Raw genomic sequence first — 61,046 nt, 5'->3', positions numbered from 1 at the left:
TGGCACATATACACCATGGAATACTATGTAGCCAGAAAAAACTATGAGTTCATGTTCTTTGTAGGGACATGGATGAACCTGGAACCCATCATTCTCAGCAAACTGACACAAGAACAGAAAATCAAACACCGCATGTTCTCACTCATAGGTGGGTGTTGAACAATGAGAACACATGGACACAGGGAGGGGAGCATCACACACTGGGGTCTGTCGAGGGGAAATAGGGGAGGGACAGCAGGGGGTGGGGAGTTGGGGAGAGATAACATGAGGAGAAATGCCAGATATAGGTGATGGGGAGGAAGGAAGCAAATCACACTGCCATGTGTGTACCTATGCAACAATCTTGCATGTTCTTCATATGTACTCCAAAACCTAAAATGCAATTAAAAAAAAAAAGAAAGAAAAAAGAAATTCAAGCTGGCTACAGAAATTTACATAAGTAAAGACGAGCCAAATGTTAATAGCCAAGACAATGGGGAAAATGTCTCCAGGGCAGTTGGAGATCTTTATGCCAGCCTCTCCCATCGTAGGCATGGAGAGGGAAACGGTTTCATAGGCCAGGCATAGAGTCCCTGCTGCTCTGTGCAGCATCAGGACAGGGCACCTTGCCACCCAGCTGCTCCAGCTCCAGCTGTGGCTAAAAGGGGTCAAGATACAGTTCAGGTTGTTGCTTCAGAGGGTTCAAGCCCCAAGATTTGTCAGCTACCATATGGTGTTGGGTCTGCAAATGTGTAGAAGGCAAGAGTTGAGACTTGGAAGCCTCCACCTAGATTTTAGAGGATATACGGAAATGCCTGGATGTCCAAGCAGAGTCTGCTGCAGGAGCAGAACCCTCATGAAGAACCTCTACTAGGACATTGCAGAGGGGAAATATGGCATTGAATCCCCCACAGAGTCCCCACTGGGACACTGCTTAGTGGAGTTGTGAGAAGGCGGCCACCATTCTCCAGACCCCAGAATGGTAGACCCACTGACAACTTGCACTATGCACCTGGCAAAGTAGCAGGCACTCAACACCAGCCCATGAAAGCAGACAAAGGAGCTGTACCCTGCAGAGCCACAAGAACAGAGCTGTCCAAAGTCTTAGGAGCCCACCCTTTTTATAAGCATGCTCTGAATGTGAGACATGGAGTCAAAGGAGATTATTTTGGAGCTTTAAGATTTGGCTGGGTGCGGTGGCTCATGCCTGTAATTCTAGCACTTTGGGAGGCCAAGATGGGAAGATGGCTTGAGGCCCAGAGTTTGAGACCAGCCTAGGTAACATGGCAAAACCCCATCTCTACCAAAAAAATACACACGCACAAAGTAGCCGGGCATGGTGGTACTGGCCTGTAGTCCCAGCTACTTGAGAGGCTGAGGAGGGAGGATGGTTTGAGCCCAGTTGGCAGAGGATGTAGTCAGCTGAAATCACACCCCTGTACTCCACCCTGAGCAACAGAGCCAGACCCCATATCAAAAAAAAAAAAAAAAAAAAAAAAGATCTAATGACTTCCCTCTTGTGTTTTGAACTTGCATGGGGCCTGTAGCCCTTGTTTTGGCCAGTTTCTCCCATTTGGAATGGAACATTTACTCAATGCCTGTACTCTTATTGTGTCTTGGAAGTAACTAACTTATTTTTTATTTTACAAGCTTATAGGCAAAAGGGACTTTCCTTGTCTCAGATGAGACTTTGTCAGAGGCATATGAACCAGAACAACTCCATCTTGAACAGAAGCTGAGTACAATGAGGCTGAAACCTGCTGGGCTACATTCCCAGACAGTTAAGGCCTTCTAAGTCACAGGATGAAATAAGAGGTCAGCACAAGATACAGGTCATAAAGACTTTGCTGATACAACACATTGCAGGAAAGAAGCTGGCTAAATCCTACCAAAACCAAAATGGCCATGAGAGTTACCTCTGGTTGTCCTCACTGCTACACTCCTACCAGCGCCATGGCAGTTTACAAATACCATGGCAACATCAGGAAGTTAGCCTATATGGTCTAAAAAAGGGAGGCATGAATAATCCACCCCTTGTTCAGCATATCATCAAAAAATAACCATAAAAATGGGCAACTAGGAGCCCTCGTGGCTGCTCTGTCTATGGAGTAGCCATTCTTTTATTCTTTTACCTTCTTAATAAACTTGCTTTCACTTTGCACTTTAGACTTGCCCTAAATTCTTTCTTGGGCGAGACCCAAGAATCCTTTCTTGGGGTCTGGATCAGGGCTTCTTTCCTTTAATAACTTTGGACTTGGACTTTTGAGTTAATACAGGGATGAATTAAGACTTTGGGGACTGCTGAGAAGGAATAATTGTATTTTTCAATGTGAGAAAGACATGAGATTTGGGAGGGGCCAGGGTGAAATGATATGGTTTGGATTTGTATCCCTGCCCAAATCTCATGTTGAATTGACAGGGGGGCCTTGTGAAAGGTGATTGGATTGGGGGTTGTTCTCGTGATAGTAAGTTCTCACAGGATCTGATGGTTTAAAAGTGTGTGGCACTTCCCCTTCACTCTCTCTCTGCTGCTCTGTCATGGTGAGCAGTGTTTGCCTCCTATTCAACTTCTGCCATGATTGTAAGTTTCCTGAGGCCTCCCACCCATGCTTCCTGTACAGCCTGTAGAACCATGATTCAATTAAACCTATTTTCTTCATAATTACCCAGTCTCAGGTAGTTCTTCATAGCAGTGTGAAAATGGACTAATACAACCCTTCTTCACAGGGGAGAGAGAAGATGGGGAACATAGGCAATTCTTTTGAGGGGCAATAAATGATTAGGGAGAATAAATAGACAAGGCAGACACATTAACTTGTAAGTGATTCTCTTTGCAATTTGAATGAGCAGGAGAGGCAGACATCATCTTTTGAAAGACTCTATCCAGGTGTGATTACATTCTTCAGGTTTTTTTCTCTGCCATAGATCATGATATTTCAGGGATGGGATAAAAAGCAATTGTGTTTTTCTTGGTAAGAAGTTTTAATGGCCAGGCACAGTGGCTCATGCCTGTAATCCCAGCACTTTGGGAAGCTGAGGCAGGAGGATTGCTTGAGCCCAGGAGTTTGAGACCAGCCGGGACAACATGAGGAGACCCCATCGCTAGTAAAAATTTAAAAATTAGCCAGGAGTGGTGGTGCATACCTATGGTCCCAACTACTTGGGAGGTTGAGGTGAGAGATATAATCCAAAAAGTACCAAAGAAAAGTCTCAATTAATTTAGGAGTTAATTTTGCTAAGGTTAAGGACATGTCTGTGACACAGCCTCAGGAGGTCCTGAAGACATATGCCCAAGGTAGTCGGGTACAGCTTGCTTTTAAACATTTTAGGGAGACATGACACATCAATAATTATGTGTAAGATGTACATTGGTTGGGTCCAGTAAGGCAGGACAACTTGAAGGGTGGTGGGGTGGGGGGCTTCCAGGTCAAAAGTAGATAAGAGACAAAAGGTTACATTATTTTGAGTCCTAGATCAGCATTCCACCAAATACACAATTTAGTCTGGCTCAGTAAATCTGCATTTTTACATACACCACAGGACAGAGGAAGCAATCGGATATGCATTTGTCTCCAGCAAGCCTCAGAGGGATGACTTTGAGTCCCGTCTGTCCTTTGTCCACAGGGAAATTCCTTTGTCCACAATGTGAGGAAAGTATGTAGCTTTTGATCTTTGTAGCTACCTTACTTAGGAGTAAAATGGGAGGCAGAATTGTCCGACATAGTCTCTAGCTTGACTTTTCCCTTGGCTTGGTGACTTTGGGGTCCCGAAATTTATTTTCCTTTCACAATAGTAATGAGGCATGTCTGACTCCCACTTCCCATCATGGCCTGAACTAGTTTTTCAGGTAACCTTTGGAATTCCTTTGGCCAAGAGGAGGAGTCCATTCAGATGGCTGGGATAGAGGAGTCTTAGTTTTATTTTTGTTTTACAGAGGACTAATTGAGCCCCAGAATTTGAGGCTTTAGTGAGCCATGATGGCACCACTGAAGTTGAGCCTGGACAACAAACCAAGACCCTGTCTCAAAAAAAAAAAAAAAAAAAAGCTTTCTTGGTCAGACAAGGAAATCCCAGAGAGAGTCTTCCCCTGTGCTTGGGGTTGAGGAGAAGAACAAGACAAGGTTAGAGGGACCTTGATTCTGAGGCTTGCTTTCTTTTAATTTCCAAAAGCACTCAGTATGCCCAAGCACCATATTTTGGGGAATTGTTTTCTGTGACCCAACAGATGAAAAAATCATTTTAAGAAGATATGGATCAGAGATCAAAGAAGGGGAGTAGAGGGTCCTTGTTGACTCTTACTAAAGGCTCAGTGGGCTGGCTGTGGCCAGCAATTGGGCAGGTAGCCAGACAACAGCAGGTACATTGGCATTCCCCCACAAGAGAAAGAAGAAAATGCAGAGGTGGCAGAAACCTGAGGGGTTACCAGCCTCATTCTCCATTGCCAAGTGGGCCCCTCATTCATCTCATTTCAGAATATCTCCTTTCCTTCCCCAACATTATCTTAATAATTTCACCTGGTTAATGTCTGTGCTCACCTCCTGCTGCTGCAGGCTAAGCTCATCCTGGCAGTATGAACAAAGAAACCCACCCATTAAAAAGTACTCCCTAGGCCAGGTGCAATGGCTCATGCCTATAATCCCAGCACTTTGGGAGGCCAAGGCGGGCAGATCATCTGAGATCAGGAGTTTGAGACCAGCCTGGCCAACATGGTAAGACCCCATCTCTACTAAAAATACAAAAATTATCTGAGTGTGGTGTCAGGTACCTGTAATCCCAGCTTCTTGGGAGACTAAGGCAGGAGAATCGCTTGAACCTGGGAGGTGGAGGTTGTAGTGAGCCAAGATATTACCATTGCACTCCAGCCTGGGTGACAGTGCAAGACTCCATCTTAAAACAAACAAACAAAAAAAGTGCTCTCCAACCTCTTGTGTGCATGCCTTTTTTGTGGAGGTCTGGGGAAAGGGGGTCCTACTACAGAATGAAACTACTCCTTGATGCCTCTTGGCACCTAATTGGCCTGCAAAGCTCAACTCTGGGGTCCGTTCCTGCAAGAAGTCAGCAGGACTCCCGGTGGAAGCTTTCCCCCAGGCTGGGCCCCTGTGACTTGTGAGCCTTCCAGCAGCACTTTTATCTACAGTGTAGGAGGGGTCCGATGAAGCCTCTGGTTCCCCTCCTGGACTGAGGACAGGTTCTGATGTAATTGCCCCATGGGTTCTCCTTGCCCACTGCCCAGAGCTGATTCATCAAGACAGGGGAATTGTAATAGAGAATTTAATTCATGCAGAGCCAGCTGAATGGGATACCAGAGTTTTATCACCCAAATAAGTCTCCCCGATAATTCAGAGACTAGGTTTTTTTTTTTTAAAGACAGGGTTTCACCATGTTGGCCAGGCTGGTCTTGAACTCCTGACCTCAGGTGATCTGCCTGCTAGGTTTTTTAAAGGATAATGTGGCTGGTAAGATACCAGGCAGTGGGGAGTGCTGATTGGTCAGGTTGGAGATAAAATCATAGGAGGTCTAAGTGGGTTCTTCTTTCCATTTTCTGTTCCTGGGTGGGATTACAGAACTGGGTGAGCCAGATAACTGGTCTGGGTACTGCCAGCTGGTGCCTCAGAATGCAGGGTCTGAAAAATATCCCCAGCACTGATCTTAGATTTTACAATAGTGATGTTATCCATTGGAACAACCAGGAAGGTTTGGAATCTTGTGACCCCTGGCTGGATGACTCCTAAACCATAATTTCTAATCTTGTGGCTAATTTGTTAATCTTACAAAGGCAATCTGGTCCCCAGGCAAGAAGGGGGTTTGTTTTGGGAAAGGGCTGTTATCATCTTTGCTTCAAAGTTCAACTATAAACTAAATTCCTCCCAAAGTTAGTTTGGCCTATATCCATGAATGGACAAGGGCAGCTTGCCGGTTAGAAGCAAGATGGAATTGGATAGGTCAGATCTCTTTCACTGTCATAATTCTCTCACAATTTTTGCAAAGGCAGTTTCACTGGATGCTCTGCATCTGTGTACCCTCAGCGACCACACAGCTCTTGTGCTCCAAAGAATATCTGAGATTGGCTTTGGTAGCCGGCAGCACCTTCCTCGTCTCGCAGCAGAGAAGTGTTCTTTCTGCTCCGGAAACTTAACTGGAGACTTTCCCAGCATATCTAGCGAACAGCATGGAATCGTCCGGACTTCCCGGAAGACCCGGCCCAACGGCAAAGGTCGCGGCTCCCCGGTGCTCTCTGCCGCCCTCTACCGGAACCGAGGGAGCGCGACAACGGCGATGTTGACGGGAAGGCCCTAGAATCTTGAAGAGCGCAAGCGCGAGCTGGCTTCTGCGTCCCCGGAGCCGGCTAGGTATTCTGCGCCTGCGCGCGGCGTGCGTGCCGCTCCGCAGACCCAAGAAGCTGGTGAGTCCTCAAGCTGATAGGTGGCCGGGGGAACGGCCGGAGAGGAGCTGCTGGGAGTTCGTGCCCTGCAGGTCTGAGACGCTGGCGTTCGCTCCTGCCTGGGCCACTTTGGTGGGCTCAGGTAGTCGCTTTTTCCAGGGGGCGTGACCTGAACCCGCCTCCCGGCTGGGGGTGGCGACAAATGGGAATCGTTAAGGCCCGTTATTAATTTGGTGCCTGTTGTTTGTTGCTCGAGGAGGGCACAGAGCTTACAGACAGTGAAGAGGCAGGGGCGAGGCTGGACCAGGTGGGAGCGGGGGTGCCCGGAGTCCCAGGGCGGTGAGGACCGGGGCAGGTGTGCAGAAGGCAGGCCCCGTCCTCCCTCCCCACCCCCGCCGGCTGTGTGTGGCGGGTAAGAGGGGAGTGGGGAGCAGTGTTACAAAATGAGGGTCCCGATAGAAATCGTGCAGGTGTTGGGATCATACTCAGGGCGGCAACTTGTCGTGTTTGCGTTTTTACTTTTCTTATAGAAACAAGCGATTTCTGTCGTGATCCAGTGGGGCCACTAACGTGCTCCACTCTTTTCATCTTAGGACATGACACCAGTAGCACATCAAGGCCATGGGGTCTCAGCATTCCGCTGCTGCTCGCCCCGCCTCCTGCAGGCAAAAGCAAGAAGATGACAGGGAGGATTTGCTGGCTGAACGAGAGCAGGAAGAAGCCATTGCTCAGTTCCCATACGTGGAATTCACGGGGAGAGATAGCATCACCTGTCTTACCTGCCAGGGGACAGGATACATTCCAACAGGTAATCAGGGAGGGATGATTCCCTGATGAGAATCCCAAGATACCCTCAGGGGTTCTCCTGTCTGCCCAGACAACTTTTCTTCTAGGCAGTAATACCATAATAGAGACAGTGCCCTGAACAGGAGCCAGCCCAGCTGACTTAATACACTTGGGCAGTTTCACAACTTCTCTTCCTCTCCTTATATTTCAAACCCTTTCTTCTTTCCTTCACCTCCACTCTTGTTCTTTTCCTGAGGTTGAAACATTCAGTTTGCTCTGTATTGTGGTATTTGTTGACAGGCACATTTCTTTATTGCTGTCACTCACAAGGATTGGAACAGCTTTGCAGGGGAACCATCTTGAAAGCTGCTTTTCAAGGAAATGGATAGCTAATCCTTAACAGCCTAAGGTCAGAAAAATATATCGGGTCAGGAGAGAGAGACAAATGCTCAGCCTTGGTAGGGATCATCTATTATATTAATAAGTTGGCTCTCAGAAAGTCTTTAACAGTTTAGCTGGAAAGTCATGGAAATTTAGAGCTCGTAAGAACCTTAGAAATCATTTACTCCAAAGCCTCCATATGAAAGGGGAGGAAACCATGGTCTTGAGAGGTTCAACGACTCTGCCAAGCCCATGTAGTAAAGCCAGAACAGGATCCCAGGTTTTTCAACTTCCGCATCACTACCCTGTCAGCACTGACAGATGTTTTATAACTTGTGGCATTCTCTCGTTTCTTGTTCATTAGACCCAAAATGTGAATTTCACTAGTATTTTTAAAAATGTCTCCTTCCAGAAGAATATTTGTTGTGGCAGGCTCAAGTGAGACGTGAAGGAAAGTTCTACCAACACATGGGATTTACAAAATAATTGTTTGGCTCTTTTCTAGAGCAAGTAAATGAGTTGGTGGCTTTGATCCCACACAGTGATCAGAGATTGCGGCCTCAGCGAACGTGAGTTAACTGCCTCTCACCTGTTAATACCTGCTTCTGTCCCTAATCTGTTTCAGTATGTATGAATGCCAGTTGATTCTTTGAAAACTACATGCATTTTTTATAAATTCCCCACTTATAAAATGGGGAAGATATCTCTGCCCCCATCACAATCTGGGGAAAGAAACTTGAAGCTGGAAATATTTTGAAGGCCAAGGCATGGAATTAGAAGAAACTCAGAAAGTGGGGTGTTCTGGGAGGTGTGGGAATGTCTCTGTCTACATAGCTGCTTTCTTCAGCTTTTATTCCTAGAGTGCAGTGTTCAAAGGAGTTTTAAAAGGTTTCTCCTGCTTCACTGCTTCTTGACTGGTTTGTTTTCTGGCTCTTGGAACTTCCCTTTCACTCCCTTCTCCTTCCTGGTTTTGTGTTTAATCTTGACACATTGAACCTTGATAACTGCCTGCCTGGGTCGGTCATGTGCTGTGTCATTTGCAGTAAGCAGTACGTCCTCCTGTCCATCCTGCTTTGTCTCTTGGCATCTGGTTTGGTGGTTTTCTTCCTGTTTCCACATTCAGTCCTTGTGGATGATGATGGCATCAAAGTGGTGAAAGTCACATTTAATAAACAAGACTCACTTGTAATTCTCAACATCATGGTAAGCCTTACAGTCTTATTCCCTGGGCTGTATACCTGCCAGGCTTGGATCCAGAACACTTACTTTGTTTCCTCACTTGCCCTGATGTAGGCCACCCTGAAAATCAGGAACTCCAACTTCTACCCAGTGGCAGTGACCAGCCTGTCCAGCCAGATTCAGTACATGAACACAGTGGTCGGTACATATGTGACTACTAACGTCTCCCGCATTCCACCTCGGAGTGAGCAACTGGTAGGCTTTTCTTTTAGGAACCTTGTGCCACAGGCCTAAGAGAAGAATAGGGGCTGCAGGAATGCCATAGCTGTCTCCTCATTTCTACTTGTAGGACCTGGTGATGAGGAAGACTTGATGGGCCCTGTAATTATGAATAATTATGAGAAAACCCAGCTAGCATTTAAGCATTTGGGGAGCAGAATAATTTGTAAGAGAAAAAGACTTGCTGCAAATTAAGAAGCAGCAGTGTTATAGCCTGAGGTCCATTGGCCTCTCTCTTTTTTTTTTGAGATGGAGTCTTGTTTTTTTCTTTTGCGATGGATCCAGGCTGGAGTGTGGTGGCATGATGTCAGCTCACTGCAACCTCTGCCTCCTGGGTTCAACCAATTCTCCTGCCACAGCCTCCTGAGTAGCTAGGATTATAGGCATGTACCAACATGCCCAGCTAATTTTTGTATTTTTAGTAGAGACAGGGTTTCACCATGTTGGCCAGGCTAGTCTTGAATTCCTGACCTCATGATCTGCCTGCCATGGCCTCCCAAAGTTCTGGGATTACAGGCGTGAGCCACTGTGCCTGGCCCTCACTGACCTCTCAAAAGGGAAGAGGTTGGGCCGGGCGTGGTGGCTCACACCTGTAATCCAAGCACTTTGGAGGCCAAGGTGGGCAGATCACCTGAGGTCGGGAGTTCAAGACCAGCCTGACCAACGTGGTGAACCCTACATATATATATATATATATATTTTTTTTTTTTTTTTAAAGGGAAGAGGTTGGCAGCAGCTATTAGAGGCTCATAGATTATATTATATATTAGGGACAATTTCAGGGAAGTATTTTGTATATGATGAAAAAATGACCCAGGTCTTTGGATTGCTTGTAATAATACTGTTCTGTGTCAAGTCTGCTTGGCCACAGACCGACTCTGGTGTCTTATTTTCAGGTGAATTTTACCGGGAAGGCTGAGATGGGAGGACCGTTTTCCTATGTGTAGTAAGGACACTGTTCTGTGTGTGTGTGCTCTTTACTGGAGGAAAGGGATTCAAAGTCATACTCCATTGACTGGAGCCTGGTCCTGCCTTAAGTCTCAGTTTTTGGCCTATAGGTTCCCTGGCTTTGACTGTCTTGAGATTTATTTGAAGAATGTATCATGTATGTATATGAAGAATGTATTATTTGATATGTGAATGAAGTGCTGGAATTTCTAAGAGAACATTAAGCCCCTAACAACGTTACCAAGCTTCAGCACTTTTCTGATGAGTTTGAAAAACCAAACATGTATGGTGATGTGGGAGGATGAAAAGGACAGTGGAGGGACTCAGAGCTGGCGAGCCTTGCCAGCACTTAGGTGGAGGGAAGGGAGGCACCCCAAACAGGACAGTATAACTCCGTACTCTTCTGCTGAGGCTTTTTTTTTTTTTTTTACAAAAAAAAATGACTACTTCCATATTTGCTGTTTGGTAGCTTCTTCTGCACGGTTCCTGATATCCTGGTGCACAACATAGTGATCTTCATGAGGTACGTCTCTGTTCCCGATCCTGCGGCCTGTCAGGCCATGTGAGCTTACCACCTTTGCTCAGGAGGTCCCTGTGTGACCACAGGGCAGAGGCAACTAGCCCGAGGGGACACTTGATGCCTCACAGGCACAGATACAGTAGACCCTTGGTGTTCTCTAGACACAGTGTCCACATGTCCTTCACAAATCACTAGTCACCCTGAGCCATTTTCTCCATAAAATTGGGTCTAGTTTAAGTAAACACACGATCCCCTAGAATCCTAATGAGACCAGTCATGAACAGAAAACCTTCTCAAGATGTGAGTACTGGGGATTTGACCAGACTTCCTCTCCAGCCACACAAATTGCCACCTGTCATGGACCTTTAGGGTTATTTCTGGAACCGCGACTGTTATACTTGCAAGTGACAAGACTCTGCTGCAGACATGAAGAGGGGTTAGAGCGGGGTTTCTCAGCCTTGGCGCTCTTAACATTTTGGCCCAGACCTTTGTTGTAGGGGGCTGTTCTGTGCATTGTAGGATGTTTAACTGTATTTCTGGCCTCTACCCACTAGATCCCAGTAGTAAGCTCCCCAGCCCTCAGTTGTAACAGCCCAGAATGTCTTCAGACATTGCCAGAAGTCTCCTGTGGGGTAGAGTCATTCCCGATTGAGAACCCTTGTTTAGAGGATCACCTCCTGGCACAGTATCTCTGTGAACGTGGAAAGATCTGGCCTCCTGGTTACATAACTGTGAGGCTGTGTGCCTGGGGCCCATGGATATTGTTGCTTGAGCTTGCAAAAAATTTCCTGAGACATTTTTCTTGCTTATTTCATCCCCCAAACATAATTAATTCTTCTTCTTTTTATTTTCCCTAGAACTTCTGTGAAGATTTCATACATTGGCCTCATGACCCAGAGCTCCTTGGAGACACATCACTATGTGGATTGTGGAGAAAATTCCACAGCTATTTAACAACTGCTGTTGGTTCTTCCACACAGCACCTGTAGAAGAGAGCACAGCATCTGTTCCCAAGGCCGGAGTTCTGTACCTACCCCCAGGTGATGTAAGCAGAGGAGGAATTGGTTCACTTAACTCCCAGCAAACATCCTCCTGCCACTTAGGAGGAAACACCTCTCTATGGTACCATTTATGTTTCTCAGAACCAGCAGAATCACTGCCCAGTGCCTAGCCTATGCCCAGCAAATAGTTGGCGCTCAATAAAGGTTTGCAGAATTTAATACAGATCTTTTCAGGTGTTCTTAGGGCATTATAAATGGAAATCATAACTTGGTTCTCCATTGATTGGGGCCTGGTTATCAAACCATGGAGTGACATGGAGCTAGGACTGAGTGAGCTGCAGGCCATTATCAGTGCCTCATCTGTGCAGAAGTGGCAGCAGAAAGGGACCATCTGAATACCTAAGAGAAAACAGACCCATTCAAGGTGTGAATTTGTTTCATCTGCTCCCAGAGGCCTGAGAGCTTTTCAAAAAGAAAGAAAATAGTGGGTTGGCTTTTTTTTTCTTTTTTTTTTTTTTTTTTTTTTTTTTGTTGTTTGTTTTTTTTGTTTTTTTTCAAGATTCTTTTTGTTTTTGATTCTCCCTTCTTCCATTGTCAGGAACATGGATTGGGGATTTGATAGAAAAATAAACCCTGCTTTTGATTCACCTGTGTCTTCTCTGATTGCCTGGGTGTCTTCGTAGGCACCTCTGGGGGAACCGTAGAATAGTTGTTTCCTGCCAAGTGGGTCAGGATGGGATGGGAGGAAAGAGACCGCACCCTGGTTGTCCTCCCATTCCCATGAGTTTCTGTCACAGCAAGCAGTCTCATTTCCCCTCATTGAATTGACTCTTAGGGCACAGGGCTGCCCTGTTCCCTTCCAGGACAGAGCACTCAATGCCCCCTGGAGGTTGGAATTTAGTCTTGAATAAGACATCCTGGTTTGAGGTGGTAAGATTTCTTGGGTTATCTTCACCTGCTGTGCCCCCAAATGTTAGGCTACAGCCCGAGGATGGCAGAAAATCTAGTTAAGAAGCTTGAGTAGTCAGGTCTCAGAAGTCAGCTCTTCCCATAGCACTGGGACCTCAGGAAATCCTACAACAGGTGGTGGCTGAGTTGTATATTAGTTTTTGTCTCCATTCCCATAGCTTGGTTTTCAATATTTGCTTAATGATCTTTATAGTCTGAATCTTCAAACTAAGGCTAAATTTCATGTTTGGCTGACTTCAACCATGATGGAGGAAACCAGAAGCTGAGGGCTGATAACAGTTTTGGTGTTGCTGTGGATCATGTAGTATTACATGTACATGACAGTGATGACTGACGTGGATTGATGATGGGCCATCATCACTTGCACGGAAGCAAATGTGCACCATTTTTGAGAATGTTGCCCTAATCAGAACATGCCCTAAACATATGAAGATGTTCACATTGCTACATTTTCTTTTTGGTTTTCTTATTTTCCAAATAGCCTGTGTAGCATATTTTTCATGGAATTTTGAAAAAGATACGCTGGTACTTCAGTTTTGAAACATTTTTTATGACCATGTGCCTTAGTAACATTTCTTGCTTTTGATACTGTCTCAAAACCCAGCTATGATAATTGGAATGAGAGCGCTCACATTTTTAAAACATATAGCAATAAATGTGATGTTATAATACTATCAGTTCCTGTATCTGTTTACATTATTAGCATCCCAAACTGCACTTTGGGGTGTTCTGCATAGCTTTATTGTAGTGTCTGTCAATTCCTGAACAAATGCCTGGAATATTCTCTCAGCAACCCTGACTAGAAAGAAAGTGGCTGGCTTTAATGTCATTGTCATCACCATTGTGTTCCCAATGGATTGAAGTTTGCAGAGTGTGTCTTTTAGAGAGAGGCCTTGCTAACTATCTCTTTGTAGCTTCTGGCTTGGCCTATACTATGACCTCTTTCTTACCTCAAACTACTTAGACCAGATCACCTGGCTGAAGAGCTGCTGCAAACAAAAATCTCCATTCATGTATTTACTCATTCCAGAAAGTATTTATTGAGCACAGGATTGCAATTTCTAATGAATTTTGTCAAGAGTCATAGCTAGAGTTTAAAACACCATCACAAACCTTTTATGCTCACCAGACCTTAAAGAGGCCACAGTTTACCTCCACCAACTATTCTGCAACCCTAGTTACCTCAATGCAGGGCCTCCACGATCTCTGGGTCAACTCGCAGATATTCTAGCCCAAAGTGTGAAAGAAGTTATTAAAAGAATCAGCCTATTTGGTTAAAGCACTGCATGAATCAATAGGGTCCCAGCTATTTTCTCTGGGCAAAATCCTTATTCTTTGCCTTGATAAGTAAAATTCTTTATTACCTGGTTAGCAGTCCTTTAAGATTCTGTGTTCTTTCAATTGTTTAAAAGGGGACCCATTTCAGAAGTTCTGTGATGTGCACAGGGGACTTGGGAGTAAATCTTAGCTGGAGCTGGGACTGCTGACTCCTAGTCCAAAGCCTTTGATGCCAGACATTTCCACAGAGATGAGGAGGCTCAAGAGAGGGAAAGCCTGGCCCAGCCCCTTGCGATCAGCAAGCCAGGTCTGTCCACTCAGTACTGCTGGGATCAGGAATTTATCCAGCAGGTTATTCTGACCAGAGAGACTATCTGCCTTTCTGGGGGCATCAGGAATCACAGAAGTTAGTAACGATCCTGGTTATTCTCACCTTCCCCTCTGGGCCAGGGGAAGACAAGGAAGCAGCACAGGGAGCACAACCCTGCCAGCCAGGGTGGCGGTTTCCATCTGACCCTAGTGCAGGCAGAGGCAGAGCTTTCCGTGCACTGCCCTGGGCTCTTCCTGTTGCTTCATGTTGCAGTGACCTAGGGAGCAGCTGCTATTATTTCTAGGTTTTACTAGGCACTCAAGAAGCAGGTGAACTGAAAAATTACCTTGATCCTGTGACTGCTCTTGCAGAAGTCTAGGCTGATGGTCACAATCTACTGAATGACTTCATTAAGAGTAAGTAGGCTCTTGAGTTTGACTTACAGGTTGGAACAGAGCTCAACTCTCTATAGCTCCAGCTGGGAACCCATATACACCACCTGCTCTCCTCTGACCCTAATTAGTGCTCTTGGTAGGTGGAAGTGTTATTTATTTGAAATTATGAGATGGCTGTTCTAATTATGTGTTTTCAGTGATCATGTTTTCATTTTACTCCTTTGTCATGGACTAGTTCTGGTGGGGCAGTACCTATTATTATAGGTGTATATGTGTGTATATATATATACACACACACGTATACATATATAAACCTGGGTATATATTTTATGTATTATATAATAATATATAGCAATATATTATTATAATTATCTGGTGATAATTTATATCAGAAATTGAGTATTAATATATACAAAAAATCCAATGAAAGTGTTTTATTTATTTTTATTATTTAATAGAAAAGCTGTCAGCCTTAACCTGGAGGAAGCAGGAGCAGGGATGGGAGAAGGGGGCAGAGAAAGGGGTAGCTCTCTGGTTTATCAGCTGTGCCAAATATCTGGAAATTTACTTCACAAAATACTACTGCCCTCAACTCTGATTGGTTTAGAGTCTCCTGCTCACTTCACATGTTCCCATCACCATGGCCCGCAACTAGAGAAGGGGACAGCATGCTCATTGCGGCCACCTGTCCAAGTCATTGAAAGGGAGGGGACACCCGAGAGTAGGAAGAAATGGGAAGCAGTCCATTCTTAAGCCTGATGTTTAGAGTCCGTGGAAACTTTAAGTGCAGGCCCAGGGAGTGAAGAATGGGGGCCCAAGGAGTAGGGGCAGGAAAGAGGAGTACGGGTGGGGCAGGTCACACTTCCACCTCTCCTTGACCTGAAACCAAAAGTCTTGTAGAGGGACACAAGCAGATCACTCAGAGTGATTGTGTGCACTTAACCACGGGCCCCTGTAGGGTTCACTCCCCTATCTCCTCCCTTTTCTCAAGGTTGTATCTCCCACCTCTCCCATCCAGCAGGATGCAGCCCACGTGTGGTCTTAGACCCTAGGCTGGCAGGGCGTCACCTCTTCCACTAATGTGCCATAGAGTTGTGTTCAGTGTTTACCTTCAAGAGTAATGCCACTCCTCTGGCATACCTCCCTTCCCAAATGTTGGTCTCTGGTCCTGTTCACCAGTGGGTTTCATATAGTGCCAAGGTTTACCAGAGAGGCAAGCTTGTGTTTGTATGAGGTTGCTAATCCTGGCAGTGTGGCTTCAGCGTCCTTACTCTAGGTTGAAAAATCAACAGAAGAAGTCCTCAGGACTGCTGTTTGGGCATGCCTACAGAATGGAGGACTAACGAAAAACAAACTGAAGAACAAACCACAAGTCAATAGGTACTTTCCAACAATCTTTTCATTTTAATATCAATTGATGTTTTAAAAAATACAGAGGTGTTTGACACAGAATAGCACCATTGTGTAGGACACACACAGTTCCTGCGCCCGGCACCTGAAGGGGGGCCTTCTGGCCTGGGCTGGGGGCAGTCACTCAGGGAGTGTTTGACTCACACCAGTTAGTTTCCTGCCTCTGCCTTGACCCGAAGGTCTTACAGGAAGACAATAAATAAATAAAACACCGAGATTGTATTTTGCAGTCTGCCCAGTTCAGGTCTCTTAGAGAGGGGAGAAAAGTCCGAACTGTGAGAGGGTGGGATGAATGGACATCAGGTCAGGTCAGCCATTCAGTGCAGAGTCCTAGAGTGACTGGGATTGGAAAGTACTTGGGTCCTTTGGGTTTGCAACGGATTGTGTTGTTTCTGGGTTTGGATTTTTATAAGAAGCAGACTGGCCCTATGTCCACACCGAATTCCTGCTCAGGCCCTCCTATGTCCATGGGTGCAATGTCAATGATGGGGAGGCGTGAGGTCTTCTGTGACCGGTACTCGATGACAGTCTTGCCCCACTTACCGGTGTGTTTCTAGGGAGAAAAGGAGGAGGCCCTGTTTAGTAGACACCCTGCTACCCAGTTCCAGCTGCCCAGGAGCCCAAAACTGCACAAACTGATGAGTATCAGTGCCCACAGGGTTGAACCACACTGAGGGGGCTCCTGAGACCTCTTCTTGGCTTGTCAAAGGTATCTCCACTTCAAAATCTATCCTTAGCAGCAGGGCCCTCCTCCACCCAGCCTTTCACCTCCTTCCCACTCCCTAGAGTGAGCTCCCAAACTGTGACTGCTTATTCACTGTGTACACATTGCGAGAACACTTCTACAGCAGTCACTGGGTACCATGTAGGGTTTTAGTCCCCTGAGCCAGGGGAATGGAGAAGATGGAATGATATGTGCCTCTCCCTCACCTGTCACTCAGCTTATCTTCTCTGCATGACCCCTCAAACTCATGCCTCTGATGATCCTGTCACTTTTAGACTGACAGTTGCTATAGGCCAACCCTCAGCCCTGCTCCAGGCAGCCCGGGCACAGGCAGCTCTTCTCTCTGGCAGCCCCAGCCAGCCCACTCACCGTGCAGCCATCCTTCAGGGCAGTGTACGTGAACCTGCTATTGCCCTCTGCCCGAATCTCCACGTCGTTGGAGCCCTGGATGAGCAGGGCCTTCTTGAGGTTGCCAGCTGCTTCATCCAGGTAGGCAATGCTGTTCTTGCAGTGGTAGGTGATGTTCTGGGAGCCCTCCGTGGACAGTAGGCGTAGGAAGGTCATCTGGACGTTGGCAGTGTTGGGAGCCAGGTTGTCATCTCCATAGCTGAACTGTTGGGACAGAGGGTGGCAGTGTGAGGCCTGGGAGCCTGCATTCAGTGGGACCTGGGGCTGTGGGGGCTGCCAAGAGTTCAGGGTTCAAGGAGCTCAAGGGTACTGGGACGTCAGGGAGCTACTTGGACATTTTTGCTTCTAGGGGTGGAGTAAGCTTGGAGGACCTCTTTCCCACCTCCACACAGGAAAAAAAATACTCTTCCTCCTCTTTCCCTCCTCTCAAGCCCAACAGAAAACTGGAGGAAAATGCGGGGAAGGTGCTAAAAGCTCCCAGGGAGAAAAAAAGAAAGAGTTTGAGAAGCCATCTCTGTCTCATCACCGAGGGCACCCAGGTACTCACGTGGAAGCCACCGTTGATGGTTTCTCCAAACCAGATGTGTTTCTTCTCCTTGCTCTTGCTGCTCCACCAGTTCTTTTTGGGAATATTGGCTGGGTTGGGGTAGACACAGGTCTCGCCAGTCTCCATGTTGCAGAAAACCTTCATGGCGTCCAAGGTGCAGCCCTGGTTGGGGTCAATCCAGTAGTCTCCTGCAGGGGGAAGAGGCAGGACCCATGGGGCTCAGACAGGCACAGACACAAAGGCTTGGGAGGACCAGCCCTGTCTGAAAGAGACAGAAAGGCCTACGGGGACAAGGGATGAGGTTCACATGTGGCCTGAAAGGAGGAGACCTGGGAGGATGCAGGGGCAGGGAGATCTGCATGAGTGAAGTCCTGCCCTAAGGAAGAACACAAACCAAGAGGGCAGGAGCAGCACCCAGCTGGTGGGTGGAGTCCACACTGAGGTCACCTCAGCCAGGTAGCCATGGCAAGACAGGTGCCAAGGCCACAGCTTCTCTGCTGTGAAATGGGAGAGCAACCCTCTGGCAGAACCTTCTAGGCCCAGCTCTGCCCCGTACTAGGGGGCGTCTCCTCCCTTGCTGCTATGCCTAATGGGCTGACTCCCTGCTCCCTGAGGCAGGGGATCCTGTCCTCCAAGCTTACCGCTCTTCCACTCAGGGTGGCAGAGTTTCAGGTCTCGGCAGGTGCGGGCAGGGTTCTTGTGGGAGCCCTCGGGGCTGCGGATGCTCTCGATCTGGTTGTTGAGGGACTTGAGGGTGGCATCCACCTCAGCGTCATGCTGTCTCAGGCCACCAGCTGCCTGGTCGGCCCGCATGTACTGCAGGGGGTCGGGGCCCTTCTCTCTCTGGCCAAGGCCAGCAAAGGCAGACATGTCGATGCCAGGGCCAGGGGGACCTGGAGGACCAGGGGGTCCAGGATTTCCAGGAGGGCCCTGCAACAGGAAACAGAGAGATCAGCCAGGATTGTGGGAAAGTGCCCCTCCATGTCCATCCCCATTTGCTAGAATGTACTAGAGTGTCCCTCTTCCCAGCCCCATGGGTGAGGCAGAGGTGTAGCAGCCCAAGATGAAGGAAACCACAGCACCATGCCTATTTCTTCTTTAGCCCCTCCCTTCAGTTTCCCAGCACTGATCATGAGCCCTGTGAACCTCTGAGGAGACCTCAGGATAAAGGATGCCATCATTGTTGGCTGCAGGCTGATGCCTTAAAAGAGGCCCTGAGCAACAAAGAGCTCAAGCCTCCCAGATGCTGGGGACACCTAGACAGCAGGAAAGGAGTCAGGACACTTACAGCAGGGCCGGTTTCGCCTGATCGTCCACGGGGACCAGGAGGCCCAATGGGGCCAGGGATTCCATTAGCACCATCTTTGCCAGAGGGACCAACAGGGCCAGGAGGACCCTGCAAGAGAGAGAAGTCGTGAGGAAAGAGTGGTCACCACAGGGAAGGCTGGAAGTCACTGGGGCTGGGTAGGTGACCGTCCTGATAGCACCAGCCACTCCACCCCCAATTCCTCACATGCTCAGCTAGGGAACCCTGAGCTGGTCTCTATCTGGCCAAGAACCAGCAGGATAGCTCCATGGCTCCCTAGCCTCCTAGGCTCCTCTTTGTAAAATGCTGTTACCAGGGGTGTGTCTGACAGCCACAGCTGCCATGTTTGTCTTACGGCTACTGTGGCCTCAGGTGATTTTCTGGCCATAGTCACATGAGCCAGTCCTGCCCCTACTGCTGAGTGAGGACCCCTGAGCCCAAGGCGTCCCCAGAAGCAACAGCATTTCCCTCACCATGGGAACACCAGGCCTGCACCCTCTGAAGGGCTCCCTCCATCTCCCAACTCCATGTCACTTACTCTAGGGCCAGAAGGACCAGCAGGACCAGAAGCACCTTGGTCTCCAGAAGGACCCTGCGTAGAAGGAAGAGGCAAAGGTCTGTGGTCAGCACAGACATATCGATCTATATCCTGGGAGTTGGGGGAGCGGCTTTATGTCCCAGCCCCCTTCCCTTTCCACTTTCTCCTGCCCCGAGCCCTGAGGAAGTCCTGGAAACTGCTTAGGGTGAACTCAAGCTGTCCAGGCAGCATGGGGAGCTCAAGTGGGCTCTGAGTGGCAGGAGGCCTTGGGAAGCCCCACACAGGCAGTGACACTCACAGGTGGGCCGGGCAGACCCTGCAGACCAGTGAAGCCACGGTGTCCCTTCAGGCCTCTCTCGCCAGGCTCTCCAGCCTCTCCTTTGTCGCCACGGGGGCCTTGAGGGCCCTGGGAACAAGGCAGACACAGATCGAGTCAGGTCAGGGCCAGCAGTCCCATCCTGTCCCACCCAAGCCGAGGGGTCCCCGGAACCACAGGGTCCTGGCTGCCCTCCAGGCCTGCCCCTAGTGGGGACTCAGTACAGGACACTTGGATACTCACCGGGATTCCCCGGGCTCCAGCTGGTCCTGAGGGTCCCATGGGGCCTTGTGCACCCTGAGGAAAGAGTGAGAGCAGCGTCAGAGAAAAGCCAGGACAGGAGGGGGGCCTCCTCTGCATCTGCCCCCAGCTGGGCACTGAGGCCACCACTCCATGGCCCAGAGACCGAGAACCCAGACTGCCTCAGCCTCACCGCGCAGGGAAAGGCGGCTTTTACTGAATTCAGGATACTCACAGCTTCTCCTCTGTCTCCCTGCTTGCCAGTTGGACCAGCGGGGCCAGGAGAGCCAGGGGGCCCAGGGGCTCCAGGAGCTCCCACGGCACCAGCCTCACCACGATCGCCCTGTCAAGAGAGAGGTCTCAGGCTCAGAGAAGAATATTCCAGAAGAGTCAGGAACAAAAGGTCCTTCCAGACTGAGATGACACTGGTTCCAACCTGCCATCCCTGGCTGACCTGTCGGGCTCAAGGCATGTCCTCTCCATCCCACTGCACACACAGACCCCAGGCACTCACCTTGACTCCAGCTGCGCCATCTCTGCCAGGGGGACCATCAGCGCCGGGGCTTCCCTGGACAAAGGAAAACAGGAATGCATTTACGGCTGCTTCCTGGCCGTGTCCCCCTCTGCTCCCCCAGCGCCCCACCCCCGACCGTGTCAGAAGTTCAGGCCTCTTCTCTTCTGCCCAACTCACACTTTGGAGCCAAAGCTTCCTCACTGAGTTTCCCTCCTCCTTCCCAGCTCTTGGTCTCTCCCACATAAACTTCCCCTGCGCCTAGGCTCTGGGCCTGTCGGCACCCCCTTCTCCAAGGCCCCGCCTGGGACTTGCCCTGGCTGGCCCAGCACAGAGACTCACAGGGCCCCTCTCCCTGGTCAGAGACACCCCAGGGGGTCCCACTGCTTACCTCTCGTCCAGGTTCACCTGCAGGACCGGTCAGGCCAGGAGGACCCACGGGGCCAGGAGGACCTCTGTCTCCAGATGCTCCAGGAGCACCCTGCTTGCCGGGCTCACCCTGCAGAGACAGAGACAAGGACAATCAGTGTGCATGACAAGCGCCCCTGCCCAGGGCCCACTGACCCTTAGGGAGAGGGCAGACAGGGGACAGTCCTGAGGGTGCTAAGGGCGGTAGAAGCCTTGGCAGGCAGGGCCCAGCTCAGCTGGAGGAAGGGACACCCCACACTCACCGATGGGCCAGGCAAGCCGGGGAACCCTCTCTCACCACGCTGCCCAGGCAGACCGACGATGCCTCTCTGACCAGCCAGACCCTGGGGACCTGGTGGACCATCGGCACCCTGAGAGGAGAAACGGGAGGTGAGAACTGATAGCGGCCCGGCCTCTTCCCACCCTCTCAGCACCGCTCACTCTGTGCAGCCCCGGTCCCTGGTATCCCCAAGGCCCCGATCTGTCCTGCCCCATGCTCTGAAGCCACTCACAACCCTGCTCCCAGGGGCCTCAGCATGGGCCTGGTGAAGGACTTACAGAGGGGCCGTCATCTCCAGGCTCTCCCTTCTCGCCAGGGGGTCCAGCAGGACCTTGGAGGCCGGGGTCACCAGCTCGGCCAGGGGGACCGCTGTCTCCTCGAGCACCTTTGGGACCATCTTTTCCAGAAGGACCAGGGGGACCAGGGGGTCCAGGGTTGCCCTAGAAGGAGAAAATGCGGGAAGTGAGGACTCATCTCACCCTTCCTCATTCAGGCTGTCAAAGCTACTGCGGCCTCCATGACAGCAGTTTCCCATGTGGGGGCTTCTCTACATCCCCACACTAAGGGCAGCTTATCCCCCCACCCCAGTCTACCTCCTCAGCCTTCTTACAGCCCTGGGCAGCCAGCCCCAGCTTCGCCAGCCCCTGCTGCTTTTCTTTCTCCCATCTATTTGGAATCCCTCCTCCCTCCTCCCTTCGTCCTCAATCTCCCTTCCTCAGGAGCCGCTCCAGCCCTGCCCCTCTGACCCCCGAGCCTTCTGCTTGCCCCCAGCACTTGCTCCCACTGCCCAAGGTGCTGGTGAACCCAGTGACTTCATCACCTCCACTCCCTCCATGCAAACTCCCTGAGAGTGACCCAGGACATGAGGACTTTCTTTAAAGCACACAGCCAGGCGCACAGAACATGCTCAAGAAACATCTGCCCAGGATGAAAGTAATTGTGGCAGCCCTGTCCTGCCCACCAAGCCAGCAGAGCAGCCACCCATGGCCAACAGCAGGGCCACAACCCTGCCCCCAGCCACCCTCAGGGGATAAGTCCCCATAATCAGTTAGCTGCTCCTCCCGGGAGCGGAATGGACTCAGAGGAGTGGAGGTCGGCCTGGAGCTCTCCAGACCCTGTCCGGTGCTGAGCCAGGTTATCCGTGCCTGCCTGTGCCTCTCATGCCAGGAGCATCACTTACATTGGAGCCTGGGGGTCCAACGCGGCCAGCAGCTCCAGGGAATCCGGTGGCTCCCTGCGTGGGGAGAGGAGAGCCCCTGAGAACCTCAAGCCTTCAGGAGGTTTGAGATTCAAATGGGCCGAGTAGGGGCATCTCAGAGCTTGGTGTGGAAAGGGCAAGGGCTGCAAAGCAGCAAGGGGGAGCCAGGGAGGGAGAAAGGGCCCTGGGGTCTGGCCATAGAAGTGGGAACAAGATTTTCCCCTACCTCCGGCTCCCGAAGTCAGCACTTCAGGGAGCTGGGCAAGGGACCGAGCCTTGGGCTGGGGAATCAGGGACCACTGTGCACCCAGCCCCCAAGCGCCCTCTCTCCCATCTGGCTATGGGAGGGCTTAGGCTGGGGGTCCCTTAAGCAGGACTGGGAAAAGAAGAGGGGCATCCCAGAACACCCCCCTCCATGGGAGCCTCTGGGGCCGGGCCCTCTGTTTGAGGTGCAGGGTGGGGTGTGAGAGGCCTCACTCACCGGGGGGCCTTGGGCACCTCGGGCTCCTTTAGGACCAGTCACTCCAGTAGGACCCTGGGAGGGTAAGAGGGAGACAGTGAGGCCCAGTGGCCCAGGGAAGTCGGTGGGCTTCTTCTGACAATGGACCCCCCAGGTTTTCAAAGATGCAGCTTTCTTGGCACTAAAAACCCAGACTGAAGAGCTGCCCCAGGCAGGCCTGGCCCCTCCACCGCAGACCTGTATTCTAGGAGAAGCCGATCAGGCATCTGCAGAACTGTCAGGTATCGGGTCTGGGGTCTGGCCTCCCAGGAAGCTTTTCCTGCCACCGCCCCCTCGGCCCCAGGAGACCAGCAGCTTGGTTCTGGATGTCTGTGGTCAGCCTGTCCTCTGTCAGTCCCTGCACCCCACCATATAGCCCACATGCCACATGGGGACCATGGAAGCTCCTTCCACAGACACGGAAGTGTCCCCAGGCCTGAGAACCATCCTCTGCCTGCACAGCCTGCTGGGGCCCAGGAGCCCTTCCTTAAGGAAACAATTCTTGGGGGAGCACTATGTTACCTGAGGCCCAGGCGCTCCAGAGGGGCCCTGAGGACCAGGGGCACCAGCGTCACCTTTCTGGCCAGCCTCTCCTTGCTCACCCTTGGCCCCAGGCTGGCCATCAGCACCCTGTAATGGGAGGGAAGAGGTGGGCAAGTGAGGGGCAGGCCAAAGCCCCGGAGCTCTTCCAGAAGAGCAGGAGACTCTGTGAGTATGTGCATGTGTGTCCACCCTGGCCTGGACACAATGGTTCCATTAGTATGGAGGTGGGAAAGGAGAGGAGAGGAGCGTCCATTTCCCTCCCCGACTAGCTCTGATGCCCGAGGGTGCTGGATGTGGAGGTGGCCTGAGTGGAGGCAGCCAGGAGAATAGACAGAGATACTCACAGGAGGCCCAGCAAATCCTGCTGGCCCAGGGGGGCCAGTCTCTCCACGTTCACCCTGTGAGAGAAGGGGGCATGGTGAGAGGTCAGGCCCTGCTGCTTGACCTGCTTCTGTTCCTTTCTGAGAGCCACCTGGGCCCTGCTCAGCCTCCTGTTCCCCAGAGACGGGCAACTGAAAGCAGCCTTAGTCCTGAATGCAGGCAGAGGCTCTGTTAACCCAAAACCCTTCACCCCGAGCACACCACAGGGGTGACGTGCCTTCCCCCTTCCCTTTCCATCTCTCCTTCCACCCTAGACCCAGCAGGCAGGGAGGGACCCAGTGCCTGGCAGCACACAAGGCCACAGGGCAGCAGGAGGGCCTGCACTGGCTCCCAGGAACCTCGGGCAGAGCGAGGCCGAGAGGGGCAGACACTCACCGGAGCGCCACGAGCACCAGCACTTCCTGCAGGACCAGGAGGTCCAACTTCTCCCTAAGGGCCAGGAGAGGAAGAGGAGCCAGGGGTGAGAAGATGGGGAGTCAGAATGGAAGAGGGCACAGTGCATTCGGGGAGCCCTGCTGGTGGGAAGGGGGCTCTGGGTCCCCCCTACACGTGCTGGCACAGCCTGCGTTACTATGCAACCCACACCCGCACCCTCTTGAGGGCCTCTGCTAAATGCGCTTTTACCCCCAGGCCAGCTGCTGCCCCAACGACAGGGCACACAGCCAGTGGCTTCACTTCTGAGAGGATCCCCGCGTCACTCCTCACAGCCCTGGCGGGCAGGAGGGTGACAGTGGTGAGTAAGGCAAGACAGAACAGCCTTTGGCAGGAGATAAGAGGGAAGCATGGCAGGGAGGCAAGGCAGGGAGAGGAAAGGAGCTCACCTTCTCACCGTTAGCACCGGCCGGGCCAGGGGGGCCAATGGGACCTGTCAGACCCTGTGGGAGAGCAGGTAGAAGTGAGGGAGGCAGGCTGAGCTGGCCGAGCAGGTGGGGCCCCACACCCAGCAGACCTTGGTGCGCCCTCCCACAGCCACCAGAGCTCTCACTCACCCTCTAGTCCCAGCTTGACAGAGAAGTCCCTGCAGTTGCCCAGCCCCACAGAGACACAACCAGGGACCCCACTAGCAGACTTCCCAGCCCCTCCCCCATCTCCTGGGTGCAGGGCTAGGATCCCAATCCCCGACAGCCCGGAAGCCGCATTCACTTACTCGCCCACCATCCTTTCCAGGGGCTCCCTCGGGGCCTTTCTCACCAACATCACCCTGGGGGAAGAGAAAAACCATCCGCCTCAGCAGGGCACCCCAGGACCCCCACGGCTGGCTCAGTCCCACCCAGGCTGGGACTCTAAGTAGAGCTCAGGCCCTGCCCAAGAGGGATTTGCTGTGGTCTCAGGGTCGGTAAGGAGGGGCAGGGGTGAGATGAAGGGACACAGGGAGAGGATGTCACTAAAAGGCAGGGAGCTTTGGAAAGGAGTCTTCGAGCTCCTCAAGCAGGGCTAACTGGGACCCTCATCACCAGATGCCATGAGGGAGTGGAAGCGAACACAAGGGGCAGGAATGTGGCAAAGTCATAGCTTTGGTGAGAGGCCGAAACCCCGGCACTTACCCTGTCGCCCTTGGGCCCAGCAATACCAGCTGCGCCCCTCTCACCGGGCATTCCCTGAAGACCTGGAGGGCCCTGAGCCCCGGGGGGGCCTGCTGGGCCAGATGCACCCTGGGGAGGGAGGTAAGAGGGAGTCTGTAGCAGGCAGCACCTCCCCCGAGCCCCTGTTCATGGAACCTGGGTAACCAGAGCCCCAAACCCCTCTTCCTTCCCTTCCTCCTGTGCAGACCTCCTTTCCAGCTCCTTCTTCCATCCCCACTTCTATTCTTCATTCCTCCTGAGCCTGTTCCCCTTCTTCTCCCCACTCAGTGGGCCTCCCAGGCTTCCCAGAAGGCCCCCACAGGACACAGCCTCACTTACTTTGGGACCATCAGTGCCAGGAGTGCCAGGGAGGCCACGGGGACCCTGGAGGCCCTGGGCACCGGGAGAGCCACGTTCCCCTGGGAAACCTCGTTCACCCTGCGGCAGAGACACCAAAAAGCCATCAACCACGAGCAGTGGGGGAGAAGGCCTAGGGAGAAAGCAGGGAGGTGGGGAGGGGTAGGGCCCAGGACGGGCCCAAGAAGGCCGCCCGCAGTGGCCAACAGGACACTCACCCTGGGACCCACGAGGCCAGGGGCTCCAGCTTCACCGGGAACACCCTGGAGAACAAAGAAAGATGTGTGAGAGTAAAGAGTTCATGTCCAGACCCTGGACAATCCTCCATGGCAGGGCTGAATATCCCTCCTCCCATGAGGGACAGAGCTCAGACTGTGGGTCCAGGGCATCCCCAGGCCTCACAGGGCTCCCCGTGCCCTCTTGCCCTTGCCTCCTAGGCATCAGAAAAGACCTTCCCATCTAAACAGGTTGCAGGTTCAAAGAGCTCCATACTCACCTGGTCACCTGGTTTTCCACCTTCACCTGGGGGACCAGGAGGGCCAGGAAGTCCCTAGAAGCCGAAGTGACAAGTGTTAGCCATGGAGTGAGTTTGCTGCCCCATCCCCCAGGGAGACATGGCATAGGGCAGACCCAAAGGAAGGAGGCAGCAGTGAGAGCCAGGGGTGCAGGGAAGGCTCAGTGCCTGGCGTCCTGCAAGAGGTGTGGGCTCCCTTCCCATGGTGCCTGCTGCTGCCCCAGACAGCCCTGGGCATAGCAAAGGACTGGACAGAGAGCCTGGTCCAGACACCTACCTGGAACCCAGATGGCCCAGGAGCACCCTGCTCGCCTCGTTCACCAGCAGGTCCCTGCAGAGGAAAAGAAAAGGTGAGCTGAGCCAGTGTTTCAGAGAACCTGAGAGCCACAGCTAGTGGGGCCCAGGGGGAGGTCAGCAGAGTGGGCAGGGCAGCATTTTCCTTCACTGCTCAGACAATATGTGTATGCCCCCCTGCACTCCCATCAGCCACCCACACTCCTCTCCACCAAAGTGGGTCCGCACAGCCTCCTGGGACGCCTGCCTCAGCTCAGAGTGGGTCTGGTGTACCAGCTCAGCTCACATCCACACCTGTCAGCTCCATTACTGGATGGACCTGTGGTCCACCACCCCCACCCCCCGCAGCCCCTGCCCCCAGGGCCACCTGGGGAGGCTGGGCAGGTACTTACAGCAGGGCCAGGGGGTCCAGCAGCACCTGTCTCACCATCTTTGCCAGGAAGACCCTAAAGGGAAGATAAAAATACAATGCAATGACATGCTTTTCTTCCCTCTTGCAGTCCCCTAGGACTGGGCAGAGGCACTTTTGGCGCAGAGTTTCCAGACCTCCACGATTCCCCAGCTGAACTCCATTTCCACACCTTCCCCAGCCTTCCTTCCCAGGTCCTGCCTTTTCTTAGCTGTTAACAGCATGGAAGCCTTCCCAGCTTCCTGGCCTGCTGACAACGGCAACCAGAAGCCTCCCTGTCTAGACACCCAAAGGGCCCAGCCAGTGTGGGGCTCAGCCACAGGGATCAATACTCAATACCGAGGGGTCCCAGGAGCACGCCATGGGAAGGCCATTCCCCTGTCCTCCCTGTGGATGCCCCGCCAACACCAAGCCATGGGCAGTGGGGAAGGATACTTACTCTCAGACCAGGAGCACCAGGCAGTCCCTTTTCACCAGCTTTGCCAGGCTCACCCTGGAGGAAAGAGAATGCAGGACCATGAGGTGGATGGTTTGGGAGGGGGTGAGCGCACAGCGGGCCGCAAGGACTGAGGCTCAGGGCCACATCCTGATGGACAGCCAAGGATAAAGCAAAGCACCAGCGCTTCTCTTCTGTTCAGAGGCCTTAATGGCAGCCAGCCTGCTGGGCACTGCCCCATGGAACAATGTCATGGCCGCAAGGCCCCAAGGCTCTCTGGAGTCCTGGATTTCCCCCAAATCACATGCAGACCTCCATTGCCACCCATGGCACAGAAGCCCCACTCATTACTGTCCCTGGCTAAACCCTACTCAGGACCCAGCCCTTCCCCCAAGAGGGCAGGGAGGCAGGTAGCACATGGAAGGAAATGGAAGAGTAAATTATTACTTACATTGGCACCTTTGGGGCCAGGGAAACCCATGACACCAGGCTGCCCACGAGCACCCTGAGGGCCTGGAGGTCCAGGACGACCATCTTCACCAGGGGCCCCCTGAAAGAGAGAACACCATCCTCAGAACACAGACACTCTGACCACTTCCAGCCATCCAACATCTGCTAAGGGCCTAAATGGCAGGACCAGGACTAGGCACCAGCCACACATGCTCAGCATGTAGGACTGACCACACCACACACATAGGCCCATCTGCAACAAGGCGCTGCTGAGTTTAGAAAGCTGCCCCAGAGAGTGCACGCACGATGTCACCATGCCCCCAAGGGTAAGCCCCGAATGCATATGGGGGTGGGGTTTTCAGCACTCACGGCTACTGCACAGGTTACATCTGGTCCCATTGCCTACTGTCTATCCCCTACCGCAATTCTCAAAATTCACAGTACTCCAGGCCTCCCCCACCCAAACTCCATCTCTCTTTTCCCTTGCCTCCCCAGGGAGATCCCCCCACCCTCCCAGCAGCCCTCAGAGGATAGACTTACAGAAGGGCCAACTTTGCCTTGAGGACCAGCATCACCAGGGCGGCCAGTGAGACCCTTTGTTCAGGAGAGAGAAGAAGGTGGTGTCAGGTACCGGCCCCAGGACCTCCCAATCCTGGTAATGTGGGGCTGGAGGGTCCACCCAGAGTCTGAAGCCAAGGGCAACAGCAGCTCTGCTACTTACCCGGGCTCCAGGAAGGCCAGGTTCTCCGGGACGGCCAGGGTCACCATTGGCTCCCTTGGGGCCAGCAAGGCCACTGGGCCCTCGCTCTCCAGGGGCTCCCTACACAAGGGCACACATGGAGTCAGTGGGACACCACATGACCAGGGATGCAGGGAGGGACCCCAGCCCTCTTCTCCCACTCACCTTGGGACCTGCCAGACCATCTTGACCTGGGAAACCGCGGTTGCCAGGAGCACCCTAGGGAGCCACAGGGAGGAGAGGCAGTGAGTGAGGATGGCCCCTAACCCAGCCAGTCTCCAACAGGTCCATCTCACTAACCCACCAACCCCAATTTCTGGGGAGCAGTGGCTGTGGCCTGCAGGATTCTCAGAGGTTAACTTCTGGAACCTGTTTCCCTTCCTGGGAAGAGCTCATACTATGTCATGTCAGCCTGGCAGTGGTGGGCACAACTGAGGATCAGGCTCCCTCTCCCTGTGGTGTGGATGGAGAAAGAGGAGGATGATGTGTGGAAAAGTCATGGGACTCAGCAAGAACACGGACCGCAAGGACTCCACTTCCCTCTCGAGGTCAGGCCCCGTGGGATGGAGCCTCCTCATTCACTTACTCTTTCTCCAGGGGGACCAATGGGCCCAACGCCACCAGGCTCTCCACGGGCACCTCTCTTGCCTTCTTCACCAGCGGGTCCAGGGGCTCCCTGGGGGCCAGCGGGGCCCTGAGGACCAGCAAAAAAGAGAAACAGAGTGAGCCTTCACCTGGCCACAGAGCAAGCCTCGACTCAGCGTATGAAGGACGTAGCCTTGGCAACTCTTCCGGGCGGGTGTGGGGTTGGGAAAGAGAGGCCGTAACAGTCCAGCCATGGAAGAGTAGAGGGAAGATCAAACTGTTCAAACTGGCCAAGCCAAAGATGGGAGCTGAAGCTACATCGGGGCCTTCCCAGCCCTGTTAAGTCTCCTCCAGGTACAACGCAAGAGGACCCAGATTGGGGGATAGAGCCCTGGAGGAGGTGGGCGGTGGGGCTGAGGCCTGTGCCCTGTAGAACGGCAGCAGAGAAGACAAGGGCTTGGGGGCAGATACTCACAGGTTCTCCCTTGGGGCCTTGTTCACCTTTGAAGCCAGCAATACCAGGTTCACCCTTGAAAAAAGAGACAGGTCCTCACACGGGGTTCTCTCCAAGGAGCGTGCCCTGCCCCACAACCCCTGTTCAAGATGCCTCGGGTGGAAGCCACTGTGAGGCCAGGGCAGGAGAGCATGGGAAAGAGGGGTGATGGGGTCTGACTTCAGAGATGTCAGTGGGACTTGGGGATCAGTTTGGGCTCTTACCGTCTGACCTTTTGGGCCCAGAGGACCAGTTGCACCTTGAGGGCCAGGAGGACCCCGTGGCCCAGGGAAGCCAGGAGCACCAGCAATGCCAGGAGCACCCTGTCGGCATGAGCAGAAGGGAGGGCTGTCAGGAGAGGTGCAGGGCAGGACCAAGCTCGCTTGGAGAAGCAAAGCCCAGGGGCAACACTCACAGCAGATCCTTTGGCTCCAGGAATTCCATCTGTTCCAGGGTTACCCTGAAAAAGGAGACAGTGTCATTGTCAAATTAGCAGCAAAGAATGTACCCCAACCACCTCCAGCCCTCCAGGGACAGATCCAGGGACCTGGGACAGGTGCTGTCCATTTCAAGGGCATTCCCGTGGTAAGTGTTTCAAGGGGAAGATGGGATACAGGGAGATACATCTAGAGATGGAGACAGGCGTTGGGCCAGGATGAAGGTTTGGTGATTGGAGCCCACAGCTGTCAGAGCAAAGTAGTCAAGAGTTCCAAGGCCACAGACCCCAGACCACCCAGGCCAAAGACAAGCTGCACTCACAGAGGCACCAGCAGGCCCAGGGGACCCAGGAGTACCGGGTTCACCACGAGGACCTTGAGCACCTTCAGGACCACGGGCTCCAGTGGGGCCGGCTTCACCCTAGGAAGAGACAGGGAAGATGAAATGAAGAAGAAGAGCGGGGACACAGACCTCTAGCGGGTGGGCAACAGCGCAGGGCCAGCTGCAAGCACGACACTAAATTACACACACGCATCCAACCCTGCACCTGAACACACGCATTCACACACAGGTCATGCTGCCGTTTCTGTCCCTGTCTGACTGAGCTGATGACCTGATGACTTTCCACGCCTGCCCCTCCATGCTCACCTCCCCTCTACACCGTAAGCCCCCACATAGCACGGCACAGCTATGTACTACAGCAATGGGCAATCTGCAGCTCCCTCAACATCAGAAACGCGTGGGCCGGCAACCCTGCCGTCCTGGCACTATGGGATGATGGGCGGACTCCACTTTCTCCCCCACCTCCTGTTTTTCTATTGTATTGAGGAACTAAGGTCCCTTCCAAGTCTCCAAACAGCTCAGCTCAGAGCACCATCTTACTCCCGCCTGGGCTGACGGGCGAACAGTGACACCACAGCTCTGGCCCCAGTCTGTTTTCAGTAAGCTAGAAAGCCAAGGCAAAAGAACAGGGGGACTCTGCCCCACCCTGCTCTCAATGCAGCCCTATTCCCCCTGGGAGGCCTCAGCAAGCTCCCTCCCCTCAAAATGGCTTGTGCTTTTGCTTTCATTTTTTCCTGAAAATTACAACCCACTCTGAATGGCAGAGTCCCAGGGGAGGCTGCTGACCTGGAGAGAGGGCAGAGCCTCCTCAGGTTTCTTCTCAGAACATTCCTGCTTCACTTTGGTAATTATTATTTTCCAAAGGTCAGCCCCCCTCACCTTCCGCTGTCCCTCTTCACAATGGGTCTCCTTCACCCGGCTCCAGGACCTCAGACACTGTCTGGTTGCCATGGAAACCCCCAGAAGGGGAAACGCAACCTGATGCCAGTGACACATGGAGGCTCCTTATTCATTCCCAGGGACGTTCACACTGGAATCCCTCCTGGGCTGCCGGGCCTGTGCCTGAACTGGCTGGCCTCCCACTGGCCTCTAGTAATCCTCCAGAGAACTCCATTAACGTGGCTAGGAAGAGCCAGGCACCCCAAATGAAGCAGAAACCCAGAGGGGAGCGGGGACTCCCTGCCTGTGCCCTCTTCCCTGCCCAGTTCCCTCCAGCGCCCTTTGGGGCCTCTAGCTTGCTCAGCTGCTGGGTCTCCCCCAGGCTTGCTTCCCTTCGCTGCCACTCCTGGCGTTCTGCCCTTGCCAGGCCTCTGGTGTATCCCTGTCTTCTTCTCTGTCTGCCTTTCCCTCCAGGTGAGGCTGTGAGTGCCTGGCTTTTTGCCCCACCTGGATGGAGGGGGCAGTGGGTGGGGTGGTGGGGAGCTACTTTTCAGAAGGGAGCAGGTGGTTGTTGAGGGAGCAGTGAGCAAAGGTTATAGGGAAAGGATAGCTTCTCAGCACCCAGAAATTCCTGACTGGACAAGAGGGCACGTACCTTGGCTCCAGGAGCACCAGGGAAGCCAGGACCACCAGCAGGACCGACGGGACCCTGGAGAGAAGTGGCAGATGGAAAGAGAGATTAATGCCAGTTCTGGCCTCCAAAGCAAGGCTCCCCACACCTCACAGTCCTTCCCACCTCTGCACTGATTTCACTCTCCATCCACTGTGGCTAAAAGGCCTTGAATGAAAGTTATCCCCATTGCCAGCGACCCGAGGAAACTTGGCCTGGCTTCAGAAGGCAAAGCAAGTTTCTGACTACATCTGTGGTGAGAAGCAGACACTCCATTGACCTCCCTCCTCAAAAAAGACTGCTGAAAGTGTGGCTGAGAAAAGTGAGCCCATGCTCCAAAGCTTGTTATCAACATGCTCAAGTGATATTTAAAAACTATTTCTCCTCTTTCTTCCCCCTTTCCAGTAGACATCGGAGTGCTGCTGTGGTTGCACCACTCATCCCTGCAGACTTCACTGGGCTGCTTAATAGGACTTAAAGCACAGCAACCAGTGACCTGCTGAGGATGACATGAACTTACCGGAGGCCCTGCAGGGCCTGGCTGACCATCGTTGCCCCGGGCACCCTGTGAGCAAGGAGAAGGAAGCAGCCATGAGAGGTGCCCACAGCCCTGCCCATCCCTGCTCCTAGCCCACCCTCACAGAAAACCAGGAAGACACTGTGCCTGGGGCGTCCCAGGGCCAAGCACGAGGATGGCGAGGTGCGGGCTGCAGCTTTGGTGTCTGTGTGAATGAGTGGCCAGAGGGCAGTAGTGGGCTTCTTCTTCTAATCTTTTTTTTTTTTTTGAGACAGAGTCTGGGTCTGTCGCACAGGCTAGAGTGCAGTGGTGCGATCTTGGCTCACAACAACCTCCACCTCCCGAGTTCAAGCAATTCTCCTGCCTCAGCCTCCTGAGTAACTGGGATTATAGGCACGTGCCACCACACTTGGCTAATTTTTTTGTATTTTTAGTGGAGATGGGGTTTCACCATGTTGGCCAGGCTGGCCTCGAACTCCTGACCTCGGGTGATATTGCTTTGGCCTCCCAAGATGCTGAGATTATAGGCATGAGCCACCATGCACGGCCTCTAATTTAAACAAAGCTTAAATCATTCCCTCTTTTCTTCAACTTCAGTTCAGACCCCAAATTTCCCTAACTTCAAGGCCAAGTGATCATTTAAGGAGTCAGAGAATCGAGTGCAAAGAAATGAAACAGCAAGGCAACCACATGGACTCAGTGCTTGCTGCCTGCTCAGCGGGAGGCGTTTTCAAGGCATGGTTAGCCTCTCTGGTTAAGGCTTGGTTATGGCCTCCTCTTTGTTGACTCCAGACTGCCTCTTCCACTGTCCTATCCCCAGACAAGCTACTCTTACGGAAAATGAAGATGCTCACAGATGTCTCCCACTGGCTCCCTGATGGGGCAGCCACCAACCACAGCTCAAAGACTACATCTGAGCTCATGCCCTGAGAGGTTTTGGTTTACAAAGCAAGGCAAGGTTGCCAGCTCCTTGTCTAGGACTGCACTTGGAGGATTTTTTCTCCGAGTTTGTGGTAATACCCCTCAAATTCTCTCTCAAGTTTCCTTAGGGCCCAGGGAACTCTACCCAAACTCTGGAGGCCACAGGCTGGGTGGAGTGGGCCTAAGAACTGACTGAGTAGGTCAGGATGGGACCTTTCCGTGCTGAGTCCTGCCTGCCAGTCTCTGCCTCTCCTTAGAAGCTAAAGGAGAAGGATGCTTTAGGGGGAGCTCATGTTTTAAATATAACTCAACTCTTCTTCCTGGCTGGAGTCCATGTCTCCTAACTGAGAGTCTCCAGATTGGCATTTAAGAGGAAAGCAAGAGAAAACTTAGAGAAAATGTCAGCAGGAACTTAAAGCTTCAGGATTGGCCACAGCCCCTCTGGGCCGGCCTGGCACTGCGGGAAACCATTGCTTGGGAAGCTCTGGAGCACCCTCCCTCCAGAGGTTGGCCAGCAGGGAGGCCCAGGCTGGGCCTAAGTGAAAGAGAGCTGCCATGCTGCTCTGAGAGGCCAGAACTAGGCTGGCATCTGCCACCTCTCCCTGCAGCAAGTCTGGAGAGAGGACGCAGTCAGGCTCAAGGGAGGGCACATGACCACGGCAGGCAGACGCCAACCCAGCCCGGTCTGCAGCCCAGCCTTGACACTAGACCAACACTTGGATCTCTGTGAGCCTACCCTGTGTCTGGGACCTGCACACCCCAGACATGGCACAGCCGCCTTCTGGAAGTCAAGGCTGGGAAGACTGCAGGGAGGCTACAGAGCGGAGGTCTAGCAGAACAGACTCCAGAGGAGTCTGATGGGAGGCACGAGGGAAGGGGAGCGAAGAAGGACTCAAAAGCAACATTGTCAGCCTTCTAAACCAAATCCTTCACATGCTGCCAGCCTAACTACTGTGGGGACAAGAACCAGCAAAGAGAACCGAGAAGCAGGGCTGCTGTGCCCAGGAACGAGGGAACAGGGACAGGGATGGAGCTTGTCTTTAGCCCATGCAGACTGAGGCCACTGCAGCTCTGAGCCTCGCTGAAGGCCACAAGCCAGCGTCCTGCTAATCTGTAGAAACAGCAGTGTTTCTTGGCAGCCCCAGTGCTCTCTAATCCCCTCACACAGAGTGACCCTGGGGCAAGGCACTTGAGCAGCTCTGGCTGACAAAGGGGGGTCCAAGCTCCTGCTTATTTCAGTGATCTGCCATTGAGGGGAACTTCTGCCAAACAGACACATTAGCTAGAAAGCAGCACAACGGAGTGAAGCGGATTTATTTTGGCCAGCCCTGCAAGGACCTGTGAGCAGGGGCCTCAGAGCTTGGGTGGTGGGGGTATGAAAGCAGCAGAAAGCATAATCTTTCTTAAACACGGCTTTCATCACATCACTCGCCTGACCAAGCGCCTACAAGGACTCTCTATTGCTAAGGGATCAGAGCTAAACGCCTCCGTCTGGCACCCTGCACCCTCCATCAGCTGCCAATCCCCTCGCCCTTAATTTCCCACATTAACTAGAGGCCACCAGAGTCTGAGGCTGCAAAGCATCATTTATCTTAAGCTATTTCACCTTTCTATGTCTTGGTTTTTTCATCTCTAAAATGGGAGAAGAATAGAACCACCTCTCAGGATGTGGGCGATTAGACGAGGTAAAGCATATAGGGTATTAGACCCAGGACATGCCTATGGAATGGTGGCCCTGGTACTACAGCAAAACATCACTCACAGCAGCAGCAGCCAGCATAAAGCCCTGTGAGTTGATGCTCACCTATTCCACTTTTCTAGGGCATTCGAGCAACCAGAAAGAACAGAGAGTAGCATGGTAGTACTATAGCCAACTAAGTCCGTCTGTAAACTCCAACTGGATTGCCCAGGGAGTAGGTGGTGGCTGTTGAAGGGATTACCTGATAATCTGGACTGGTTAAGAGACTCCTGCTCTCACCCACTATGCTCCCATTCCCATCCCTCCTCCTTCACCTGTGCAGACCCAGCCTGGGAATTTTCGACGGACACACTCGGGGTAAATTCTCAAAGAATAATACTCCCTACACCTCACAGGGTTGTTTCAAGGGTCAAGAGAAACAAACCTGTAAACTCTAAAGCACTCAACAAAATGGTGGTGTTTGGCTTTGTCAATTACTCACCGCAGCACCAGCAGGGCCAGTCCGTCCTCTTTCACCTGGCAGACCACGAGGACCCTGGAACACACACCAGAACAGCCTAAGCACGAGTTGGCTTCACAGTGCTCAGAGTGACCATTTCTACTGGAAGGCTCTTCACAGATACCAGAGGAGAGAGAGGGAGGATGCACACACCCAGGAAACCAAGGCCCTTCTGAAGGTGCTGCCTCCCTGACTAGCCAGGACTCTCAGATCACACCTAGCAGTGTTCTGCCCAGGCAGAACAAATGAATGTTCCTTTTGCTACTTATTGGGAACCTTGTTACAGTCACACCTTGCTCCTTGCAGTAGGTGAGCTTGACAAAATGTTGACAATCAACAGAATTTTTTTAAACGGAAGCATCTTTAGTGTGTTAACATGGCTATTTTAAGGAAATGGCGAAATCTCAAATCATCTATCTAATGCATTTTGCTTTTTACCCACAATCACATGAAATCTACAACACTGAATATGAACTTTCCATAAAGGGGGCTCTTTGCAGCCATGTGATAGTCTGAAGGGTCTCTGGTAAGCCTTCCTGGAGGGTGTCCATACTTACCATTGGGCCCGGAGAACCATTCTCGCCGGGGGAACCACTCTCACCCTGGAAAAATGACACAGAGAATCAGTGTCTGGGACCCATTCTCAGCCCCCAGAAAACTCCTAGGGAAGACACCAAAAGCCCTGATCATCTCAGCTCAGACTGACACAAACTTCAGTGCGAGCACTGTCCCTCCTGTGAGGGACAGTGCCCCGAGCTCTCCAGGCCTGCTGTTGGCCCATCAGGATGTAGGGCTGGTGTTCCAAGCCAAGGCCGTTCTGACAAGCTAGCTCTACTGAGCTCCTCAGCATCTTCCTGGCTAGGAAGACGGGCTCCTTATTGTCTCCCTCTTCCCCATCCCACTGCACTTTCTGGCATCTCACCTTCACACCAGGGGCGCCCGCCTCTCCCTTAGCACCGTCCAGGCCCGGATAACCCTAGGGAACAAGAGAAAATGTTCAATCACACTTCTGGGAAGCCCAAGTTGGAAGAAATGCACACGCTCCAAAGTGCTCTTCTGTCCCCCCAGGCATCTCTTCCTTCCTGCCTCCTCACCCGTGATACTTACTCTGTGACCTTTGACACCAGGAAGGCCTGGGGTTCCTGGGAAGCCGCGAGCACCCTGCAATCCAAAGTGGAGATGTTCAGGGTACAGAGTAAAACAACAGGGTGAGCTGCCCTGGGCTGCAGGAGGGCCTCCAGCTCCCTTGGGCTACCAGGGTGTTGACCAGGACATTGTCTGGAATCCTCGCACTTGGACACTTGGACAGCAATTTCAGTAAAACCCAGATCACGGCTCCCCGTACCCCCCATTTATGCAAAGTGGTATAAATAACAACTGCCCAGCCTCCCTCGTGGGAGCCTGAGTGGGGATCACAAACATGGTCGTGGTAAATATAGGGGCTACTGGTGTTTCATCTCAGAAGTGACCTCATTGAACTGGATGTGCTGGGTTTAAGGCCACAGGAAAGATGACACTAGGAAAGATACCTGAGGCTGGGAAAGGTGGCATTTACCTGAGGACCTGGTGGACCTCTTTCACCAGCTTTTCCAGGTTTTCCAGCTTCGCCCTGATGGGAGAGAGACATACCCCAGCTTCCTCAGAGACCCAGTAGCATAGTGGGGGCACCCCAGAGGGCTTCCCTCCTTCCGGCCATCCATGCCTTTGCCCACTGGCTCACTCATCTCCCTCACTTCTTTCAGACTCCACGTCCCTGGGTGCCTTTCATGGGTCATGATTTCTTCTTTTGGGTACATGCATGGCCCATGGGCAAGATCCTCTGTCCTCACCAGCCTTCAACTTCCCCTGAGAGGCTTTTTCTCTCCTCTTGGGCTCTGCCGACTGGACACACTCTCCCTAACCTCGAGAAACTTTTACTGTCTAATGTTATTCACAAAAATAGCCCAAGAGTGCCAATTCTTGTGTCTTCATTTCGTTTGCATCCTTTGTAGATATCCTGACTCAGGCCGAGCTTTTTCTAACTCATTTACAATTAAGATAATGCTGAGTTGTTGAACATTTTTTTCTTTGTTTTTCCTTCTCTACATCTCTGCCTTGTGCTTTTTTTTTTTTTTCTCCCTTCTCTCATTTCTCAATTTCCCTTCCTAGGGCTAATGATGTTTTAATTATTTCCCTTCCCCTTGGATCCAAAGCAGTCCCCAGGGAACTTTCCAGCACAGACACAGTGGCCATATAGATAGGAGATGGCGTCAGGGTTTGGGAATGCTCAGTCTTGCTCCTCAAGACACCCCCACCCTGGGTGCCTCCCCGTCACTCCCCCAAGCACACACCCTCTCCAGACCCTTTCAAAGGAGGCAGCAGCTCCTCATTTGTCTACTCATGTATACTCACATCATCACCAGGCTTTCCAGGGGGACCAGGAGGACCACGGGGACCCATGGGACCCTACAAACAAAGGAAGAGAGTTTAAGAGATGGTTAGAGCAGGAAGACACCTAAGCAGTGGACAAAACTTTGAGATTGTAGTTTTGGAAGCCAGTTCTCCTACAAAGAAGAAAGATGGAAAGGTCAAAGCAAAGGTGCAGAGATCACATTGGAAGGCAGCAGACAGCACAGGCTGGGGTGACCCAGAAAGGGTGCTGTTAGGACAGTCCCTGGTGGTCCTTGCCACACTGGGCTCTCTGTCAGAGTTCCTCCACAGTTAGGAAGTTGACATCTGGATTTCCTTGGGGCCACCGATTGTGGGAAAGAGCTGGGCAAAGCCTGGGAGGGACAGCAGCTGTGGTCCCAGTGGTCTATTGTTAGAGGCCCCCCAGGAGAGGGGACAGGCTGTGCCAGTACTCACAGAGACGCCAGGTTCACCAGGTTCACCAGGATTGCCTTGAAATCCTTGAGGCCCCTAAAAAGTAAAATGAGGACACCAGGTCACCCCCAATAAACTGCTAAAACATCATAGCACTTGGGAATCATCTGCAACACGAGGGAGGGGAAAAGACTTGCAGATACTTACGGGAGCACCTGCAGGGCCTGGAGGTCCTCGAGGTCCCATGGGGCCCTGCATTGGAACAGAAAATGAGGGGTTTACTGGACATGCTTCCCCAGCGGCCTCCAGTGTGCCATCTTCTCCCAGCCAACAGCCCAGACAAAGGACAAGAAGTTACTCTGTGGGCAGGGGGCCTAGAGTGGCTGCTCCCTGTCATTTCCCACTCCCCACGCAACAGTGTATTTTTATTTATAGGCACCATTTGGACAGAAAAGCTGGCCTTGCTTTCTCCTGGACAGCAGCCATGTTTACTAAAGTCTGAGTTTCATTTAGCATGTGCCAAGTCAGAGCTGCAGGGCTGAGATTTCCTGCTGGAAGTCTGTGGATGCTGGAGAACAGTAGCTGCTGTCTGCATTCTTCAGTTCTCATTCCAAGAGCAATAGCAACGGGCCTTCTAACAGATCAGCCTATATGCATCTCTCCATCTTCATTCTTCTTAGTCACTCCAGCGCATCATTAAAAGTGGCATCCATTGCCATTAAAAACCAAATGCTTTGGGCTAGCTGAATGGGAGGTTACATAACTATGCAGAAGAGCTGCTCTAAGCAATTATCTGCAAAGCAGAGGTTGTCAGACTCTCTGGCTCTGCTAAGGGCCACCTCCTGCCATTTTGGCTGCAAAGAACTGGTGTCTTGTCTTACCATTGGTCCTTGCATTACTCCCATCTGAGCACCACCGGCCTTGTCATCAAATCCTCCAGCCATCTGGGCAGCAAAGTTCTGCAAAGAAACCCAACAACATTAGGAGGTTGAAAGGCCTTAGGTTTTCCCTACGTGGCTAGGTAAGCCCTATCTGAGAGAAAGAACTCTACTGAGATAAACTCTGATAGTTGGAGACTAACCTATCATTGATCAGAATTAGCCTGGAAAATAATTTTGGGAATGAATTATTAGATGACAGTGGCAAAATCATTTCCCTGGAAGAGAAAGTGTTATTTGGAGAAGTATCAGTTCCTTGCATTTCATTTTATAAAATTATTTTTATGTTCTAAAATATGACAGATATGATTTAACATATGTTGAGAAACATAACTAAACCTTCTAAGGGTGTTCTTTATTCTTTAAGACTTTAATGCCTAGCAAAGGACTAAAATCAAAAGTGTTAGAATATTTCAGCAAGTGATGGAGTAGGCATCTGTGAGCCCATTTACGTTTAAGAATTTCAAACACAGCAAATGTCAAAATAGCAAACCTGCAAAAACTAGGCAATCATATAATTTGTTGATTGGTTTGATTCCAAAATTGACTTTAGCCACACACCTTCACTCAGTGGAGCTCTTTCATGAGAGTAAATAGTTGCTTGGAATGTACTTGGCAAGGACCAATAATAAATGTCTTCCAAGGACAGTGGTCACTCTTCTTCCAGAGAAACACAAATGCCCAGTCATTCTTCCTCCTAACCCTTACATCCACCCCCAGAATCAACCACATGGTACAGATGCCAGGAAGCCAGGTAACTGAAGACCTTCTTTTTAGAATCCCAGTTAGTGAAAAACGCCAGCCCTTAGCGCCACAGTCTCATCCCTAATATGTGACTCTACTAAATTATAGGCCTGAGGGCAAGGCCCATGGGCAGGCTATGTACACACTGCTGGCAGCCCTGGGAGCCATCCAGGTAAGTGCAAGTAGCAATTTAAAAGCCACATTACTGGAGGGACAGCCTGAAGGAAGGGGAAGTAAGGATACTTACTCCACCAAGACCAGGGGGGCCAGGGGGGCCAGGAGGACCAGGGGGGCCAGGATTTCCAGGGGTCCCAGGTTCTCCATCTCTGCCACGAGGTCCAGGTGCACCCTTGGCAGAAAGAGAAAAAGGCATCAATGGGAAGCAGTGTTTCTCCAAGAGCTATCTGTCCCTGGGCTGCTGTTTAAGAGGTAGCCAGTCTCTTAAAGACACGGTGGGTCCTTGGGGGATCTGGGAAGTCCACCAGGGTCAAGCAGCCTCACTTTTTACTCACTTTTTCACCTTTGTCACCACGATCCCCTCTGGGTCCTTGTTCCCCTGCAGGTCCCTGAAGGTGAAGAACACAGTAAGATGACAGCAAGGCCGGGAGCCTGCAGATCAGTACGTCGTGTGCAGCAAGGAAGGGACAGAGAAACTGATTTCTCCCTCTCTTACCTGAGGCCCAGGGGGTCCTTTGGGTCCTACAATCTGTGAGAGAGAGCCCCACAGGATGATGAGTTAGAGGAGAGCACAAGGAAATGACCCATTTAGAGCAGCAGATGCAACACCAGGCGAATAATTTGTACTTACATCCTTGATGTCTCCAGGTTCTCCTTTCTGTCCCTGAAACATGAAACATTCACAGGATTAAGCTGAGTAAGCCCATAAGCCCCTAGTCTGAAACCCTGCCAGCAGCCCCTGTGTTGAGGTGCCCTCTGAAACAGATACCTTCTGATGTCTGAAAAATCACAGACTGGATTTGCATAGCATTGCTTTTGAAGCAGGAAATATAAAGGCAAAAAAATATATATGAAAAAGGAAAAAGAAGAAAGTCCTTACCTTTGGTCCTGGTTGCCCTGTGAAGGAAAAAAGAGAGAGAAAGAGAGAGAGAGAGAGAGAGAGAGAGGGGGGGGAGATGGTAAGAATCTTGAGATGGAAAAGTATCAATTCTTGTCACTCAAACACTCATTAGACCAAACAAGTAAAACGACACAACCAAGGAAGGCAGCGGCTTCCTGTAACTCTACTGAACCCCTCTGTTGGGGTGTTAGGTTCACTGTGGCCCTGGGGCTGCTGAGGACCCACGAGGAATGGAAGCGACCCAGACTTTGTTATTCAAAAAGCAGGCAGCGTGCAAAAGAAAGGAGCGAGGACAGCACAAAAAGGCAATGAAGAGCTCAAGATCTAATCAGTCATGAGAAGAAGAGCACAGATTCAGTCTCTCTTCCCCCCCACAGGGTAGGAAGCCCTTCCCGAACCCCAGACCCTCCCAGAGGAAGAGTTAGGTACTTAGAAAGGTCTTACATTAGAGCGGGGTCTCCTTGAAGCAAGCACAAATAAAAACACAAAAACAGCAAGGCATATGAGTTATGAAGAGCATCAGAGCATCACAGCCTGTGCCATCCCCGGTCAATAACCCCTCCCTTACAGTAGCAGCAAAATAGTAAAGGCAATCAACACTTCACTCACATGGGTCCTTCAGAAAGGATCTGGGAATTTGTACCATTAAGGAGCCAGTGTTGGTGAAGTGTTAAGGAAAGGCAACTTCTCACTTCCCTTGCCACTGCCTCCTCTACTTGAGCAGGAAGGGGACAGCAAGGACTACCAAAAAAAAAAAAAAAAAAACTAGACAAGTGTCCTCACTCACTCTGCAGGGAGATAGAACATCTGTATAAATGCTGGGAAAGGGGTCCCTTGTACATATATCATCCGCCAGCACTGAATCTAACTGAGAATTTATGACCACCCACCACAATACAGACATGTGGGGCTCTGTCTCCACCCTTCCCCACTAGAACTCCCAAACTCCAATTAATTTACTTCTTAATTGGCGGTCAACTCCAAGAGAGGTAATAGCAAAAAGGAAACTATCACCAGTGTTCCATAACTCAAAGAGAAGTCTGGCCCTGCTGTCTTCCCACTAGCTGGCAGAACTTTCTCCACACTGAAGACCACATACATGGAAGTCTTCTAAGGAGAAGACAAGGTGTCGGTGGCAGAGGAGGAATTAATTCATGGATTGGCGAGACAGATCATTTGATGTCCATAGTGGCTCTAGTAATTTGCAGAGACGATTTCAGAGAGGACATTTTTTGTGGAATCACATCTGTCCTTCATGTGTCTTGGAAGCACTTTTTTTTGGAGATGCTGGGCAAAGAAGGACTCCTCTAGAGTCTCAGCCTCCCTCAGTTTCAACCTGCAAGTGAGAAGTAGCCTTCCTTTCTACCCCAGCTGCTGGGTCCCATGGATAACCAGCCCCTCTGCTTTGCAGAGATGACCAGCATCTATGGGAGCGTGTTTGCTATGCTTGCAAGTAATTTATTTATGTTGAACAGGAAATAAATAAATTACAACCACTGGCAGTGGCGAGGTCAGTTGGGCAGATGGGGCAGCACTCTCCGAAGGGGATCTCGGGGCTGAGGCAGTCTTTCACGTCTTCACAGATTATGTCGTCGCAGAGGACAGTCCCAGTGTCACAGACACAGATCCGGCAGGGCTCTGGCTTCCACACATCCTTATCATTATACCTCTGCCCATCCTGCACACAGCTGCCAGTCTCCTCTGCACCAAGGGTGGGGAGGGAGAAGCAGAGAGCCAAGGGAAGGAGGGGGTGGGGAGCCAGAGAGAAAAAGAGAGAGGTTGCAGTCAACTTGACAGAATTCAAATGCTGAAGAATGTAGGCTGGAGCCACCTGGACATAAAGAACTTAAAAATTGTTTTTCTAAATCATCATTGATTCTTCCGTGTATTCAACAAATATCTATTACGTACCTTGCACCATGCTGTCTATTCACCAGTGAAAATTTTGACCCAGCAATGAAGGTGGAGTGTTACTATACTATATTCTCTTCACCCACATAATAATGGGGAGACCAGGTGATGGGGTGGTTAGAGGGTGAGCAGAAGGGGGGAGATGAGATATTCTGAATGGGAACTTTGGGACTGTAAAAAGAAAGGAGACAGGAAAATGGTGAGTCCTCCCCTCCCCAAGCCCAGGAGCAGAGAAGTCTTCTTTCTTCTGCCTTCCTCTAGGAATTATAGGATTTGCTAAATACAACTGACAGCTAAAATTCAGAGAGAATGTAGAAAATTCTACCTACAAAAATTGAAATCTATGAGCAGCCAGGCTCCAAAAATGTATATGTAAGGGAAGGGGTGAAAATAGAAGCTATTAGAATTAGGATCTTGTCTCATTCTTTAAACCATATTAGAATTAGGACCAATTTGGGGACAGGGGTAGGTAGACCCACTCAAACAATACACTTGGGGCTTGGGCAGGCTAATAAACTGCTTAGGAGGCACAGGGGGCCAAAGCATCCCCAGTTCTGACCTACAGTAGCCCTGCCTGGAGAGGCCCTGCCTCCATCTGACAGCACCGCAATTTGAGGAGCAGGGGTCCTTGAATACCTGGCTAGGGCTAAGATTGGCCAGTCCAGGCCTGGCCTCCTCCACGAATGCAGAGGAAGAATAGCAGGGACTAGTCCCCTCCACCAGCGCCCTGCCGTATGGAATTCCTGCTGCAAATGAAACCTGTGCTGACAAGAAGAGCACTCCTTAGCAGCCAAGGGCTGTAGAGCCCGCACCACGTGCTAGGGAGCGCCCAGCGCTGTTTTTCTCATCAAAATCCCCAAGGCAATGGCAGCAGCAGGGGATGAATAATAGGAAAGAGCCACAAACCCAGAGGGCGGAGAAAGAAACGAGGCTGTCCACTGCTCTTTAGGGAGAGTGAAAATCTAAAGATAAACTTTCCTTTTTTCTTTTCCACTAGAAGAAATCCGCCTCGCCTTTGGGCAGGATAATCACGGGAGGGTGAGGAGGGATCCCAGGGAAAATACGGTTGCTGGGACACACCCACCGTTAAAATAGCTGGAGCAGCAGAATGCAGGCGGTGAGGAAGGTGTGGGAGCAGGGGCGTCGGTTAATGCGCTCCAGCCAGGACTAAGGAAGAGCCCACCCTCACCCGTGAGGACCCAGGGAGGAGGGGAGGAAATGCTGGGAGAGGGGCCACTCCCCGTGCGGATCAGATTTCCCGGGAAGGGCGGCCCGGGATGCGCGGGCGCAGGGGCGGGGCCAGGCTGCGCTGGGAGTAAGAGCCTCTGGGTGACTCTGTGGCTGCGGCTCTGGACACCGCTCACTAAAAGACACTGAGAGTGAAAAGTGGGATTAAATGACTGCCCCAGAAAGGAGCCAGCGCCGTAACCGGATCCCCTAGGTGTGGACGGAGGAGCCCAGCACCACCATAATTGCTGCTCCAAAACGGCTGCAGATAGCATCCCGGCGCGCCTGATCCGGTTCCCCTCATTACCGCAGGGCCGTATAAGTGATTCTTTGTGGCAAGCCAATTAAAAAGCTACCTCTTTCGGGGAACTGTTTTTGCTTCACCGCCGCTCTGCGAAGGGCTGGAGCCAGGAGGTGGCGGCGGGTGGGCACAGGAGGGCATTGTGGGAGAGGGAGTCGGGGAGTCGGAGAGAACCCACCGGACCTCGCCTCTCATGAATGAAGCTTTTCTCGAGCGCACACAGAGCCCGATTCACAGGTCTCCGCGAGGAACCAGTTTAAATAAATACGGGCAGCGTTTCAGCCCCATCTGGAAGCCATCGCTGCCAATCTCCCAACGCAAACAAGCCTCACAAAGGAGGATTGAGATCTCTCCCCCGAGCCAGGGGCACTTTCGGAGGCGAGGGCTCTGAAATGCAGATGAGGGTCAAAGACGCCGCAGCCAATAAGTTTCTCAAACTCGTGGAAAGATGGGGAGGAGGGGTGTGGCCGAGCTCTAGGTTTCTGACATTCCTGACGTCCATGCAGACTGCGCATTTCCCCACGTCACATTTTTGGGTCCGCTGACCCCAGGCGGGGGGATTACAAAGGTGGGATGCTCCAGGGAGCAAAATCAGCCTCTAGGATGCAGAATCACACTTCCTCTGGGAGGAGGAAGAGCGACTGGAAGGTTTGGGCCCGAGGAGCTGTGTAATCTACTCCCTCCTGGCAAAGAGGCGGCGGTGAGAGCGCTCTACCGCTTAAGCAAGCGACCCTAACACAGGATGGAGAATTTGATAATTATTTTAAAGTCACCCAGCTAATCCCATTGCGCACTAAAGCAGGGATCAGTCAAGAAGACAGCTTTGTGGGCGTATGCTTTGCAAATTTAGCGCAAAAATACGGGCAGTCTGAGTCCAGGCCACGTATGAACAGGCTGTATTCCTCAAATGCCCAGGAGCGCGCCTCCAGCTTAGCGCACTACCGGGTCACCCGGCCAGAGTCTCCTGCTCCCGGCTCCTCGCAGCTGCGCCGAAGGCTCCAGCCCTGCCCTCGCTGCGCTAATTAACTGAAAGCCCGCCTGGGCCCGCAGCCTTCTAGGCCATCTCTGGAGAGAGACTGGTAGCAGGAGAGGGCCTACAGAGCCTCGAAGGCAGAGAGCTTTAATTCCCCCCACCGAAGAGTTTCCCTCCGCGATTGATTTACAATCTGTAACATACAAAGACAGGGCTGGAATCCCAGCCGTCGGAAACGTGCCCAAACACGTGGAAAAAAAAAATCCTCCCTACCTAATACACTTTCCAGGCTTCGTTTGTCCTGAATATAATCCCAGACAGTGGACCTTACCAAAGGAGGCAGTAGAAAGGTGCAGTCCCAACAGCCTTTGGACCCGACTACAGCAGCCGTCTCTAACTATACAGGTTGAAATAGTTGTAGCAATGGTTGCAATCGACCAGCCTGCCCCCCTTCTCACACGCACACACACACACACACACACACCCCAGAGCCTGGCTTGGTAAGTTCCAGGAACTTAGAAAAGTAACTCATTGTAGTGCCTCGGGGCAGGGGGAATGGGGTAAGACCGCGGGGAGAGGGCGCTATTTTCGGGGGCATTTGAGAAGCACGGTCTGGTTGGAATGTTATCGCCTTTCAGATGGCCTCTCCTACTGGAAGTTTCTGTACCCTTTATCAGAAGAGAGGCGCGCGCGAACGAGGGAAGTCGAGATGAGCGCGAGGGCTGCACCTTGCTCCGGGGCCAGCTGGGAGGGGGAGGGTACCCAAGAGAGTCGCTGAGGTCTCAGAGGGCCTCTCCAAAGCCGTTGTTTGTGGCCTGGGATTTCAGCCCACCAGTGTCAGAGTGCTAGTGCCCTTTGTTTAACTCTCCTTTGAGCCCACCAGTCACCAAGCCCTGGGCAGGCTGCGAAGTCAACCCTTGGGCGTTTGCTTGCTCCCTCGCTCGCGCTCTCTTTCCTACTTCTAAGTTCGATGAGTTGAGATCTGTTTTTGCTGAACTCGAAGTGCTTCGAAGAGGCGAGCTGTGTGCATGTGCGCCTAATTATCAAAGCTGGTGGAAAACAGCGTGTTTCTATCTGTGCGCAAACTTCTTCGAGCCAACACTTTGCAAGTTCGGTATTCTAGCGCAACGTAGGAACCTGCAAATGCCTGCAAATACTTCCAACCGCGATGGGCACCGAGGACCCTGGGACAGAGTCCTTGACTCGCAGAACTCCGCTCAATGAACTCCTGCGTGTCTTGTGCCTAAGTGTGCGCGCTACTACCCCGGGAGCCGTTTTAACCCGGACCCGCGGGCTCCAGACCTGGAGCGGGCCGGGGAGAAGGATGCTGAGGGATGTACGGAAGACAGGCAGGCAGGGGTGAGGGACGACTTACGGACATCCTGGCCCTGACACCGAAGGACAGCGGCGACGAGCAGCGTCAGCAGCACCAGCGTCTGGGGAGCCCCGAGGCGGATCATGGCTCACCGCGGGGCCTGGCGGAGCCGGGCCTGGGCGGAGCGCAGCGAGGCGGCAAGAGCACGGCGCGGGTCCGGGTCTCTACCGCGCCCTCATGCAGGAGGCCCTTGGAGCAGGAGGAGGAGGCGGGAGACCCGGCAGCCCAGCAGCGCTCTGCGTCTTCTCCCCGCCGCGGCGCCCGTTATATGCGCCCGGCCCCTTTCGAGGCTGGCGAACTAGCCCAAACCGCGGGCCTCCCCCGGCCCCCCGCTGGGCTGTAACCTGAGACCCCCGCCCCCGGAGCCCGCCTGGGCGCTGCCAGTGCCCGCACCTGCCCAGGCCTGGACCCCCCTCTCCGAGAGTCACGCTTCCCGCCCCCCACCCCTAGTGCACCGAGTGGCCTGATCGGGCGGGGCGCGGAGTCGGTCCCTGCCCCCTCAACCCCGGACTGCGGCGCTGCACCCCTCTGACCACAAGCGGGAAGGGGGGCCTCCGGCCCCTCCCCTCGGAGTTCTGCCGGAGTTGGAGGGGAGGGGGTGTTTGCAGAGGCGCAGGCCCTGAGCCTAGACCAAGGACGGAAAAGACCTGGGAGGGAGGAGGGAAAGCGGTAGAAAGGAGCTGCGGAGTGAGAGGGGGCACCGCATCGGGCGTTTGGGAGGGGGGAACAGGGAGGAGCCCACAGAATTGTCCAGAGTCCTAAATCTTGGAGACAGGCTCGCTGAGCCAGGTCTGAAGGGTTGCCCCGACCTATCTTTTAGCCCTTTCCCACAGTACCTGGTCCCCAGACTCCCACCTGGACGCTCTCAGCGCCTGCCCTCCGCCCCTCCCCCATCCAGCTCTGCGATGAAAGCCTCCTCTGGAGCCCAGGCCGAAGCTGGCCTGAGCCGACCGCCAGGAAAGGAGCCGGTGTGTTACTGCACAGAAGGAGACCTGTGTGAAGGTGTGGGGGGCAGGGGCAGGCCCTTGGGAAGGGGACTGAGGGAGCTACAGAGGACGGAGGGAGCCGAGGCTAAACGGTGCAAGCAACTTGCTGTGGGGGGACTGTCTAGCTCTAGGCTCAGACGTGGTGTCTGCTCTTCCTGGCTGGGGTCCGGGAGTCCCCCGGGGAGTGGGCACTGCCGGCCGGAGTAGAGTAGCTTTGGCCAGGGACGGTTGGTCACTGCTGCGGCCCTGGCCAGGGATGGGGAGGCGGATCCAGCTGGCGAGTTCTGTGAGCCGGGGACAAGCGCCAGAATTTCCCAGTCGGTCCCCTGGCCCTCCGCTTCCCACCTCACCTCACCTTCCCCGATGAGCGCTCTTCCTCACCTTAGCCAAACTGCCTTCTCTCCAGGGCTTAACTAGTCTCTTCTCTTGGTATCCAGTGTCTCCTTTGATACCAGGCAGGAAACGTCCCCAAACAGACCTTCCTCTTGAGTGATATGAAAGAACTTTAGGCAAAATGAAACTCAGAATTTGGGGTATGACTCAACCAGAACTTCTGCCCTCATGGGCAGTTTGGTTTTTCTGGGGCTTTCCTCCTAGAAACTGAGAGCACTTGGAAGAATCTACTTCCGGGCCATAGGCTTCCACCAGGGGCCCTGGGACCCCATCCCTCACCTATCGTGCTTTGACACTTGGCCTGGTAGAGGCTGGAGTTGCAAGAGGGCTGGCTGGAAAGGGAAAGAACTCATTGTTGAAAGAAATGCCTCCCTGCTTTGTCTGGATGGAGATGGGGAAGAATTCAACCACTGTTTCCAGCATCTCCCCTGCCTTCCATAGGCCTTACTTGTCTGAGTGTCCATGCTGCCATTCAGGGACTTACACGAACCTCTGGGCTTCTCCTCAGGCCCAGCCTCTGCTGGAAGAAAGCTGGCCTCTTGCCAGCAGTGCCCCATGTCCTCTTTGGAGCTCAGAGGGTCTTATATTTTCTACCTTGAAGAGAGAATGACCAAATTCCACACATTTCTCAAGACCTCCTAGGTTAAAATCCCTCTGAGAAGCCTTCTCTGATATCTCTAGAACACAATGTCTCCCTGCCTTTCTGAATCCCTCTGGCATTTATAGCCTAAGCTACATGTTTTTGTGTAGTTTTAATTTTTTCCTCTTGTGTCCATTAGTCTTTATCTCAACAATGAGCCTGGAAGATCCCTGGGAACAAGAACTGTGCCTAGCACAATTCTAACACATAGGAGGATTTAGGAACGCCCCTGAGGACTAACAGTTTAGATACAGCTGTAAAGCTTGGCATTTCTACAACTGACTTCAAATACAAGTTGTCATAAAAATTCAACAGAAAAAGAATAATTTGGGAGAAAACACTAAAGTATGTGGGAAAAAAATCAAAGCCTAGTTGAAAACAATCTAGTTTAGTGAGCAGCAAAGTGGCGTGGACTTTCGTTGCAAATTTGTTCTTAATTTCATCCTCTAGCTCTGTGATTCATCCTTGCCAACAGACTGCATCTACATATAAGAGCTTGGGATTCCTTCCAGTAATCATGGTCCGTCTATGAATACAAGTTTAGTTCTCCACTCCCTGTGGAAAAATTTCTTTTCTCCAGCTATGGGAATTGACAAAAGAAAAATAAAATTTAAAATTTAAATTCACAAAGCCAAAATAAACTATGGAAATTATTTAAATTCTAAAGCCAACTAAACACCAACATTAATATTTTACCCATCTATGACTCCAAACAACTAATTAAAAACCACTAATTTGTGATTCAAACTGGAATTAGACCTATATGCAGCACACACACACACACACAAATCACTGATTAGGAAATTGCTTGTCCAACAACTTCACTATCCAGACCATAGCCAAGAAACTGAAAAGAAGGGGAACTAAACTGCGAAATAGCCAGAATTTATGTTATACAAAGCTATGCATTTTGTGCATAGTAGAGTCCTTCTGACTCCATGTCTGTTAATTCATAGTTTCGATATTGTATTAACACATACTGGCATCTGACCTCACCAGTTAGATACAGAAAACTAGAGGTAAGATAGGAGAGCAGCAGTTGTTGGATGAAGCACAATAAGAAGAGCAAAAAGAGAGAGTAAGAGGCGAGACAGAAAAGCAAAATGAAGTCGACACAACAAATACAAAACACGGTAGCCGAAGGTCAACAGGGGAGGGCCAATGCCCCTACAGTCATCAATGATGCCAGGGAATATCCTGATCTACAGCATCTGCTGTGGTCCCTGTGGTTCATAATAATGAACTTCCATGTCCAATCAAATATTAATTTAGGTGTAAATTAGTGTCAGACTGCTATGATAGAAGGTTTATGCTGCAATTTCTAGAGCTACTGAACTGAAAAGGTTTTATAAAGAAATGCTGCAATGTCTAGAGCTACTGAACTGAAAACAAAGAGCTTCTGTTTTCCCCACCTGGTATAAGAAGGGTATCAATGGCTGAGATGAGTGTCCCACATGGCCAGCATCACTCATGCACACCTTTAAGTACAGCATGTGTAACAGTAGATAGAAGAGTTAGAAACTAAACAGGTACAGTCAGGTGCAGTGGCTCACAACTGTAACACCAGCACTTTGGGAGGCTGAGGCTGGAGGATCACTTGAGGTCAGGAGTTTGAGACCAGCCTGGCCAACATAGTGAAAACCCATCTCTACAAAAATACAAAAATTAGCTGGGCATGGTGGTGTGTACCTGTAGTCCCAGCTACTCAGGAGACTGAGATAGGAAAATCTCTTGGACCCAGGAGGCAGAGGTTGCAGTGAGTTGAGATTGTGTCACTGCACTCCAGCCTGGGGAAAAAAGGGGAGATGTAAAAAAAAAAAAAAAAAAAAAAAAAATCAGACACGGTGGGTCACACCTGTAATCCCAGCACCTTGGGAGTTTGAGGCAGGCATATCACCTGAGGCCAGGAATTTGAGACAAGCCTGGCCAACATGGTGAAAGCCCGTCTTTACTGAAAATACAAAAATTAGCTGGGCATGGTGGAGTGCACCTGTGTCCCAGCTACTCGGGAGGCTGGGGCAGGAGAATGGCTGGGACCCAGGAGGTGGAGGCTGCAGTGAGCCAAGGTCACGCCACTGCTCCCCAGCCTGGGCAACAGAGCAAGACTGTAAGAAAGAAAGAGAGAGAGAAAGAGAGAAAGAAAGAAGAAAAAGAAAGAAAGAGAAAGAAAAAGAAAGAAAGAAAGAAAGAAAGAAAGATAGAAAGAAAGAAGAAAGAGAAAGAAAGAAAGAAAGAAAAAGAAAGAAAGAAAGAAAAAGAAAGAAAGAAAGAAGAAGAAGAAAGGAAGGAAGGAAGGAAGGAAGGAAGGAAGGAAGGAAAAGAGAAAGAGAAAGAGAGAGAGGGAGGGAGGGAGGGAGAGAGGGAGGAAAAAGAAAGAGAGAGAGAGAGAGAAGGAAAGAGAGAGAAATTAAACAGCAGTGTAATCACTGTATCTACCCCAAGTCAGCCCAACTCAGTAAAACAGTACTGAGTACTGTTTCACATCAGTAAAACAATATTACTGATGGATCAAATCAGTAATATTGTGTTGTATAGACAAAATAACAATTTCACTATTTTTCTTTCTTTTATGGAGACATTAAATTTAGACTCAGGTAGACACAGCCTTATTGGGAAAGATATCTGTAGAGAGGCTATAGAGAAAAGTCTCTTTCTCTTCCTCTACACAAATCCCATTTAAAAATAGTGATAAAGTGAAGAAGGATTCACATTCCAAAGAGGTAAAGCCACCCCAAATATGGCAGGTGGTGAATGCACAGACTTCACCCAGCAGCCGTGGTGGAGGGAGAGTGAGCCCAGCTTACTCAGTGACACTCAGCTTCTGTTGGTTGGGCTCCATTCAGACAGCCTTTCAAGATGTGTTTATGTTTTCCTTTGGCATTTTTGGGGCAGAGTAACAGGATCAAGACTGTCCAGGACACGGTTTTCCAGATTTATGGTGTACATTCCATTCCATAGGAGCATAAATGTGTTACTATGTATTCTCAAATGCAAACAGCACTAAGAATCCCACCCAGTCTCCTCGATCCTGTCCCAGTGCCATACAAATTCAGCTTAGGACTTGTACTGAACACCTACTCCTGTATGAGATGGGGATACAGAGAGGATTTAGATACCACCTCTGAATCTGTAGGGGAAAGAGGAAAAAAATGATTATACAAAATTCTGCAACAAAGGTATCCCACTCTCCCTAACCCTGTTGGAGAAAAAGAGAAAGAAACAGAAAGAAAAGAAAGAAAAAATGGCATTCTGGAAGCCATGGAGTAAGCTGGCAGGGGAGGTTTCCTAGGAGAAATGTGACTCTAAGCATGGCTGGGGGTTTGAAATGCAGAGGGTACAGTGAGAGGGCAGGATGGCTCCCAAGTGGGAGCAAAGAAAGGCAGATGCACCAGAAAACATGGTAGTGGCATGATCTCGGCTCACTGCAACCTCCACCTCCCGGATTCAAGCGATTCTCCTGACTCAGCCTCCCAAGTAGCTAGGACTACAGGCACCTGCCACCACACTTAGCTAATTTTTGTATTTTTTTAGTAGAGACGGGGTTTCACCATGTTGGCCAGGATGGTCTCGATCTCTTGACCTCATGATCCACCCGCCTCAGCCTCCCAAAGTGCTGGGATTACAGACGTGAGCCACCGTGCCCAGCCTTATTCTGGTAGCTTAACTGGGCTGCAAGCAAGGTCCCCACAATGGCTTTTGCTCCTTGCCTCATGGAGTCCCCACTCTGGAATCCTCAGCCAGTAGTAAATGAGCTTCCTTTTCATGGGGGATAGGAGGAAAAAATCCCACAGGCGCCCCGGTTTCCTCCCATGCCAGCCTGTCAAGAGTCCCATTTCATCTTAAAAGTGCCTAGAAACTCACCACGTTCCTAATGCTTTCCTGGGTAAAAATAAAAAGAAGCAAGGGTTGGTTGCCTTTCAATTTCCCGATTAGATGCTGCAACTGCACTTCCTGGCTCTGTCCTCTTGGACAAGTGAATTCGCTACTCTGAGCATCAGAGAAGCAATCGGTGAAACAGGGATAATAGCAATTTACTCATGGGCTTGTTGTGAGCAGTAAATGAAGTAATACACATGAAGCCTCGGCTGAGTGCTTTATGTGGAGGCTCAGAGCAAATGTTTATTATTGCTAGTACTACTCTCCTTGGTCAGCATCCTATTTATTTACCCTTCCTGCCCACACCTGCCATACCGTAAAGAGACAATCTCATTTCTCTGTTTTTAATTTAGTTGGGTCTCATAAAAATTTTTGTCTTATGTTTGCATGAGTTTGAATTACAGCTAATAGGATCTAGGTTGATTGACAAATATCCTTGAATTTAAGGTGTAGCGTTGAAAACATTTTAATTGTTTTAAAATCAGGAACAAAAATTAGATTAACAAAATTTTACTATTACTTGGAAAAAAAAAACTTGGGGATAAGTGGCCCCAATTCTTTAGCACAAGTTTTCCCTAAGAAGGAGAACAGGAACTCCTAAATTTATCATAAAGGCTAGGAAGACTTGGATAAGAATTGACCTTCTCATTAGTTACCAGCTAATGAGAAATCAAGTGTGATATAGCTGTGGAAAGATTAATATTTGGGGGAAAACTATCTGCAAGGACTTTTAAATTTGGCTTGATAAGAAGCTCTAAAGGCTCCCACTCAAAGAAATGAAAGGGAGAAGCTGGTTCTCACATCTGGATAGTGCCAATACTATATTTTGTAGTTAGAAACAGTTTAAAGTGAGTGAAAAAGATACCTAATTGTATGTAGGTGTTTCTGTTTCTTTAAATCTTGCTTGGAATTTTGTGACTTTATTTCTAAATTACCTATCCTGATTCTCCATGATCTTTATGCTTAGTTGTATTAATAAAGGTTTCTAGTTTATAGGGAAGATGTATTTAAATAGAAAACTGAGGCTGGGTGTGGTGTGTTCACACTTGTAATACCAGCACCTTGGGAGGCTGAGATGGGTGGATCGCTTGAGCCCAGGAGTTCGAGACCAGACTGGGTAACATAACACAACCCCATCTCTACAAAAACATTAAGAAATTTAGCTGCGTGTGGTGGTGCAGGCCTGTTGTCCTAGATACTGGGAAGGCTGAGGCAGGAGGATCACTTTAGCACAGGAGGATGAAGCTGCAGTGAGCTGTGATTGTACCACTGCACTCCAGCCTAGGTGACAGAGCAAAGATCCTGTCTTAGAAAAAAAAAAAGAAAGAAAGAAAGAAAGAAATCTTAATTGAAAAAAAAAGAAAGAAAAATACATGTGCCAGGTTATTCAGACTCAGTCCTCAGATAAAACAGAGTTCACCTGTGACAGAGGATCACAACCATAGGCAAAGTGCCCAGGAGTGCTGGCCTGGCAAATGCAACCTAACTGCAGATATCACATCACTCTCCTTTTCCGCAAGTACTGTAACTACCTTACATGTACTTGTGAACATACTGAATATTTTTTGCTCTTGGTGAGATAATACCTAATGATTGATATTTATTAAATGTGGGCATTTAGGGAAGGTTAGATTTCCCTAATATTAATGCCTTCCCTCTGTCCTCTGTGTTTGTCTTTGGCATTAAAGAGCAGGCAGTACCTTTGTGTAGCACAGATTATTAATGGAGATAACAGTGGTGACACCGGCATGGTTTTCTAGACTAAGAACTAGAAAGTATCGTGATCAATACTGGGATAGAGAAGCAGTAAGAAGATTTTAAGAAACGTTGGCTGATGTAAGTTCATGCATTTGTTAAGAGCCAACTGATGACCAGTTGGTGTCTTGGGCCTCATGGCTTGTAAATTTCCAGTGTGATGTGTGTGTAGACCTGCAAAAGAAGCTACCATTCTCTTCTTTACCATAGCTTTCCCTTTCTTTCTTTCTTTTTTTTTTTTTTAAGAGATTTGGTCTCACCATGTTGCCCAGACTGGCTTCAAACTGCTGGGCTCCAGCAATCCACCTGCCTTGGTTTCCCAAAGTACTGGGATTACAGGCATGAGCCACCGCGCCCAGCCACTTCACTTTTCTTTACTCATAGTGAGTTACTCATTAAAGATGTTGCTTTATTGCTGAGATATGTGCAGGGAGTAGAGGGGAGGTTTAGTCTTCCCCAAAGGAGTATGCGATGTGAATCCAGCAATAGGATGTGGTGGGTGTAAGTGAGAAAATAGGAAAAAAGCAATTTTATTATCGTCCTTTTCAGAAAAGAACTAAAGAACACCTACCTTGTCTTGTATTAGAGATACATATTTATGTAATATTCTGTTTCTATTCTATTTGAGTGGCTTATACATTCTTGCAAACCTCATGGACTTGAAGCAGTTAAAAGGGTACTGGCCTGGGAGTCAGAGAACCTAAATTTTACACCTAACCATGTGCCTAACATGCTGTGTGATTTCAATCAAATTGCTTTACTCTGTGGGCTTCAGATGCTTCAGTGGTGAAAGGAGGTGGCCGCACATGGCTCTGTGATGATTCCGGTTCCAGTTTCTTTTCCACTGCCACTTTAACCCTAGCAGAACTGTTTTACTATCAACGACTTATCAATTAACTCTGAAAACCAATTGCTGTGAAGCTAAAACAAGAGATCACCTAGCTGAAGGTTTAACTTTCCCACCCAGTGTGGTTAAGGCAGATAGAACCTCCCTCTGCTTCTGGGACCCAGCACCCCAATCCCAGCTCTGCCTCCTGTGTCTGTGACAGCTGCCCAAGGAGAGACAGAGCAGCTACGCAGGAATAGGAAGCAGGCCATCTCCAGGAAATTCCCTTTCCCCAAGGGCCAGGTAAAATGACCAGAGAAAGAGAGAACCTATCCAGATTCGTCTCCTCTGAATTGGGCTTGAAGGACGAAGGGTCCCATTAGGTAAACTTGGACATCTCAGCCCATCTTCCAGGCTAAATGAGTAATGATGGGCAGATGCTCTGACATGGGCCAGCCAGGGTTAGGGGAAGAATTTCTATTGCAACCTTATACCTCTGCCAAGCTGACATGCCCACTGAACCACTGGATACAACTCCATAAGACTGCTAATTGATGCCCAAGTAGACATTAGTGAGTCAGTGTTTACATGGCGACAGTCTTTGGACAAAGGCACAAGTACCCTAACCAAAGCAAGCATTAACTGAGCACCTAGTACATTTCTAGTTCACAGACACAATGTGCGGAGTATAAAGGGGCTGTTTCTTAGTCCCTGCCACCAAGGAAGCTTCAATCCACATTTCAAGAGATGGCAATTGAAGAGAAGTTGAGAGACAAGGAGATGTTCTAAGACAGCACTGCCCCAAATAATTTTCTGTGATAATGGAGAGTCTCTCTGTGCCATTTAATGTGGTAGCTATTAGCCATATGTGGTGACCGAGCACATACAATGTGGCTAACACAGTGAAGGAACTGCATTTCTAAAGTTTAAGTTGTTTTAAATTTGAATGAAGCAGCAGCGTGTGTGGCTGTTAGCTACCACGTTGGACCATGCAATGTGCTCTTGCTACTTGAGGTGTGGTCTGCAGACCAGCAGCATCTCATCACCTGGGAGCTTGTTAGAAGTACAGAAGTTCAGGTCCCATCCCAGACATGCTGAATCAGAATCTCCATTTTAACAAGATTCTGAGATCATTTGTTTACATATTAAGGTTTCAGCACTGGTCTGGGTAGGGCAGAAGTTCCCAGTTTTGACTGCATGTTGGGATCACTTGGGGAGCTTTTAAAAATCCCAGCATTGTGACTGTACCTCAGAACAATGAAATCAGAATTTTTTTGGGGGGAGGGACTCTGGTATCAGTGTTTTTTAAGCCCCCCACATGATTCCAATGGGTGCCTAAAGTTGAGAACCGCTGCTCTCCGGCTACGAAGCCAGCCAAGGGTACACTCAGATGGTCAGTCCATGTGAGGGCCAACGACTCAGTTCTCAGCCTCTAAATTCACTTGTTGGACTCAGCTAACTGAGAAGCCAAAGGGACTTATTCATCCTCAGCAAGTGTAAGAATTGGCTGGGGCTTATGTTTGTTTCCAACATCTAAGTGAGATGTTCATTAGTTTTTGACAAAACACGTCTAAATACCACAGCGCTGAAGGGTACAGAAACAGCCTGCATGACTGAAGGCTGGAAAGAGTTGATTCACTTCCTCACTCTGGGACCTGGATAACCCTGGCATCCCAGAGCAGTCCCGATGAAGGGAGCCATTCTTCCTCTCCAGGGCGGAGGCCACTGGTTTTTCCAATGTCACTTGTCTTCAGCTGCCCTCCTGCAGCTCAGCAAGAATGTGAGGGGCACTGGGGCCAAAGAGAAGAGGTGGGTTTTCCTGAAGAGCTAGATTTTCTTATTTTGTTGATCTGAACAGGACCTCAGAGGCCCCAGCCACTTTCTAGTGATGAATGACATTTGCAGAGATGAGTCTTCATCTCTGAGCTGGGGAGGATTTGGGAAAAGTAGTGTGATACCAGCCTCTGAGGAAGTGGGTCCCATGAGCAGCAAGGTTGTCCCAAGGGGTGGAGCTGCAGCCCCTATGTGGAACAGGGATTTGAAGTCTCACTGAGAAATATTATCCTTGATTTGAGTGATGGGGAGGTGCCAGTCATTCACTTTGGAAATAGGATCTCCTAACTATATGATTATTAACTAATTTGTCTCAACATGTCCACAGAATGTCCTAAGCTTTGTATTCACAGCTATTTTCATGCATTCATTCCATGCTGACCTTAGAGGACTCGGTCAAGACAATGGTGCCCTCGGGAAGCTGGCAAGAGAGCAAGTCATGCTGCTTCCCCTATCTTGGGAGGAGGTGAGAGGGCAGCACTGGCTGGGTCCCAGGATACCGGGCAGGGCATCTCTGCAGCTGTCCCCTCCTCCTATGGGGTACCAAGCTTCTCTCAGATATCTTTAGCAGGCTCTGTTAGCCAGAAGGCCCATGGGCCACAAGCCACATGTGAATGAGGTTCTCCCTGTCCTCTGACTAGGTCTGAGCACAGTTCCAGGGGAGAAACAGGGAGGAGGTGGGGAGCATTGTCCCCCTCCTGTTGCTGGTAGGTGAGTTTGTGTCCAGTGGAAACAAAGAGAAAGCTGGCCAAATGTTATTATCTCCCCCAGCTGCCTCGACTCTTGTCCCCATGAAGACTCCCTGTCACCCCACCCGCACTATTGTCTGGGCTGTACAATTAGCACTTTGTTAAATGTTCTCTCATTCTTCAGTGGCACCTCATTACTGAGCCGTAAAACAACAGGCCCAGCAGGTTCCTGGGCGGTCAAATGGTCCACCCCTCTTGACTTAGAGATGCGGAAAATGAGGCCTTGGGGGCAATGCTGTGTCCAGCCATAATGGAGCCCATAGCAAAAGGAAGAATCAGTAATATTGATCCTATATTACTTAAATTTCTGGTATTTTGTTCATTATATATTTTTTGCATTAATTTTTATTTTTAAAATGTTGCATTAAAATAGTCTGTATGTTGATGACTGAGTTTTTCGGTGCCTCATAAAGTGTGTACCCTGGGCCTGGCCCTGACAGGGAGAATAGGGAGTTGCCCAAGGTGACTGCTAGTTTTGATCAAGAGGTTGAAAGAGAGCTTTAGTCTTCCAACTTGTCCACTCCCTTCTTCTCTGTCAGCTTCAAGTGCAAAGTCCTGTTTTTCCAGATAAGTAAAGAGCTCCAGCAGGCAGGGCGGTGAACTTGTGGAATAATAGCACTTTCACATGGTTATTGCCCAGCCAAAGAAGCAACTGTATTTGAAAATTCAAGAAACTGCAGATCTGTGTGTGTGTGTGTGTTTTGTTTTGTTTAGTTTGTTTTGTTTTTTGAGGAGCCTTGCACTGTCACCCAGGCTGGGGTGCAGTGGCGCGATCTCAGCTCACTGGAACCTCCAACTCCCTGGTTCAAGCTATTCTCCTGCCTCAGCCTCCCGAGTAGCTGGGATTACAGGCATGTGCCACCACACCCAGCTAATTTTTGTATATTAGTAGAGACAGGGTTTCACTATGTTGGCCAGGATGGTCTCTATCTCCTGACCTCATGATCCCCCCACCTTGGCCTCCTAAAGTTCTGGGATTACAGGCCTGGGCCACCATGCCCAGCCTAAGAAACTGCAGATTTAAGGCACTGTTGTTGAGATAGTATCAAAATATTGATGCTGCAATAAGTTAAGAGATCTAGGAACACATGCCAAAATGTGAACCAGTGCCCTAGCCCAATCCTCTCTCAATCCTGCACTGCTTTGTAAGCCCCTTCTTTTCCTTCCAAACGCAGCTGACATCCTTCCAAAGAGCTTTGCATCTCTGCTCAAGTTTTGCTGCGCTTGTGTTTCTACCACTCACCTGGTGCTCAGGGCATAGAACACAGCCCCAGGTACACAGAGGGTAAACAAGCTTCAACAACTGGACACCAAAGATCCTGCTCATTTTTCTTTGTAATGGCTGCATGACATGGTCTTCCCCTGTATGGATGCACCAGTTGCCTATTGATGGACTTTTAGTTGCTTCTTTTTTTCCTCTCTTTCTCTTTCTTGTTCTCTCTTTTCCTATCTTTTTGGCCCATTTTTTCTCCAGGGCTCTCCACTGCACAGTCACGTAATTCCCACAGAGTTTTATCAGAGCTAGTATATGTTCCCCACCCAGCATCAGCACTGCTTGCCATTCACGTCCTATATCTACAGGGACAACCATGCCCCCTTGGAGGAAGGGCTTGGAACTTACTGACTCATGGAAACTTACAGAAATCATCATTTGGTATTGAGATTTTGCAGGGAACACACTCCTTACAAATCTCTGTGAGTATGGCTGCTAAGAATCCCATAAAGAGGGAGAAAGGTGGGAAGTGAGTGAAGCGAGGCTCAGCTGCCACCACGAACTAAGCGGGATCCACTTTGTATCTGCTGCAAAGGAAGGAATGGACAATTGGCCTGTCTCCTCTTCCTTTACTGTGTCATGTTCTTTCTTTTACTCTTCTCTTTTTTAAAACAAGAAAATCATAATTGTAATATTATTTTTAAAATAGACAATACATTCACACAATTCAAAATTCCAGTAATTGACCAGACACAGTGGCTTATGCCTGTAATCCCAGCACTTTGGGAGGCCAAGGCGGGAGGATCACCTGAGGTCCAGAGTTCAAGACCAGCCTGGCCAACATAGTGAAACCCCACCTCTATTAAAACTACGAAAATTAGCTGGGCGTGGTGGCCGGCACCTGTGATCCCAGCCTCCCCCTCCTGGCACCTGTGAACCCAGGATGGGGAGGCTGAGGCAGGAGAATTGCTTGAACCCAGGAGGGGGAGGTTGCAGGGAGCCAAGATCATGCCACTGCACTCCAGCCTGGCAACAAGAGTGAAACTCCACCTCAAAAAGAAAAAAAAAAAAAATTAAATTAGCTCAGCTTGGTGAGGCACACCTGTAGTCCCAGTTACTTGGTAGGCTGAGGTGGGAGGATCACTTGAGCCTAGGAGGTTGAGGCTGCAGTGAGCTGTGATCACACTACTGCACTCAGCCTGGGCAACAGAGTGAGACTCTGTCTCAAAAATAAATAAATAAATTCCAAAGGTACAAAAGGTGAAGTCTCCTCTGCTTCCACTCATTCCCCTCCCCACAGGGGACCAATACTACTAGTTCTTGGGTCTCCTTCCAGAGAGATTCCAAGCAGTGCCAGCACCTGTGTTTAAAAATCATCCCTCACTCCCATCTCAAATGGTAAAAATCACCCCTCTCCTCTCTTGGCACAAATGGTAATATACTCCACACACTGGTCTACACTGGACTTTTTCATTTTCTGTGTCCTGGAAAGATTCCACACCCACACATTTTTGAAGTCCTCGTTATTTTAAGGTTGCTTCATATTCCATTGTACAGATATACCATAATTTATTCAACAAGTCTCCTTCTGATGGACATTTGGGTTATCTCTAGCCTTTCGCTGAGATAATGCTGCAGTAAATATTTGTGTATATGTCATTTTGCACATGCACATTTATCTGTCAGGTAATTTCCTAGAAGCAGAATTGCTGGGTAAAACTTGAAGTGCATTAAAAAATTTGACACATATTGCTCACTTCCCTCAACACTGCATGTGTCATACCCATCAACAATGTACGTCAAAGGCTGGGCGCGGTGGCTCACGCCTGTAATCCCAGCACTTTGGGAGGCTGAGGTGGGTGGATCACGAGGTTAGGAGATCAAGACCATCCTGGCCAACACAGTG

The 61,046-nt window shown here is 50.7% G+C and overlaps 2 protein-coding genes across 7 annotated transcripts; one reads left to right on the top strand and one right to left on the bottom strand.

Moving 5' to 3' along the window:
• Nucleotides 1-6,294: 6,294 nt before the first annotated feature.
• Nucleotides 6,295-12,102, top strand: TMEM106C (transmembrane protein 106C). 4 transcript variants are annotated; one of them, XM_017529267.2, is made up of 8 exons: nt 6,295-6,382; nt 6,955-7,169; nt 8,034-8,097; nt 8,572-8,731; nt 8,822-8,962; nt 9,883-9,932; nt 10,404-10,457; nt 11,312-12,102. In XM_017529267.2, the coding sequence occupies exons 2-8, from the start codon at nt 6,983-6,985 to the stop codon at nt 11,406-11,408; spliced, it is 753 nt and encodes a 250-aa protein (XP_017384756.1). In that variant the 5' UTR covers nt 6,295-6,382; nt 6,955-6,982; the 3' UTR covers nt 11,409-12,102. The 4 variants fall into 4 exon arrangements, with proteins under 4 accessions (XP_017384756.1, XP_017384745.1, XP_037594561.1 ...); XM_017529256.2 differs by having other exon boundaries at nt 6,340-6,453; XM_037738633.1 differs by lacking the exon at nt 6,295-6,382 and adding an exon at nt 6,469-6,493.
• A 3,686-nt stretch (nt 12,103-15,788) lies between these two features.
• Nucleotides 15,789-47,186, bottom strand: COL2A1 (collagen type II alpha 1 chain). Of its 3 annotated transcripts, none has more exons than XM_037738622.1 (54): nt 46,870-47,186; nt 42,574-42,783; nt 41,062-41,078; nt 40,813-40,845; nt 40,678-40,710; nt 40,517-40,570; nt 40,252-40,353; nt 39,204-39,281; nt 38,530-38,574; nt 38,365-38,418; nt 37,912-37,965; nt 37,076-37,129; nt 36,628-36,681; nt 36,443-36,496; nt 36,078-36,122; nt 35,503-35,556; nt 32,405-32,449; nt 31,870-31,923; nt 30,315-30,413; nt 29,971-30,015; nt 29,780-29,878; nt 29,538-29,591; nt 29,064-29,171; nt 28,643-28,696; nt 28,460-28,558; nt 28,279-28,332; nt 27,740-27,838; nt 27,292-27,345; nt 26,836-26,889; nt 26,427-26,480; nt 26,132-26,185; nt 25,854-25,898; nt 25,618-25,716; nt 25,261-25,368; nt 24,864-24,917; nt 24,538-24,591; nt 24,092-24,145; nt 23,680-23,733; nt 23,315-23,422; nt 22,775-22,828; nt 22,276-22,329; nt 21,374-21,535; nt 21,079-21,186; nt 20,799-20,906; nt 20,411-20,464; nt 20,132-20,239; nt 19,900-19,953; nt 19,639-19,746; nt 19,341-19,394; nt 18,785-18,892; nt 18,138-18,426; nt 17,497-17,684; nt 16,911-17,153; nt 15,789-16,370 (listed from the first exon to the last, which is right to left on the bottom strand). In XM_037738622.1, the coding sequence occupies exons 1-54, from the start codon at nt 46,952-46,954 to the stop codon at nt 16,224-16,226; spliced, it is 4,467 nt and encodes a 1,488-aa protein (XP_037594550.1). In that variant the 5' UTR covers nt 46,955-47,186; the 3' UTR covers nt 15,789-16,223. The 3 variants fall into 3 exon arrangements, with proteins under 3 accessions (XP_037594550.1, XP_017384719.1, XP_037594554.1); XM_017529230.2 differs by having other exon boundaries at nt 16,224-16,370; nt 42,577-42,783; XM_037738626.1 differs by lacking the exon at nt 42,574-42,783 and having other exon boundaries at nt 16,224-16,370; nt 46,870-47,146.
• Nucleotides 47,187-61,046: the final 13,860 nt, after the last annotated feature.

Source organism: Cebus imitator, unplaced genomic scaffold, assembly GCF_001604975.1.
Source record: "Cebus imitator isolate Cc_AM_T3 unplaced genomic scaffold, Cebus_imitator-1.0 Scaffold2, whole genome shotgun sequence".
Taxonomy (NCBI): Eukaryota; Metazoa; Chordata; class Mammalia; order Primates; family Cebidae; genus Cebus; species Cebus imitator.
The sequence above is the reverse complement of the archived record's forward strand: the minus strand, read 5'-3'. Positions and strand labels throughout refer to the sequence as shown.

What these genes read in the sequence shown, in the direction of transcription:
- TMEM106C (XM_017529267.2), top strand. Translation starts at nt 6,983, where the DNA reads ATGGGGTCTCAGCATTCCGCTGCTGCTCGCCCCGCCTCCTGCAGGCAA. An exon ending in CACCTCGGAGTGAGCAACTG is followed by an intron (nt 8,963 to 9,882) that starts GTAGGCTTTTCT and finishes TCTTATTTTCAG; the next exon opens with GTGAATTTTACCGGGAAGGC. An exon ending in GGACCGTTTTCCTATGTGTA is followed by an intron (nt 9,933 to 10,403) that starts GTAAGGACACTG and finishes GCTGTTTGGTAG; the next exon opens with CTTCTTCTGCACGGTTCCTG.
- COL2A1 (XM_037738622.1), bottom strand. Translation starts at nt 46,954, where the DNA reads ATGATCCGCCTCGGGGCTCCCCAGACGCTGGTGCTGCTGACGCTGCTC. An exon ending in CGGGCGCCCCTGGTGTGAAG is followed by an intron (nt 36,123 to 36,442) that starts GTGAGATGCCAG and finishes TCATTTTTCCAG; the next exon opens with GGTGAGAGTGGTTCCCCCGG. An exon ending in CTGGAGCGCCTGGGCCTCAG is followed by an intron (nt 22,829 to 23,314) that starts GTAACATAGTGC and finishes TTACCCTCCCAG; the next exon opens with GGTCCTACTGGAGTGACTGG.